The 72,089-nt window shown below is 36.9% G+C and overlaps 2 protein-coding genes, 1 non-coding gene and 1 pseudogene across 5 annotated transcripts; all 4 read right to left on the reverse strand.

Annotated features, from left to right (window-relative positions):
* Nucleotides 1–1,098: 1,098 nt before the first annotated feature.
* LOC113176881 (uncharacterized) lies at nt 1,099–21,311 on the reverse strand. 3 transcript variants are annotated; one of them, XM_077793061.1, is made up of 5 exons: nt 21,190–21,311; nt 19,763–19,827; nt 18,075–18,288; nt 6,339–6,397; nt 1,099–3,963 (listed from the first exon to the last, which is right to left on the reverse strand). In XM_077793061.1, the coding sequence occupies exon 5, from the start codon at nt 3,381–3,383 to the stop codon at nt 2,154–2,156; it is 1,230 nt and encodes a 409-aa protein (XP_077649187.1). In that variant the 5' UTR covers nt 3,384–3,963; nt 6,339–6,397; nt 18,075–18,288; nt 19,763–19,827; nt 21,190–21,311; the 3' UTR covers nt 1,099–2,153. The 3 variants fall into 3 exon arrangements, with proteins under 3 accessions (XP_077649187.1, XP_077649185.1, XP_077649186.1); XM_077793059.1 differs by having other exon boundaries at nt 20,889–21,311; XM_077793060.1 differs by lacking the exon at nt 6,339–6,397 and having other exon boundaries at nt 20,889–21,311.
* Nucleotides 21,312–32,709: 11,398 nt separating this feature from the next.
* LOC113176882 (U6 spliceosomal RNA) lies at nt 32,710–32,816 on the reverse strand. The gene has a single exon (XR_003300096.2). It is a non-coding gene; the product is annotated as a U6 spliceosomal RNA (small nuclear RNA).
* A 1,000-nt stretch (nt 32,817–33,816) lies between these two features.
* On the reverse strand, nt 33,817–34,741 carry LOC144250300 (L-lactate dehydrogenase B chain-like; annotated as a pseudogene).
* A 6,774-nt stretch (nt 34,742–41,515) lies between these two features.
* Nucleotides 41,516–53,284, reverse strand: Znf529 (zinc finger protein 529). Its single transcript, XM_026381426.2, is given in 5 exon segments — nt 41,516–42,510; nt 42,513–42,851; nt 51,510–51,636; nt 52,819–52,912; nt 53,251–53,284. Coding segments are annotated over 4 exon segments (1,515 nt in total). The 5' UTR covers nt 52,873–52,912; nt 53,251–53,284.
* Nucleotides 53,285–72,089: the final 18,805 nt, after the last annotated feature.

The raw sequence follows: 72,089 nt of genomic DNA on the forward strand, positions 1-72,089 counted from the left end.
AGTCCTTTTTGATGTTTTAATTTTGAGACAGGGTCTTACTAAATTGCTTAGGGCCTAAATTGCTGAGCCTGGCCTCAAAATTGTGATCCTCCTGCCTCAGCTTCCTGAGTTCCTGAGATTACAGGCATGCACTACCACCTTCCTGCTTAAGAAAATAGTAGAAACAATAGAATAAACTAACATTAGTCAGGTGAGGTGGTACACGCCTGAAATCTTAGCAGCTAGGCTGGCTGAGGCAGAATTTTGAGTTCAAAGCCAGGGTCAGCAACTCAGTAAGACCCTGTCTTTAAATAAAATATAAAATAAGGCTGGGGATGTGGCTCAGTGGTTGAATGCCCTGGAGTTCAATCCCCAGTAGCCACCCCCACAAAAAAAAAAAAAAAAAAAAAAGAACTACTATTTTGTTACATTTACTTAGAATCTTTCTTTTTAATGGGAAATAGATTATTTTGATACACAACTAAATTGTTCTTTATTATGCTGGTCACATTTCCTTTCCATTTTCCTTTCTGCTAGAGGCAACCATTTTTGGGGGCTGTTTATATATCCTTCTGATTCATTTTTAAAGAATTTTTTTGTAGTTGAAGATGGACAGTATACCTTTATTTATTTTTATGTGGTGCTAGGGATCGAACCCAGTGCCTCACAGATGGTAGGAAAGTACTTTGCTACGGAGGTACAGCCCCAGCCCCTTATTCTCTATTAAAATATTTATTTCTGGGGCTGGAGATGTGGCTCAAGCTGTAGCGCACTCGCCTGGCATGAGTGCGGCCCGGGTTCGATCCTCAGCACCACATACAAACAAAGATGTTGTGTCCGCTGAAAACTAAAAAATAAATATTAAAAAATTCTCTCTCTTTAAAAAAAAATTTATTTCTGTGCTCTTGGGGATCTAACCCAGGCTTTTGTACATAATAGGCAAGTACTCTATCACTGATACAAACCTGGGTATGATGGTGACTCATGCCTATAATCCCAGCAGCGTAGAAAGCTTAGCCAGGAGGATTCAAAGTCAGCCTCAGCACTTTAGTGAGGCCCTAAGCATTTAACTCAGTAGTTAAATGCCCCTTGGTTCAATTCCTTGTACAGGAAAAAAAAAAAAAAAGTTTTACAAAAAAGCATTTATCTATAACCAACGCTTAAGGTACAGGGGTTGGTTAGTGTTGATTTTATTTAGATTCACAAGGGTATCTCTACAATATATTCATCACTTCGGTTTTCTTCATTCTGTATGATTTTTCATATCTTTCACTGTTAATATACATACAAATTTAATTTGTACTTGACTGCTAGAGAGTATTCTATTCTATGACTATCACATTTTATATATCTATTTCACAAGCAACAGACATCTGTTTCCAATTTTTGGCTACCATTTTTCATGCTGCAATGAACAGACACGTTATACTCCCTGTGTACATGTGTTAGTGTTTTGGGTATATGTATATATATTTAAAAGTAGAATTGTTGAGTCTTCTGGAATATAATTTAGAAATTCTTTCCTACCCTAAGGTTTTAAAAACACTCTTATATAAAATTTATATTATTGTTTTGCTTTTTGCATTCCAGCATTCAATAGTTTTGGATTTCATAATAAATAAATATTTTAATGAATAATGACAGAGGTCGCTTATTTTTCCAAATGAAGAAATCAATTACCCTGAGATCATTTTTAAAATAATCCCTAAATTTGGGATGCCACCTTTATGAATCACCAATTACCCACAAATTCAGGCTTAATGGATTCAGTACTCTGCCCCAACCTCAATTTTCTACAACTGCATCAACACCAAATACTTTGATTAGTTTTACAAAGTACACATATAGCAAAGCACATAACAAAAAAATAATTGTCTCTCAATTTCAAGTCCTTTTCTCTCATATAGTTGTCTTAATGTATCTCATAGGACTCCCAGAAACATGCTAGTTGGTCTCCATAACTGGATTCTAACTCAACAAGAATGCTCATAAAAGTACAATAATATTTATTGTGGAAGCTTTTTGCCCTGCTACTTCTTATTAAACATCTTTGTATTTTGAGTTGCTGCAGGATTTCCCACATTTTGTGTCACTTTAATGTAAAATGAGTTTTTTGATATTATTAAGTTAAATTCTGATGGAGTTTTTTCTATAACCAAGGCCTTCATAGAGTTTTAATGAGTATGAATTCTCTGGTGTCTAATGTGATGTGACTTCTGGCTGAAAGCTTTCCCACATTCGCTACATTGATAAGGTTTTTCACCAGTATGGATTCGCATGTGTAGAGCAAGAGTTGAGAACTGAGAAAAGGCTTTCCCACATTCATTGCAACCATAGGGTTTCTCACCTGTGTGGCTTCTCATATGTACAGTAAGAGATGAGCTTTGACAGAAGGCTTTCCCACATATTTTACATTCATATGGTTTATCACCTGTATGGATTCTCACATGTACAATAAGTGATGTGATTCGAGAAAAGGCTTTTCCACATTTATTACATTCATAGGGTTTCTCTCCCGTATGAATATTGTGATGTTTAATGAGGTATTGCTTCTGCCTGAAGATTGTTCCACATTCATTACATTTATAGGGTTTCTCTCCAATATGAATTTTCTCGTGCTCAGTGAGATTTGATTTGCCACTGAAGGCTTTTCCACATTCCTTACAACTGTATGGTTTCTCTCCGGTATGACTTCTCTGGTGTCTAATGAGGCTTGACTTCTGAATGAAAGCTTTCCCACACCCTTTACATTCATAAGGTTTCTCTCCAGTATGTATTCTCTGATGGATAATGAGGTTTTCCTTCTGGCTAAAGGCTTTCCCACATTCATTACATTTAAAGGGTTTCTTTCCACTATGGATGTTCTGATGTTTAATGAGGTACTGCTTCTGGCTGAAGGCCCTTCCACATTGATTACATTCAAAAGGTTTTTCTCCAGTATGAATTTTCTCATGCTCGCTGAGATATGATTTTCCATTAAAAGCTTTGCCACATTCCTTACATGCATATGGTTTGTTTCCTGTATGATTTCTCTGGTGTTTAATGAGGATTGGCATCTTAACAGAAGTTTTCCCACTTTCATAAGATTTCTCTCCAGTATGATGTTTCTGATGAGAAAGGAAGTTTCTCTTTTGGCCAAAGGCTTTTCCACACTTATTACACTTATAGGATTTCTTTCCCGTATGACTTTTCAAATGTAGAGTAAGCGATGAGACCCGAGAGAACACTTTACCACATTCAGTACATTCATGTGATTTTTCTCCAGTATGCATGCTCCTTTGCTCTATCAAGTTTTCTTTCAGGCTAAAGGTTTTTTTACACTCATAAGGTTTCTGATCAGTATGAATTTCATCATGCTGAAGTAGATCTGAATCAGGCTGAAGACTTTCCAACATTCCTGTCATGCACAGGACAATTCTCCTAGGTTTCCCTTTTTCCTTGTAGCTACTGAAATGCAGTAAGGATGAAAGGTTTTCCACGTTTCACTAAACTTGTGTGATTTCTTTTCAGTATTCTCAGGTATCTAACAAATTTAAGTTAATGATGGAAGATTTTTCTCACACTGATATATCCTGAGATGAGATGATTATAAAAAAGAATGAGATATAGCATTCTCTTTGTATTAATGGTTCTTTTTTTTTTAAGTTTTAGGTGGATTCAATATTTTTATTTTATTTTTATGTGTTGCTGAGGATTGAACCCAGTGCCACATGCATGCTAGGCAAGCGCTCTACAACTGAGCCACAACCCCAAGTCAATGGTTCTTTCTTATACTGCTTCTTGCATATTTAAGCATAAATTATGATTCAACTTTTCTTAAACTGAGTCCCATACACAGAAGTGTAGTCTTGAAGAATCAATGCTGTGCTCCAAGGAAATACTATTTTGTTTCCTCAGTCTATATTTTCACAGAGAACAATGAGACTTCACTCTCAAGTCTTTCACGTTGTATCTTTATTTGTTTATAAACTTCTCAGGTTTATTCTAAAAAAAAAAAAATCATTATGGAAAAACAGTTAACAAGTGCCTGTGCCTGGCATGTAGTAAGCATCCAAAAAATTAGCTTATCATTATCAACAACATCACTAACTAGGTAAATTGGTTTTCAAAGTGAAAGCATAGTGAATTTTCCCACAATCATTAATATAATTTTAGAAAAGTGCTTTTAAAATAGACTATTCCAGAGTAGTCATCAGTATAAAAGTTCAAATACATATAACATTCATAGGTATATACATCTTTACTTTTAAATGTAACCCTACACACACCATGAACAGTAAAATAAGAGAAATTGTAAAAACTAGGCAATTATTACAATGAAGGGCAAATAGAAGATTGGTAGAATGTAGGATAAGAGCAAAACATAAAATGAACAGAGAGAATATAAATAAGGCATTTATTTCTACATCTTAATGAAATACCACTAAAATTAAAAAAAAAAAAAGGCGAAGGTAGGCAAATACAAAAACTAAAAGGTTGAGACCCTCAAGTGAACAAAGTATTGGGGGATTCTAGAAGGAAAGGAAATGGAGAACTACAATTCAAGGGGATGAGTAAATGTTTACATATAGAATAGGCTGGATTCCCACAACGTTGGTGGTTGCCAGGTATCTACAGATAAATGGATTCTTTTCTGAAAAAAGGATAATCCAAGGTTGGGGTTATGACTCAGCAGTACAGTGTTTGCCTAGCATGCATGAGGCACTGGGTTCGACCCTCAGCAACGCATAAAAAATAAAATAGGAGCTGGAGTTGTGGCTCAGCTGTAGAGTGCTTGCCTAGCATGTGTGAGACATTGGGTTCGATCCTCAGCACCACATACAAACAAAGATGTTGTGTCTGCCGAAAACTAAAAAATAAATATTAAAAAATTATCTCCTCTCAAAAAAAAAAAAACTAAAAAATATTCAAAAATAAATAAATAAATAAATAAAGGTATTAAGTCCAACTACAACTAATAAAACCCCAACAAAATATTTTAAAAAGAAGAATCATCCATGAGAATACTTATAGACACTATTTAGAGTAAAAAACAAAACAAAACAAAACAAAAAAAACACCCAGAAGGATTGGGTTTGTGGCTCAGGGGTAGAGCACTTGCCTAGCATGTGTGGGGCACTGGGTTTGATTCTCAGCACCACATATAAATAAATGAATAAAATAAAGGTCCATCAATGTCTAAAAAACAATAAAAATTTTTTTCTATAATTTTATTTTTTAATTTATTTTTTATGTGATGGTGAGGATCAAACCCAGGGCCCCGCACATGCTAGGCAAACGTTTTACCACTGAGCCACAATCTCAGCCCCCTGGGGGGAAAATTATTTTAAATTAAAAAACAAAAACAAAAACAAAAAATAACACCTAGATTCCTAACTGATTGCTGCACAGTGAGGCTCACAATATAATTGGGCTATGTAGCTCAGTGACAGAGCTTTTGCCTAGCATGCATAAGGCCCTGGATTCAGTCCTCAGTACTAAAAAAATTAAACATTACAATTCATATCACAAAAAGTCAAGAGAAGCAAAAGAAGATTATAGCAATGAAAAATTAACAGAGTTCTAAAAAGAAGTACCTTTGGAAATTAAGTTTAAAAGTTTAATGCATTGGAAAAAAAAAAAAAAGCCTAGGAAATCTCCTGGAATAAAAAGAGAAAGAATGGAAGAAAAGGCAGAAAGTAATAGGGATAGACAGACATGAGTGATGGGAACATGATGAGGTTAAGGGAATAATTCTATAAACTGGGCCCACTGTGCTGACCCCGCCCCCAAACACTTTTGCTTTTTTGGTGATGGGAGGGGTACTGGGAAATGAACCAAGGGACATTCTATCACTAAAGCTTCATCTCCAGGCCCCACCCCGTTGCCTTTGAGACAGGGTCTTGAGAAATTGCTTAGGTTCTCATTCAGTTGTCAAGGCTGGCTTTGAACTTTGCCTCAGCCTCTCCAGCTGCTGGGATTACAGGTGTGCACCACCATGCCTGGCTACGCTTTCACTTTGAAAAGCAATTTATCTGCAGCCCTGTCTAGCTTAAGTGGGCAGGATATGTTAACTCTGGGGAGCCTTTTTATTGTGAGAGGAGGGAGAAAATACTTGGGATTGAACCCAGGGGCACTTTACAAATGAGCTGTATACACAGCCTTTTTTTTTTTTTTTTTGGAGATAGGGTTTCACTAAATTGCTTAGGGCCTCTTTGCGGAGGCTGGCCTCAAACTAACAATCCTTCTGCCTTAGCCTTCTGAGTTGCTGTGATAACAGGTGTGTACCACCACACCCAGCTCCCTTTTCCTATCCCTTTCTAAAGAACTCATGCCTGGTACACTGAGTGATATGTCTGAAATCTTTCTGGCATACTTACAAAAATCAAGGTTTGAAGAGGGGCCGTTATACTGCCTCAATTTCATGGAAGGCCCAGCTCTGTAATGAAAGGAATAAAGAGAGTAATGATGGGACGGTCCAACAACTATTTTGAGTAGAAAGGAAATCTGAACAAAAATGAATGCAGGGGGCTGGGATTGTGGCTCAGTGGTAGAGCGCTTGCCTAGCATGTATGAGGCACAGGATTCAATTCTCAGCACTGCATATAAATAAAATAAAATAAAGGTATTGTGTCCATCTATAATTAAAAATTTTTTTTAAATGAATGCAGGAAATTTTCAAAGAATACAAGAAAATCTGTCAGAATTACAGATCGAATCTATGTATTGAACAGGCCCACTAAGTACAAAGAACATTCCATTTAAAAGGAATCTACCTTGGCTGGGCACAGTGGCACACACCTGTAATCCTAGTTGACTTTAAAGCTCCTATTCATTATACCTACAGCGTTGGACTTGAAGACCTTGAAATTGAACCCATCTATAACTATATAACTAGAGACAGTGCTTTTTTTTTTATCTAGCTGCAATTTGAGGCTCACATGTGCTAATCAACAAAGTATATATATAATTAATGATCTACCTTCACCAAAAAAATAGACCCAAAAAACTATCTTTGCATTTAAACCTGGTTACTATAGTATTTTAATTATCAATATTATCATTTCTGTGTAAAAACTGTTATTAGCATCAGTTTCTGTTTTCATTTGTTTGCTTTCAGAAGGCCTGATATACTGATACCCAACTTTCTGTAAAGAGCCTTTTTCTTGCTCTCTCCCAAAACATTTGTTTCTCATCCTTCAACATCATCCCCATCTTTCTGTCAGAATTTTATCCTTATTTTCTCATAAACCATTTTAAGAACTGAGTCTGGTAAATGCACTGTCACTCATATTAATGCTTTAACTTTCATAATTTAGAGAAAAAAATGGCCTCAACCCATTCACATATCATAAGTGAAAATTCATTTAAAACAAATCATGGATCTAAAACACTACAACTATTAAAGTAAAAGAAAAAAATGATAGATTTGGGCTGGGGATGTGGCTCAAGCAGTAGCGCACTCGCCTGGCATGCGTGCAGCCTGGGTTCGATCCTCAGCACCACATACAAAGATGTAGTGTCCGCCAAAAACTAAAAAATAAATATTAAAAAATTCTCTCTCTCTCTCTTTAAAAAAAATGATAGACTTCATCAAAAGTTCAAAACTAATGCTCCTGAATTACAAGCAACAATAAATGTTGGCGAGGACATGGGGAAAAAGGTACACTCATACATTGGTGGTGGGACTGTAAATTGGTGCAACTACTATGGAAAGCAGTATGGAGATTCCTAAGAAAACCTGGAATGGAACCCCCATTTGACCCGCTCCTAGGTTTATACCCAAAGGACTTAAAATCAGCATACTATAGAGAGGCAGCCACATCAATGTTTATAGCAGCTCAATTCACAATAGCTAAACTATGGAACTAACCTATGGTGCCTTTTGACAGATGAATGGATAAAGAAACTGAGGTATAGGGCTGGGATTGTGGTTCAGTGGTAGAGTATTCGCCTAACCTGTGTGAGGCCCTGGGTTCAATCCTCAGCACTACATAAAAATAAACAAAATAAAGGCAATGTGTCCAACTACAACTAAAAAATAAATATCAACCCCCCCAAAAAACCTGAGGTATATATACACAATAGAATATTATTCAGCCTTGAAGAATGAAATTATAGCATTTGCTAGTAAACGGATGGAACTGGAGAATATTATACTAAGCGATATAAGCCAATCCCAAGAACCAAAGGCTAAATGTTTTCTCTGATATGCGGATGCTAATTCATAATGGGGGCAGGGTCTAATTCAGAGCTAAATGAAGGGAGGGGCAGAGGTATGGGGGTAGGAATGATAGTAGAATGAATTGGACATTATTATCCTAATGCATATATGATTACACAACCTGTACAACTCTACATCATGTACAACCAGACGAATAAGAAGTTACACTCCAGGCTGGGGATGTGGCTCAAGCAGTAGCATGCTCGTCTGGCATGCGCAGGGCGCTGAGTTCGATCCTCAGCACCACATTAAAAAAAAAAAAAATAGTAAAACTAAAGATGTTGTGTCCATCAGAAACTAAAAAAAAAAAAAATATTAAAAATTCTCTCTCTCTCTCTCTCAAAAAAAGTTATACTCCATCTATGTACTATGAATCAAAATGCACTCTACTGTCATGTATAACTAATTAGAACAAATAAAAGAAAAAGATGGAAGAACATTATAAAACAACAACAACAAAACTAATGCTCCTCAAAAACAGTGAAGAAAATGAAAGGGCAAGCCATAAGCTGGGAGAAACTTTAATCTTGAAAAATACACAAACCAACCCTGGCTGGCTGCATGGAGGAAGAGGAGCAGAGCGATAAACAAAATTTAAAAGAATTTACAAAAAGAAAGGCTGCACTGCAGAACATTCTCAGCCAAATATTCCATGAGGAGGAAATGAAAAACAACAACGAGGAACATCAGCAAAGGGAAGAACTACACTAAAGGAAAAGCCAATCAAAGAAGAAACCAAGTTAAAAAAAAAATAAACCAAAATGACCAGGAATACAAATCATATTTCAATAATAAACCTGAATGTTAATGGCCTAAACTCATTAGTTAAAAGACATAGACTGGCATATTGGATTAAAAAAAAAAAAAAAAAAGACCCAACAATATGCTGCCTTCAACAGACTCATTGCATAGGAAAAGGATGGGAAAAAACACATCACTCAATCACTCACATGGACCATGTAAACAAGCAGGAGTTTCCATGTGCACATCAGATAAAGCAGACTTCAAACCAAAGTTAGTCAGAAGGGATAAAGAAGGTCAATTCATACTGCTTAGGGAATTATACATCAACAAGACACAATAATAATAAATATCGATCCCCCAAACAATGCAGCATCCACATATATCAAACAAACCCTCCTCCAATTTTAAGAAAATATACCACAACACAATAATACTGGGTGACTTTAACACACCTCTTTCATTACTGGATAGATCTTCCATACAAAAAATAAACAAAGACACTATAGAACTCAATAATACAATCAATAATTTAGACTTAACCAGCATATATAGAATACTTCATTCATCAACAAGTGAATATATTTTTTTCTTAGCAGTGAATGGATCCTTCTCTAAAATAAACCATGTTATTCCACAAAGCAAGTCTTAGCAAATATAAAAAAAACAGAGATACTACCCTGTATTCTATCAGACCATAATGGAATAAAATTAGAAATCAATGATAAAATAAAAAATAGAAGCTACTTCAACATCTGGAGACCAAACAATAGCTACTGAATGATGCATGGATAACAGAAGACATCAGGGAGGAGACTTAAAAAAAGAAGAAAAAGTCAACAAATAAACAACCTGACATTTCATCTTAAAGCCTTAGAAAAAGAAGAACAAACCAATTCCAAAAGTAGAAGGCAAGGAAATAATCAAAATCAGGGCTGAAATCAATGAAATTGAAACAAAAGAAACAATTGAAAAAATTAACACAAAACAAAAAGCTGGTTTGTTAAAAAATTAATAAAATTGATAAATGCTTAGCCACCCTAAGGAAAAGGAGAGAGAAAACTCAAATTGCTAAAATTCGTGATGAAAAAGGAAATATCATGACAGACACTACTGAAATACAGAAGATAATTAGAACTACTTTGAAAATTTACATAGCAAAATAGAAAATCTCAAATAAAATAGTAAAATAGAAAATCTCAAATACACGGACAAAATTTCTAGAGGCATATGATTTGCCCAAACTGAATCAGGAGGACATACACAATTTAAACAGATCAATTTCAAACATGGAAACAGAAGACACCATGAAAAGCCTCCCAATCAAGAAAAGCCTGGGACCAGATGGATTCTCAGCCAAGTTCTATATGACCTTCAGAGGAGAATAAATACTGATACTTCTCAAATTAGAAATAGAAAAGGAAGGTACCCTTCCAAACTCATTCTATGAAGCTACTATTACCCTGATGCCAAAACCAAAGACACATCAAGAAAACTTCAGACCAATATCCCTGAAGAACATAGACCCCAAAATTCTTTTTAAAAAAAAAATATTTATTTTTTAGGTATAGATGGACACAATACAATGCCTTTATTTTTTATGTGGTGCTGAGGATCGAACCCGGGTTCTGCCAGTGCTAGGCGAGCGTTCTACGGCTGAGCCACAATCCCAGCCCCATTTTTTAAAATTTTTTTAGTTTTAGGTGGACACAATATCTTTATTTTATTTTTATGTGGTGCTGAGAATCGAACCCAGTGCCTCATGCATGCTAGGCGAGCATGCTACCACTTGAGCCACATCCCCAGCCCTCCAAAAATTCTTAATAAAGGCCCATGTGGTGACACATACCTGTAATTCCAGTGGCTCGGGAGGCTGAGGCAGGAAGATTGCAATTTCAAAGCCAGTCTCAGCAAAAGCAAGGCACTAAGAAACTCAGTGAGACACTGTCTTTAAATAAAATACAAAATAGGGATGGGGATGTGGCTCAGTGATTGAGTGCCCCTGATTTCAATCCCTGGTGCCAAAAAGAAAAAAAAAATTCTGGCAAATTGCATACAAAAACATTAAAAAGATAGTGTACCATGATCAAGTGGGATTCATCCTAGGGATGCAAGGTTAGTTCAACATATGGAAATCAATAAACGTAATATATCATATCAGTAGACTTAAAGACAAGAATCACATGATTATCTCAATAGATGCAGAGAAAGCATTTGACAAAATACAAAACCTCTTCATGTTCAAAATACCAGAGAAACTAGGGATAGTAGGAACATATGTCAATATTGTAAAAGCTATGTACGCTAAGCTGGAGGCCAACATCATTCTAAATGGAGAAAAGTTGAAAGCATTCTCTAAAAACTGGCAAGACAGGGATGTCCTTTTTCACCACTTCTATTCAACACAGTCCTTGAAACTCTAGCTAAAGCAATGAGACAGACAAATGAAATTAAAGGGACGCTTATAGGAAAAGAACTCAAACTATCACTATTTGCAGTTGACATGATTCTATATTTAGAAGACCAAAAACCTCCACCAGAAAACTTCTAGTACTAATAAATGAATTCAGTAAAGTAGCAGGATATAAAAATTAATACCCATAAATCAAATGCATTTCTATACATAAGCGATGAATCTACTGAAGTTGTGCTCCATCTGTGTACAAAATGTCAAAATGCATTCTACTATCGTGTACAATTAGAATAAAAAATAAATAAAAATGCACATACACACTCAATTAAAAAAAATTAAAAGGACTGCCAACCCAAGTGAGAGTGCAAAGCAACCATTACACTCTCACATTGTTGGTCATAATGAAAAATGGCATAGCCACTTTGGAAAACTGTTCTATATCTTGATTTTAGCATTGGTTGTATGTGTATACACAATTAGCAAAATTTATCAAATATTTAAGGTGGTGACTTATTTTATGTAAATTATATTTCAAGTTGAAAAAGCAAATCCTTCTACATTAGTGCTCTACAATAATTGTGAATGATTTAATGATAACCTAGTTTATGCTCAAGACTGCAGACAGGAAGGATAAAATGCTGCCTTTTCTCTGAGTTTCATGTATGTGGCAGACATCAAAATGACAATATGAATATAAGTTATTATACAATTACGATCCAAGTTGCTCAGAAGCTATGATATGTGATGGGAAGCAGAAACTGGAGAGTTTGGGCTAGAAGCAATAGGAATATCTTAATAAAAATGAAGCTCAAAGTGGGGTACAGTAATGCTAGTTACTTGGGGGGCCGATACAATAGGATTATGAGGACAGTCTGGGCAATTCAGTGAGACTCTCAAAAAATAAAAATAGCTGGGGATGTAGCTTAGCAGTTGAATACTCCTAGGTCTAATTCTAGTACCACAAAGTAAGTAAGTAAGTAAGTAAATAAAATAAAAAAGAAGCAGCTCAAGGTTAAATGAAGAATAGAATCTTATTAGATGAACCAAAAGCAACCAACCAAAAAAAAAAACAAACCAACCAAAAGCAAAGGTACAAAGAAGCTCCTGTCCACCTATGAAGCTCATGTCAAACCCATGAAAAAGGTGCAAATGATATTACTTAAAACTAAAACAATAATTATAATCATCAACTGTGGTAGAGAAAAGATTGAAAATATACTAATATCCCCATTACCTCCAGTGGGGTGTAAATAGTTATTGCTTAAATAAATCAAAGATTAGGGGCTGGAATGTGGCCCGGTGTAGAGTGCTTGCCTAGTGTGATGAGGTTCTGAGGCTCTGAGTTCAATCCACAAATCAAGGATCAAGACTAAAAAAAAGTGGGGCTGGGGTTGAGGCTCAGCGGTAGAGCGCTCACCTAGCACAGGCGAGGCCCTGGGTTCAATCCTCAGCACCACGTAAAAATAAACAAATAAGGGTATTGTGTCCAACTATAATTAAAAAATTTTTTAAAAGTCTAAAAAAATTTATGAATATAAAGGTAGATAACCCAGAAAGCTTTCCAGATTTTCCAGAAGACATGCTCAAAACAAGCAGAGTCAAAAGATTCTATAAAGATAAATATGGAACAGAATATAAAACACAATTTATAAAAGAACTGGGCTGGGGATGATGCTCCATGGTAGAGTACTTGCCTAGCATACATGAGGCCCTGAGTTTGATCTTCAGCATTATAACAACAAAAAGAACCAACATCAGCCATATTGTTCATGCCAATAAATGCAATTAGAGCAAATATAAAAAAGGACTATGATAAGCTATGTAGAATATTCTCAGGCCCTATCCCACATCTCTTCTGTCAGACAAATCTGAGGTTGGGGTCCAAACAATATGTATTTAACATGATTTACATGCCTGTGTTTAGCAATTCCTCATATAGAAAAATCCACCTATCCTCTCTCTACATAAGACATGTATCTAAAACAATATGTATTAGAGATGCTGAAAATAATATACAATGAAGATAAAATAGATACAAAAGCACATTAATAATGGAGAAAACAATTTCTCTCAATTTATGAAATCAAATTTATAAGAACATATAAAAAATAAGAATATAAAGAGAAATAAGCCAAGTCCAATGGTTCATGCCTATAATCCCAGTGATCTGGAAGGCTGAGTCAAGCAGGAGGATTGCAAGTCTGAGGTCAGCTTGGGCAACTTAGGGAGATCCTGTATAAAAATACAATAAAAAGGGCTTATGGACTAGGTCTATTCTAAAAAAGGTCAGGCAAAATACTCTGACCAAAAAAGTAACAGCAATTACAAAACAAAAATAAAAACTTTTTTTTTGTTGTTGAAGATCCAATGATTTAGGCCAGGGGCAGTCAATGTACCTTAAATCCCAACAATCTGGGAAGCTGAGACAAGAGGACGTTAAATTCAAAACCAGCCTCAGCGACTTAACTGGAACCTCAGCAATGTAGAGAGACCCTATCTCAAATAAAAGTAAGTTTGGGCTGTGGTTGTAGCTCAGTGCTAGAGCACTTGTCTAGCAAGTATGAGGCACTAGGTTCAATTCTTAGCACTATATATAAATTTAAAAGAAAAAGAAAAAAAGAGTTTAACAAACTCGTTGGCTAAAAAAGGATATTTTAATAAACTTCAAAATAATGACAAATATTACTCATGAAAGTACAGTAGAAACTATGGAACATATTTGAGCAAATGCTTAGAACCTTTAGAATAAATTTTTCCAATATTTAAAGAAGAAATAACAACAAAAAGAAAATTAACAAAAAGAAATTTTAAAAATTCATGAGTAGATTCTTAGGGAAAAATTTAAAAAGGAATAAAAGAATTAAAGAGAAAAAAAATAAAAGCAAAAACCTAGTAAAAATAACCTCTAAAACTGAAAATGTAAACAAAAAGAAAAAGAACAGAACAGAGACAATTATATTTCATTAACCCTAAGGCAGAGATGACTTAACATGTGAATTTCAATAAAGTTTTTTCTAACTTTTATTTCATTTTTCACACAATTTATTTATTTATTTAACCATACGATTTATTTATTTTTTTTTAGTCATACATGACAGCAGAATGTATTTTGACATATAATACATACATGGAATGTACATACATCAATCATATTGTCTATTCTATTCTGCTGCCCTTCCCATGCTCCCGACTCCTCCCCTCCTCTCCCATCCTTTCTCTCTATCCAATCTAATGTGACACACTTTTTTTTCTTTTTCTCATTACAACATCATATATGTATTCTGTATAACAATGAGGTTCTCCTTCCATCTTCTGTGCAACTCCCCTTCTCCCTCTTTTTCCCTCCCAACTCTCTTCCCTATTTAGTGGTAGTCTTCTTCTCATGCTCTTCCTCCATACCCCATTTTGAGTCACCCCCCTTATATCAGAGAAGACATTCGGCATTTGTTTTTTAGGGATTGGCTAACTTCACTTAGCATAATCTGCTCTAATGCCATCCATTTGCCTGCAAATGCCATGATCTTGTTATTTTTTAGTGCTGAGTAATATTCCATTGTGTATAAATGCCACATTTTTTAATCCATTCATCTATTGAAGGGCATTTAGGTTGGTTCCACATTCTAGCTATTGTGAATTGTGCTGCTATAAACATTGATGTGGCTGTGTCCCTGTAGTATGCTCTTTTTTAGGTCTTTTGGGTATAGTCCGAGAAGGGGAATAGCTGGGTCAAATGGTGGTTCCATTCCCAGCTTTCCAAGGAATCTCCATTCTGCTTTCCAAATTGGCTGTACCAATTTGCAGTCCCACCAGCAACTTTTATTATTTAGTTGTGGATGGACACAATACCTTTATTTTATTTTTTCATGGTGCTGAGGATAGAACCCAGTACCTCATGCATGCTAGGCAAGTGCTCTACCTATGAGCCACAACCAACTCCTTCACTAAAGTTTTAATAGATATTAATAATATTATTACTGATTTTAAATTTCCCAAGTTACTTTTTTTTTGGGGGGGGGAGGGGGGTGGGCTGTGCTGGGAATTAACCCACAGGTGCTCTATCACTGAGCTACATCCCCAGCCATTTTTATTTTGAGACAGGATCTTATAGCTGGCTTAGAACTTACAAACATCCTCCTACCTCAGCCTCCCAAATATCTAATTACTTAATATGGGAAAAAATGATATACAACAGATCAGGGCTTAATGTACTACATTCCTAATGAGAAAATAAAAGATTACTTATCCTTTGTAATTAAAGCCCCTCATATTGTTATAGGCATTACAATCAACATCCTTCATACACACATAACAAGGCTGAAGTAGTTAACATTATCTGAGTACCAGGTAAAATGGTCCTTTCAACAGTATTTTTCTTCTGGTTTAAAAAATATTTTCAAAATATCAATTAAAATGCTCTAAAGGAAAACAAACTCTTCAATTTATCCTGTGTAAATGATGACCTATTAAAATGGGTTGGGGAGGAAACCACACTACCTATTTTATAGTTTTACTAGAACATACCCAAATTCATTCATTTTCTTATTGTCTATGACTACTTCAGTGCTACAATGCCTGAGCTGGGTAGTTTTAACAGTAACCCCATGGCTTACAAAGTCTAAAACACTTATTGTCTGGCTCTTTACAGAAAGTTTGCTATCTCCCTGTTCTCAGTGTGTCCTCTCTTTTCCAACTGTCACTGTTGCCAGGCACGGTTGTGCATGCCTGTAATCCCAGCAGCTTGGGAGGATGAGGCAGGAAGACTGTAAATTCAAAGTCAGCCTCAGCAACTTAGAGAGGCCCTAAGCAACTCTGTGAGACCTTGTCTCTAAATAAAATATAAAAAGGGATGGGGATATGGCTCAGTGATTAAGTGCCCCTGGGTTCAATCCTCTGTACCAAAAAACCCCCCAAAACAATAATAAACAAAAACAAACAAGTGGCATTGTTAAAACAGCTCTAATCACAACTATTCACTAGGCAACCTAGAAGGACCCCTCATCCTTAAAGGACCTCAAAGACCAAAGTTACCATACAAATCTGTACAATTCACCACATGACTGTTATATGACAAGAAATCAACTTCTGCATTCCTTAAACTAGTATAGTTAAGGTTCATTGTAGTCACTTAGCTTTACATAATTAGTACACTCATTAGTCCTGTCGCACTGCTTTACCCACCATGTCTCAGAGATGCCTAACAAATGTTAATTAGTGATCTGTGCCTCTCTTGAACAACTGATTCACATATTTAACTGCCTTCTCACCCTCTCTATTTAGATGTCTACTAGGTATTTAGTTTACTACCCCAAACCAATTCCTCCTGAATTCTATCTTTAAATAGCAACCTAATCTCCCAGTTTCTCAGGCATACTTCTCTTTTTCTCAGATCACACACTCATTATACTACCATTTCTTTTTGGCTGTATCTTCAAAATATGCCCCAAATCTGGTCATGTCTCACCTCCTTATTGGGACCACCAAGGCCTAAGTCACATTATATCTTGTCTAGATCATTTACTAGGTTCCTCATTGGTCTTGCTACTTTTGTTTTTATGTCTTCACAATTCTCAACAGAGCAGTCACAGTAATATTGTCACAATAAATCAGGTCACTCACTGCTCTACCTAGAAGCCTTCTTCTATACTTACAGAGAATCGAGGGGCTAGAAATAAGGAGACATACTCTGAACTTCCTATCAAGTATATGTATTAAATTTTAAGAATTATATTATTTCTTCTTAAAAGTAGCAGAGAAATGATCTAGTAGGATTAGTAATAAGTTCCAAAGTTGTAATATTATTAAAAGTCAAGAAGCAAGAAAATGTTAAACTATAATGACTCCAAGTAGGAAGACAAAAGGAAATGAAACTAATGGGATAAAATTCAATTCTGAGGCATTGAACAGTGAAAGGAGGGCAAAAAGACAGCAGTTAAATTTTAAAGAAAAGTATCTACATACTAGTTTTTATTAAAAATATTTTTAGTTGTAGATGAACACAATAACTTTTTTTTTAATATTTATTTTTTAGTTATAGTTGGACACAACATCTCTATTTTATTTATTTTTATGTGGTGCCAAGGATTGAACCCAGAGCCTCACATGTGCTAGGCGAGTGCTCTACCCCTGAGCCACAATCCCAGCCTGTAACTTTATTTTTTTATGTGGTACTGAGGATCGAACCCAGTGCCTCACATGTGTTAGGCAAGTGCTCTACCACTGAGTCACAAACCAGCCCTACACACTAGTTTTTGAAGAACTGAATGCTTAAGGAAATGATCTAAGTAACCAAACAAAAGTAAAAAATGGAGAGTGTCAGTGAAAGGAGAACAAGTATGACAGAGGCTATAAAACTCAAGAAAATTGGCCGTGGGTGGTGGTGCACGCTTGTAATCCCAGTGGCTGGGGACGCTGAGACAGGAGGATTTCGAGTTCAAAGCCAGACTTGAGGCACTAAGCAACTCAATGAGACCCTGTCTCTAAATAAAAATACAAAATGAGGCTGGGGATGTGGCCCAGTGGTCGAGTGCCCCTGAATTCAATCCCTGGTAACAAAAAAACAACAACAAAAAAAAAAAATCATAAAATTAAGGCTATAATTGAGAAACTAGTCTCTAAATTAGAGGTTAGAGAGGCAACAAATCTAGAATCTGAGCAAAAGCAAGCAAGGAATCTGGAAACCCTCCCTGAATAACTATAATGAGCCTTTATCCGATACATAACTGCCAGGTTCTCACTCACCTAGAGAACTCTTTATACTTCTTCTCGATCATCCATTGATCTTTTTGTTTTAACTGGTGACTTTAAACTTGTAAAGAAACAAAGTGACACAGAATCTGCGATTATGGTTGGGAGTCAAAGCAGCATGCTAGAATTCAGGCTGAGTTCTTAAAATCCTCAAAGGTTTTCAAAGATAAAGAGAACGCAGCTCCTGGAGATTCATGAAATATCTGGCCTGCAATAGATAACAAGGGTATTATGGTTTGGCTATGAAGTGCCCACTCCCCCCAATAAGCCCTTGTGATAGACAATGAAGAAATGTTCAGAGGTAAAATGATTAGATTATGAGAGCTATAGCCTAATCAGTGAATTAATCCACTCAATGGATTAATAACTTGAAAGGATTACTATACTGGGTAGTTAACTGTAGGCATGTGGGATGTGGCTGGAAGGGATAGGTCACTGGTAGACTGTCCTTAGGGATTATATTTTTCACTCACGGCTCCTCATGCCCTGTTTCCTAGGTGCCAAGGGCAGAGCAGGATTTCCTCTACCATGCCCTTCCCCCATGATGTTCTACCTCACCGTGGGCTCAGATCATTAGAATAAGGCCACCATGAACTGAACCTTTGAAACCATGAACTAAAATAAAACTTCTCCTCCTCTAAGTTATTCTTGTCAAATATTTTAGTCACAGCAACGAAAGCTGACTAACACATTATGATAAGGCTTGGGCACGTATACATATTAAGAGTACTTATAATTTCCATCTCAGGCTAAACCCATTATTCCATTTTAAAAAGTTCCACATATGCTGGGTGTGATGGCACATGCCTGCAATCCAGCTACTTGGGAGGACGAACCTGGAAGATAACAAGTTAAAGGCCAGTATGGGCAATTTAGGGAGTCTCTGTCTCAAAAAATAAAAAGGGCTGGGGGTATGGTAGTGCACATCTGTAATCCCAGCGGTTTAGGAGGATTCAAAGTCAGGATTAGCAACTCAGCGAGACCTTCAGCAACTTAGACATTATTTCAAAATAAAAAGTAAAAAAGTCTGGATATGTAGCTCAGTGATAAGCACCCCTGGTTCAATCCCTAGTTGTATAATATAAAACAAGGCTCTACATATTTCAGATATGGAAAACAGAAGATAACTTATTTTCAGAAACTATGAGTCTGAGTTATCATAGTCCTTCAGAATCACAACCTCAACAGGTTTTTTAAAAATATACATATTTTTAGTTATAAATGAACACAATACCTTTCTTTCTTTCTTTCTTTACTTATTTATTATGTGGTGCTGAGGATCAAACCCAGTGCCCCACATATGCTAGGCAAGCACTCTACCACTGAGCTACAGCCCTCTCAACAAGTTTTATTAAGCAGGTATCACCCATGGCCTTGCTCTTGATTGAAATCAAATTTTTGGGTACCATTAACAACATTTCTCTTATAAATGTGAAGTCACCAACCTTGAGCAATATGGACAAAATATTAAGGAAATTATTCTGATAGTAGTCATAGCTCAGAGCTCTTAAAAATTTTAGAGGCCTAAGTTTTATTAGGTTTGTTTACCCTAGGAGAAATTAAATGTAGTAAGTGTCCCATAATTATATGAATGGGCATATACATTTATCTAGTATGTGTTATGAAGAAAACTTGATTTTCAGTTTTTAATGGGTTATGAAAGGGAAAAAGGTCAAACTTACTCAGAGGCTTTTCTCCTAGTCAGATGGTGAGAGCCTTAAAACCTGGCTTGACAGTGCTATGAGTGCTGAAACAGAGAATACAAAAGGGAGAATGAATGGAGGCAGATTGTAAGAGGCAGATATCAGTAAAATACTTTGGATGTAAAGACTCTGAAATTCCTGTGCATAAAAATGGACCCCTAATACTGGAATTGTTGCTGCTGATTGAGTACTTTGAGGTGAAAAAGATGACCAAGGCCAAAAATGTAGGAACACCAATAACAGATGGACAAGGAGAAATAAGACCTGCCTTCTTTATAGCTTTTACTAGTTTTTTTCAAAACTATTGTTTCTATAAGAGTTTTTGTACCCTGGTACTTTTTCATTTAATTGAGACTGTGGGTAGAAGAAAATTTGTTTCACTACATTTACATAGGTCATTTGGTATGGGGAATAACTGGTTAGGACTCAAGACTTCCCTGCCCTTTGTGACAAATTAGGGAGTCTTAAATAGGTTCCTTGACCTTTCTTCACTAAAGGCAGGACAACTAGCTTTCCAATTCTGTGCTGTGCAAACTACCTTTTAAAGCTATTCCTTAATTTAAGACTTCTCAAAGCAGGTCAACCAAAGTTTCTCCAAAGTATTAAGAAATTCTTACTAGAAATCTAAGCACCCAATAGCACATTATTCTGAAATATTTTTTTCTTTTTTAAAAAGGTAATGTTGATTTCATCTTCTACTCCACAATGGGTCTGTTTTTATACGACACTTAAAATTACCAGCTTAGTTCCTTAGCCCTTTCCCTTTCTTATTTTCCAGAAAAGCGCACCTTTATTGTTTTAGAAAGGAGAATAGGGAGGATTAGCGGTTACTTTTCATCCTCACGAACTTGGAACTATTTCCAACTCTGCAACCCCAAACTAACCCTCACACCCTTGGTCACCCACCCTCAAATTCATCCCAGATTCCTCCAGCACCCCTGCTCCCATCCGCAAAAGCTCTGAACTCAGCAAGTCACAGGAGGCGACATCTGTCACTTCAGCCGCCCCAGGCCCTTCGCAGGCGCTGCGAACCCTCCCCTAAAGCCTCCCTGGCCGGGTTCAGGCCTTAGAAACCCAGGTCCTACCAGGCCGAAACCAAACTCACCAGCAGACAAAGACGATGGCGAGCCAGAAGTTCTGCGCCTGCGCACTCCTGAGGCGGGTTAGCGTTCCCAGAGGGCCGCTGGGCTCCGCCACGCCGGGCTCTGAACCTGCCAGGACCAACCGATTTTGGCGGGTCGTCTGCTTTTTTTTTTTTAACCGTGGACTACATTTCCCATTAGTTTCGGTGGTTCGAGTAGCCTTTTCCACGAACTCTTTCTGCCAGAGCTTGTGGGACTGTCTCCCCGGTGGAGGGATGTAAGCAGACCGAGTCTCAGGACTCAGCTAATTCTACCTGCGTTTACCTCCGGGAGAGGGCAGTGGTGTCCCAACAATAAGCGCAGCTCGGACAGGGTGGCCCGACGTTAAGAAGGGGCTCCTGGGGTGTTCCAGGCGCAGTTCGGTGATGTAGCAACTCCCTGGCCGGCTGGAGCCTGGCGCCCTCAATTCTTTCGCGGCGCGGCTCGGAACTACATTTCCCAGAGGGCGCTGGGCCCTTGGCCCCTGCCCCTCCACGCGCGAGCTTTAGTGTCTGAACCGTTCTCTGCAGTTGCAAGCCGACGCGTTCCTGGGGGGCCAAAGATGGAGTTTACAGCCCGGGGTGGGGATTTAGAACGAGCCTTAAAGCCTGTTGGGTGAATGCGAGATGAGCTGTTAAGTGGTGTGATTTTTATTTATTTTTGCCCCAGCGTGGCTGTGACACCCTTTGTGCGGATGTGAGAAGTATTATGTGGGCGTGCTTTAGGTCCCTTTGGTATGCTTGTTACTGTGTGGCTATGTAACGCTGTACCTGTAGATGTGCGATAACTGGAAAGCGACTGTGTGCGCCCGCGCGCACGATTGATGGCGCCTCTTTGTGGGAAGGAATAGGGAGGGAGCTTTGTGACGCTGTGGCTGTGACTGTGTCTGTGGGCATGGTAACGGCAGCATTGCGTGGGAGATGAACAGGAGACTATGACTATGTGATATAGATACGTAGCCATCCGTGGGAGCACATGACCGCTCGGCCCCTCGACAGTAAAGGAGCACTTTTCTGTGACGCCAAGTTTGAGTAGAAGCCCCAGTCCACTACTAATAGCCCTCCCACGGTGAGGGGCAGGCTAACTAAGCTCTAAACTTGCCGGTGCGCTGAGACTCAGGAAGGTTTGTACCTTGTTTCCTATTTCTGTCCTCCAAAAGAGGTGCCCAGGGGCTGGGGATGTGGCTCAAGTGGTAGCGCGCTCGCCTAGCAGGCGTGAGGCACTGGATTTGATTCTCAGCACCACATAAAAACAAAATAGATATTGTGTCCACCTAAAACTAAAAAATAAATATTAAAAAAGTGGTATCCAGAGGGGAAAGAAACAATGGTTTTTAACATCTGAAACTTGTGTGTTATGTTGTTTAATGTTTTCTTTTTGTTCCTGAGATGCTTCATTTATTCAGGACATTTTCTTTTTCTTTCTTAGAATTGTCTAAGACAGACCTATCAAATAAGCTGGAATCTACTCTCTGGAAATATCTTCCTTGTACTCCCGAATTTTCTCCTATTAATGTGGCATATGGTTCAGTATATCTATGCTATTTTCTTTTTACATATATACACAAACATGCACATGTATGTAAATATAGGTTCATATATGTATAATGTTTTCATCTGAATCAGTTACTTTTGTCACATATGTGGCCAATCCAATATCCATTCCCTCTTCTTTATTGCTAAAAAAGTCCTGGCCTTGTTTTAAGAAAAATAAACAAAAAACTCTGTGTTCTAACTTCTCCTGTAGTTGTAAGCAAAAGTTATTAGATTGAGTTTCTCAGATAATTCTTTAAAAATGCAGGGTGAGGGCAGGGCCAGACTCAGTAAGCAGGTATTCTTTTGACCTTTCTCCACTTTCCATTTGGAATGTGGATGTGGTGCCACATGTGAAGCATTGAAGCATTTATCTTAAAACCATGCATTTACCATGAAAGAATGAATAGGAAGTTTGCTATATTAAATTAAAATAGAAGATTTTAAGTTTCTGTTTTGTGAAAGCAATTTGGCAAAAAAAAAAAATTCTACCTATATATACATGAAATGTGTAGTAGAATTTTAATTTTCTTCATTGTAATTAAACTCAAATCGGTGTTTCCTTGTCTTTTTAGTTTCTTCCATGTTCAATTTACCACAATAGCTAGCCTGTGGTTTTGCTGTTGGTAAATATTTGATTGATGAAAGAATAATGATCATGTGATAAATGATAGTAGTATTATTTAGTTTGTTTTTGGTTGCACAGAAGAAACATGCACAGATTGCCTGATGTTTGCATTATTCTGAAATTACTGTCTCTATGTTAATTCTACCTTGGGTGTGGCATAGTAAGCATTATTCAAACTAGGTATGAATTCTTAATAATCTAGAAGACTTATTTATTTGGTACCAGGAACTGAACCCAGGGGCACTAAACCATTGAGCCACATCCCCAGACCTTTTTTTTTTTAATATTTATTCTTAAGTTTTTTTTTTAAGGTGGACACAATATCTTTATTTTACATTTATATGGTGCTGAGGATTGAACCCAGTGCCTAGCATGCAGGAAGCACTTACTATCACTGAGTTATTACTACCATTGAGCCACAACCCCAGCTCTTTTTGAGACAGGATCTTACTAAGTTGATGAGGCTGGCCTCAAACTTGCTATCCTCCTGCTTCAGCCTCCCAAGCTGCTGGGATTAGAGGTGTGAGCCATGTACCCAGGCACAGGACTTTTTTTACAAGGAATGAAAGATATTCACTGTTCCTCAGTGTACTTTTGTTTTCTTTTATGCTTCCTTTATTAAATTTCTAAGCTAAATGAATAAAATGTTGCTAATTTTTTTCTTTTTTTTTTTTTTTTTTTTTAAAAAGAGAGAGTGAGAGAGGAGAGAGTGAGAGAGGAGAGAGAGAGAGAGAGAGAGAGAGAGAGAATTTTTAATATTTATTTATTTATTTATTTTTTTTTTTAGTTCTCGGGGGACACAACATCTTTGTTGGTATGTGGTGCTGAGGATCGAACCCGGGCCGCACGCATGCCAGGCGAGCGCGCTACCGCTGAGCCACATCTCCAGCCCCGCTAATTTTTTTCTTAAGCACTCAAACTTGATTACTGGTTTTGGTTAATATGTATACCTTAAAATATTTAAAGTTCTCTTACAAATTTAGGAAGGCTTATTTTTTGAGTATTTTTTAAGACACATTGATGGACCATGATATTCATTTATTTTTATGAGTTGCTGAGAATCGAACCCAGTGCTTCACATATGCTAGGCAAGTGCTCTACCATTGAGCCACAGTCCCCCCAAGGTTAATTCTTTTGGATACTTAAAAAAAATTATTAGTTGTTGATGGACCTTTATTGTATTTATTTTCATCTGGTGCTGAGAATCAAACCCAGTGCCTCACACATGCTAGGCAAGCACTCTACCACTGAGCCACAACCCCAGCCCCTTTTGGATACTTTAAACATGGAAATATCAGAAAAGATCAGAAGAAGGTATAAAAAGTAGGGACAGGGCTGGGGTTGTGGCTCAGTAGTAGAACACTTGTCTAGCATGTGTGAGGTACTGCATTCAATCCTCAGCACCACATATACATAAATAAATTAAATAAAGGTATTGTATCCATCTACAACTAAAAATATTTTTTTTAAAGTAGGGACAGACTTTTAAAAAGGTAATTGTGGAAGGGATAATAAGGAAGAGATAATGATGATCTAGAAGAGTGAGTTGGTAGTAGAGATGGGAAGAAATAGATGGATTTTAGATACATTGAGAGTAAAACGGGAGAACTTGCTGAAGGACTAGATGTAAGAAAAGGGAGAATGAGGGCTGGGGTTGTAGGTCAATGGTAGAGGGCTCTCCTGGCATACATGACACACTGGATTTGAACGTCACATAGAAATATAATATTGTGGCTGGGGTTGTGGCTCAGTGGTAGAGTGCCTGCCTTGCACGCATGTAGCCCTGGGTTCAATAAATAAATAAAAATAAAGATATTGTGTCTAAAAATATTTTTAAAAAGAAATAATATTGTGTCCATCTAAAACTAAAAAATAAATATAAAAAAGAAATGGAGAATGAAAACTGACTCAGGTTTCTGAGTAATTAAGTTGATTTGAAGTGGTACAAAGGAGGAGCCAAAGAAACATGCAAATTGTATCTGCTGGGGTCACTTTACCTAGTAGAGGACTGTTGGCATGCCAGACACCTCTGGTTTCTCTCCTGAAGTAGGTAAAGTAATTCGTAACTATTATGTGGTCTTGAGTTTGAATCTTTCTAATGATTATCACACAAGCTATTCTTTAATGTTAAGACTCTTATTTTTATATAAAAAATTTAAAGGATAGAGGAGTAGGTAACAGAACACTGGTCATACTTTCTGGAGGTAAGAACTTGGTGCTGTAACTTGGATTCAAATCATCTAAGTGTTTGCAAATTTCTCAGATTGAAAATCAGAACAAGAATTCATTTCCCCAGTGTTATTTAGTCAAGAGCTTTTCCATCTGAATTTCCTTAGACATGGATTATGTCCTCACAGTCCATTATATTCTGAAATCTATGTTGAGAGTCTTTGTCACCTTTCCTCACTATATTGCTCCTCTATATTGGTCCACATTGAAATTCACTCTTTTCCAATAGGGATTCTTCACTTTTCTGACTTAATGAACGACTGTAGGAACATAGTGACTGTAGCAGAAAGTGCACAAGAGAAGAAATTACAGCTGGGCATGGTAGTTTATGCTTGTCTCTTTAGTTGCCTATGCTGATAAGATGAACTGGGTTCAAAGAAGCTGGCTGCAACATTAGACAAAGAAAATGGCAGAGAAATCATGCACCACACAGACATGAATTTCTCAGACTGAGGGTGGGACTGCTCTGAGTCCCTTCGCATATGCTAGGCAAGTGCTCTACCATGCTGGACAGTGCTAGAAAGAGGGAGCGTACATCCAGAATCTATTTTATAGGGGGGGACACACAAAGGAGCTTCAATGGAATGTTCTTCACCAAATAAGGCAGGGGATACGGTTTTAAAAGGTGGAGTTTTGCAGTCAGCAGATGGATATCTTGGAAAGTCACGCATCTTAGGTGCTGTGTGGGATCACAGCAGAGCAAGAGGAAAAGTGCACTGATGTCACACCGCCCAATCAGGGTACAACGCCAGACCTGCCCCCTTATATAGCTCCAATGCTCATAGTTCACACCCATAGTCGGTGGATAGCTTGCAACATGCCTGTAACCCTAGCAATTTGGGAGGCTAAGGCAGGAGAACTGCAAGATTGAGGCCAGCCTCAGCAACTTCGTGAGATTCTAAGCAACTTAGGAAGACCCTGTCTCAGAATTAAAAACAAAATAAGAAAAAGGCTGGGAATGTGGATCAGTGGTAAATGTACCCCTTGGATTCAATCTTCAGTGCCAAAAAAGAAAAAAATTAGAAATTATTATTTGTTTATTTTTTAATGGTACTGGAGAGTGCACCTGGGAGCTCTTAACCACTGAACCACATCCTCAGCCCTTAGTTGTTTTTTGAGATAGGGTCTCTTTAAGTTGCTTAAGGCCTCACTAAGTTGCTGAGGCTGGCCTTGAACTTGTGGTACTCCTGCCTCAGCTTCCCAAGCTGCTGGGATTACAGGCGTGGTGTACACCACACCTGGTCTGTACCGTACTTTCTGATTATTACAGCTTGATAGGGAATATTGAAATTGAATAGTCTTAAGTTCTCCAGCCTTTATCCTATTTTTCAAAATTATTTTGAGGGCTAGAGTTTTAAAGTGCATGCTTAGCAAGCACAAGGCCCAGGGGGTTTCATCCCTAGTATTCTGCCTGCAAATTGTATTTTGGTTATTCTGGGTCCTTTGCATTTCTATATAAAATTTAGAATCTGCACACCAATTTTCTACAGAAAACCCTGCTGAAAATTTCAGAGAGACTGTATTAAATTAGCATTATCAATTTAGAGAGTTGTCTTAGCCTTAATAATATTGAATCCTCCAATAATGAAAATGGAATATCTCCCCCATTCAGAACTTTTATTTCTCAGCAATGTTTTTAGAACTTTTATTGTACAAGTCTTGGTTTTGTTAAATGTGTTTCCAATTATTTTATTCTTTTGGATTATATTATAAATAAAATTATTTACTAAATTTCACTTTGGCTGGCTTATAGTAATGTATAGAAATACCAGTATCTGCCAGGCACAATAGTATATGCCTGTGATCCCAGCAACTCTGGAGACTGAGGCAGGAGAATTCCAGCCTTAGCAAATTAGTAAGACCCTAAGCAATTCAGTGAGACCCTGTCTCAAAATAAATAATAAAAAGGGTTAAAGGGGTGGGGTTGTAGCTCAGTGATAGAGTGCTTGCCTAGCATGTGTGAGGCACTGGGTTTGATTCTCAGCACCACATGAAAATAAATACAATAAAGGTCCATCAACAACTAAAAAAATGTTTAAAAAAAAAAAAAGATTAGGGTGTGAGCTCAGTGGTGGAGCACACCTAGGTTCAATCCCTACTACCAAAAAAAAAAAAAGGAAAAAAAAAGAATACTGTTATTTTTGCATGTTTATCTTCTTTAATAAAATACCTTTTTTGTGGATTTTAAACATACACCATAACGTCATCTTCAAATAAAGGTAATTGTATTTCTTCCTTTCAAATATGAATGCACCAATTTTTTAAAAAACTTATTGCACTAAAATATTTCAGTAAATTTTTTTATGAATGAATGTCCATTCTTTTCTCCACTTTTGAACAGTGGAGAAAAAAATGGACATACGTTTTGTGATGTGTCATTTGAAGGAAAATTCAGTTTTCACCATTAGTTGCTGGATTTCTTTTATTTTGGTGTTTATGATATCTTTAAAATGTTATGTTGCCTTCATTTAGGTAGGCTAAAGTAAATTTCAAAGGGTTGCCTTCCTTGTATATTTTGTTTTTTGTTTTGCCCAGGGCTGAGAACTGAACTCAGGGCCTTGTATAAGCTAGGCAACACAGTGTAGTAGTTTGATGACACTGTCAAGCAGCATTTATGGCTGCAAATTTTCTACCTTTTCTTGACTCTCCTTCAGCTTTCCTGACATTTGGGATATGGTTAATTCTGTGAACAAAGTCTTGGGATTAAGATACCTTCCATTTTTTTTTTTTTTAAACAGGCGCCTTATAGAGACTGCTTAATCAACTCCCATGATTGGAAAGGTTAATTATGTCTAACAAATCCTTTAATATGTAGATATGTGTTTATCTCCTATTGGCTCTACTTCTCTGGTTTGACTGCCATAATACCCTTTACCATGATGAAGAATGTTTGGGAGGGTACCAGGGGTTGAACTCGGGGGTACTCGACCACTGAGCCACATCCCCAGCCCTATTTTGTATTTTATTTAGAGACAGGGTCTCACTGAGTTGCTTAGTGCCTCACTGGGGTGCTTTTGAACTTGTGATACTCCTGTCTTAGCCGTCTGTAATCTCAGCAGCTTTGGAGACTGTGCCACTGTACCTGGCCTAAAGAATTCTTTTTTTTTTCCTACTTGTATCCCTAGTGTTTTGGAAGTTTTAAGTTGAGAAATATATTAGACCATGTCAAATATATTTTTGTGTCCACTGAGATCATCTTTTTAAACTTTTTATATGTTGAGAGCTTATACCAATCAATATGTTTTGGAGTTTGTCAAGTGCTCTTTTGGGTTGGTAAAGGTTTGGGGTCTATTCATCAGAGTCTGTATATTTCTTTGATATTTTTTAAAACATTTTTTATTTTTTGGAAGTAGTTGGAAATAATACCTTTTATTTTATTTTTTTAACTTTTTTTTTTATTGATTGTTCCAAACATTACAGAGCTCTTGATAAATCATCTTTCATACATTTGACTCTATTGGGTTTTGAACTCCCATTTCTACCCCAAATACAGATAGCAGAATCACATCTGTTACATACTCACATTTTTACATAATGGCATATTAGTGACTGTCTTAATCTGCTACCTTTCCTAACCCCTACTATCCCCCCTCCCCTCCCCTCCCACCTTCCCTCTCTGCCTCCTCAGCTGTTGTTCAATTCTCTCCCTTTTTTTCCCCCCTCCCCCTTGCCCATCATAACCTCTTATACTTTTGTGTATCATTGAAGGTCTCCTACCATTTGCAAATCCTTTCCCTTCTCTTTCCCTTTCTCTCCCCCCATTCGTCTTTGTTTACAGTTAGTCTTTTCCTCATGCTCTTCCTTCCTGTTTTGTTCTTAGTTGCTCTCTTTATATCAAAGGAGACATTTGGCATTTGTTTTTTAGGGCTTGGCTAGCTTCACTTAGCATAATCTGCTCTAATGCCATCCATTTCCCTGCAAATTCTATGATTTTGTCATTTCTTATTGCTGCATAATACTCCGTTGTATATAGATGCCACATTTTTTTTATCCATTCATCTATTGAAGGGCATCTAGGTTGGTTCCACAGTCTAGCTATTGTGAATTGTGCCGCTATAATCATTGATGTGGCCGTATCCCTATAGTGCGCTCTTTTAAGGTCCTCAGGGAATAGTCCGAGAAGGGCTATAGCTGGGTCAAATGGTGGATCCATTCCCAGCTTTCCCAGGAATCTCCATACTGCTTTCCAAATTGGCCTCACCAATTTGCAGTCCCACCAGCAGTGTACAAGTGTACCCTTTTCCCCACATCCTCGCCAACACTTATTGTTATTTGACTTCATAATGGCTGCCAATCTTACTGGAGTGAGATGGTATCTTAGGGTGGTTTTGATTTGCATTTCTCTGATTGCTAATAATGGTGAGCATTTTTTCATGTACTTGTTGATTGATTGTATGTCCTCCTCTGAGAAATGTCTGTTCAGGTCCTTGGCCCATTTGTTGATTGGATTATTTGTTATCTTATTATTTAATTTTTTGAGTTCTTTGTACATTCTGGAAATTAGGGCTCTATCTGATGTGTGTGGGGGTAAAAATTTGTTCCCAGGATGTAGGCTCTCTATTTACCTTTTTTATTGTTTCTCTTGCTGAGAAAAAACTTTTTAGTTTAAGTAAGTCCCATTTGTTTATTCTTGTTGTTAACTCTTGGGCTATGGGAGTCCTATTAAGGAATTTGGAGCCCGACCCCACAATATGTAGATCGTAGCCAACTTTTTCTTCTATCAGACGCAATGTCTCTGGTTTGATATCTAGCTCCTTGATCCATTTTGAGTTAACTTTTGTGGCTGGTGAGAGAAAGGGATTCAATTTCATTTTGTTGCATATGGATTTCCAATTTTCCCAGCACCATTTGTTGAAGATGCTATCCTTCCTCCATTGCATGTTTTTAGCCCCTTTATCAAATATAAGATAGTTGTAACTTTGTGGATTAGTCTCTGTATCCTCTATTCTGTACCATTGGTCTACCCGCCTGTTTTGGTACCAGTACCATGCTGTTTTTGTTACTATTGCTTTGTAATACAGTTTGAACTCTGGTATCGCTATACCTCCAGATTCACACTTCCTGCTTAGAATTGCTTTTGCTATTCTGGGTCTTTTGTTTTTCCATATGAATTTCATGATTGCTTTATCTATTTCTTCAAGAAATGCTGTTGGGATTTTGATTGGCATCGCATTAAACCTGTAGAGAACTTTTGGTAATATCGCCATTTTGATGATGTTAGTTCTGCCTATCCATGAACAGGGTACATTTTTCCATCTTCTGAGATCTTCTTCTATTTCTCTCTTTAGGGTTCTGTAGTTTTCATTGTATAAATCTTTCACCTCTTTTGTTAGGTTGATTCCCAAGTATCTTATTTTCTTTGGGGATATTGTGAATGGAGTGGTTTTCCTTATTTCCATTTCAGAGGTTTTGTTGCTGATATACAGGAATGCCTTTGATTTATGCGTGTTGATTTTATATCCTGCCACTTTGCTGAATTCATTTATTAACTCTAGCAGCTTCTTTGTAGACCCTTTTGGGTCTGTTAAGTATATTATCATGTCATCTGCAAATAGCGATAATTTAACTTCTTCTTTTCCTATTTTTATGCCTTTAATTTCTTTTGTCTGTCTAATTGCTCTGGCTAGTACTTCGAGAACTAAATTGAATAGAAGTGGTGATAGAGGGCACCCCTGTCTTGTTCCAGATTTTAGGGGGAATGCCTTCAATTTTTCTCCATTTAGGATGATGCTAGCCTGAGGTTTAGCATATATAGCTTTTACAATGTTGAGGTAAGTTCCTGTTATCCCTAGTTTTTCTAGTGTTTTGAACATAAAGGGATGCTGTACTTTGTCAAATGCTTTTTCTGCATCTATCGAGATGATCATATGGTTCTTGTCTTTAAGTCTATTGATGTGGTGAATAGCATTTATTGATTTCCGTATATTGAACCATCCTTGCATCCCAGGGATGAATCCTACTTGGTCATGGTGCACAAGTTTTCTGATATGTTTTTGTATTCGATTCACCAGAATTTTATTGAGAATTTTTGCATCCAAGTTCATTAGAGATATTGGTCTGTAGTTTTCTTTCCTTGAAGTATCTTTGTCTGGTTTTGGGATCAGAGTGATGTTGGCCTCATAGAATGAATTTGGAAGAGCTCCTTCTTTTTCTATTTCTTGAAATAGCTTGAAAAGAATTGGTATTAATTCTTCTTTGAAGGTTTTGTAGAACTCCGCTGTATACCCATCCGGTCCAGGGCTTTTCTTGGTTGGTAGTCTTTTGATGGCTTCTTCAATTTCTTCCTTTGATATTGGTCTGTTTAAATTTTGTGTGTCTTCCTGTCTCAATCTGGGCAAATCATATGCCTTAAGAAATTTATCAATATCTTCACTATCTTCTATTTTATTGGAATATAGGGTTTCAAAATACTTTCTAATTATCTTCTGTATTTCTGTAGTGTCTGTTGTGATATTGCCTTTTTCATCCCGTATGTTAGTAATTTGAGTTCTCTCTCTTCTTCTTTTCGTTAGTATGGCTAAGGGCTTGTCTATCTTATTTATTTTTTCAAAGAACCAACTTTTAGTTTTATCTATTTTTTCAATGGTTGTTTTTGTTTCAATTTCGTTGATTTCTGCTCTAATTTTAATTATTTCTTGTCTTCTACTACATTTGCTGTTGTTTTGCTCTTCCTTTTCTAGATTTTTGAGGCATAGTGTGAGTTCATTTATTTGTTGGTTTTTTCTTTTTTTGAGAAAAGAACTCCAAGAAATGAATTTCCCTCTTAAAACTGCTTTCATTGTGTCCCATAGATTCCGGTATGTTGTGTCTGTATTATCATTTGACTCTAAGAATTTTTTCATCTCCTCCTTTATGTCTTCTGTAACCCATTGATCATTCAATAACATATTGTTCATTTTCCATGTGGTGTAAGGTTTTTCCTTCCTTCTTTTATCATTGATTTCCAATTTCATTCCATTATGGTCAGATATGGTGCATGGTATAATCTCCACACCTTTATATTTACTAAGAGTTGCCTTATGGCATAATATATGGTCTATCTTTGAGTAGGATCCATGTGCTGCTGAGAAGAACGTGTATCCACTTGATGATGGTTGATATATTCTATATATGTCGGTTAAGTCTAGGTTGTTGATTGTGCTGTTGAGTTCTATAGTTTCTTTATTCAATTTTTGTCTAGAGGATCTGTCTAATGGCAAGAGCGGTGTGTTGAAATCACCCATAATTATTGTGTTGTGGTCTATTTGACTCTTGAACTTGAGGAGGGTTTGTTTTATGAACGTTGCAGCTCCATTGTTTGGTGCATACACATTGATAATTGTTATGTCTTGTTGGTGGATGGTTCCTTTTAACAGTATATAGTGCCCTTCTTTATCTTTCTTGATTAACTTAGGTTTGAAGTTGATTTTATTCGATAAAAATATGGAACACTTCACGAATTTGCGTGTCATCCTTGCGCAGGGGCCATGCTAATATTCTCTGTATCGTTCCAATTTTAGTATATGTGCTGCCAAAGCGGGCACAATACCTTTTATTTTATGTATTTATTTTTATGTGGTGCTGAGGATCAAACCCAGGGCCTCACACATGCTAGACGAGTACTCTACTGCTAAGCCACAATCTCAGCCCCTCTTTGATATTTTTTAATCTGCCTTTAGTACCAGCATACACTGATTCTCATAAAATGAATTTGGAAGTGTTTCCCCCTCTTCCTTTGGTTTCTGAAATAAATTATTAAGTATTGGTATTATTGTTTCTTTAAATAGTTCTTACATTTTATCTGGTTTTGAGTATCTGGTTGTGAGTATTCTTCTGGGAAAATTTTAAGTGAATAATTATTAAATCCTTTACTTATTATAATTCTACTTTTAATTTTTTTAAGAAGCACCCAAGATCCCAAAAAAACAAACACCAAATGTAATGCTAACTCACAATAAGTGGAGGGGGGGCACTACAGCTGAATAGTGTTACCTTAGATTAGGTAGAAGAAAGTGAAGGGAGGGGAAGGGAGGGGAGAGAATGTGGGGATAAGAAAGATGATAGAATGAAACAGACATTATTATTATTATTATTATTATTATTATTATTACTTTGTGTATATGTGTGACTGCATAACCAATATGATTCTACAACATGTACACTCAGAAAAATGATAAATTATATCAAAGTGCATAAACACATTCTACTATTGTGTATAACCAATTAATGCAAAAAAATTTGAAAAAAAAGAAGTACCCAAGAGATAATTTTGTGTAAAGGCTCATTGCAGGAATTTTCCACATCACATATTAAGGAAGAGGGAAACTATGACCCATGTACATGGATAAAAACTAAAGGCTTTGGGCTGGGGATGTGGCTCAAGCAGTAGCGTGCTCCCCTGGCATGCATGTGGCCCAGGTTCAATCCTCAGCACCACATACAAAGAAAGATGTTGTGTCCGCTGAAAACTAAAAAAATAAATATTAAAATTTTCTCTCTCTCTCTCAAAAAAAAAAAAATTAAAAGCTCAGGGTTAATCATAAGTCATGGGTCTTTTAGGTCCTTCTGGATGTCCTACAGGGTATCTGTACTTTTCTTGAGTTGAGCTTTCTCATTATTCTTCAGCTCTGATTGATAATGCTGGCTAATCCCCCAGGATTGAGAATACATGGAAAACTCAAGATTTCACTCTCAATGCCATACAGCTCCTTTGTCACTGCTGACTTTGGATGAATCCTGGATAGGTTTTTGAATAGGGATTCAATGAGAACTACATTTATTAATCCTGTAGTCCAGTTGATCAATCCTTTTAGCTCGATGAATTCACAGGCACTGCCAACCAACCATCTTATGTACTTACTTCCAGTTTTTACTATAGTTATCCATTGCTACATTCAGATCCTGGAGAGGAACACTTGCCATATTTACTCCACTCCAGCCACACTCGAAGCACACTCGATTTGCCATGTTCTTCCAAAATCCATCCATGGCAGCTGTTGGAATTAATGCCAAATCTTTCAGTCAAAAGATAGTGAAATCTAACAAAATTCAGTTTGCACCCGCATTCAATCAAGAGTGTTGGGTAGGGCTGGAGATGTGGCTCAGCGGTAGCGCGCTCGCCTGGCATGCGTGCGGCCCGGGTTCGATCCTCAGCACCACATACCAACAAAGATGTTGTGTCCGCCGAGAACTAAAAAAAAAAAAAAATAAATATTAAAAATTCTCTCTCTCTCTCTCTCTCTCTCTCTCCTCTCTCACTCTCTCTTAAAAAAAAAAAAAAAAGAGTGTTGGGTAACAGTTTCCAGGTAACACAGTATGCTTACTGGGTTAGAAACAATTATGATGTAATGTCAGGACTGTATTTGACAATCTGAGGAGTAATGAATTTGAAAATATTAACATTTCTCTGCACAAGATTGGGACAACTCTCCTCTTCTTGCAATACCAGAAATTTAGAATCTGCAGTCATGAAATCATCTTTATCAACCAATTTTTTTTCTTTTCTTTTTTTATGGTGATGGGGATTGAACCCAGGGATGCTTTACCACTGAGCTACTTAGTCCTTTTTATTTTGATAAACAGTCTTGTGAAGTTGCTAAGGCTGGCCTTGAACTTGCAATCCTCCTGCCTCAGCCTCCCCTATCTGCCAAATTTTTATGTCTGAAGAAACATGTTCCCATGCTTATTTTCACCATTTTCCTATTGAGCTTACCTTCCAAAACATCCTCAAGGGCAAATTCAATGGTAGAATTTTCCAGAATGTTGACAGCACACAAAATAGTAGCTTGTCTAATACTCACTAATCTGATCTTACTGTTTTAAATCTTTGCCTCTTCTGCAAAGGGATATGATGAATTTTTCTGTAAAGGCTGCCATTTAAACATTTAATGTAATTGACATGATTGATTCATATTTGTCATTTTGCTGTTTTTTTGCATATTTCTTTTGTTCCTTTGTTCAAACTTTTGTACTTTCCCTACTCTCTGTGTACTGGGGATTGACCCCAGTACCCAGAGGGTAGGCAAGTGCTCTACTACTGAGCTTCATCTCCAGTCTTTACTGCAGTATTACAAGATTTTGATTATACTACCTCTATATTAATCATGAAGTGTACATCCTCCTTTTTTTTTTCAGTGTTGGAGACTGAATCCAGGGTCTCACACACAGTAGGCAAATGCTCCTACTGCCAAGCTACATCCCCAGCCTACTTAGTTATTCAAGATCTCTTAATATTCTACATGATATGTAGGATGGGCTTTTATGTTTCTACAAAGAATAAACAGAAACAGCCATTGCTGTTTTAATAGAGATGGAATAAAGTCTATAGATTGCCTTGGATAGTGAAATTTCATTTCACTTACTTTTGAACAGTGAAGTTTTCCAATTCATGAATAGGATATGTTTCCATTTATTTATGTCTTAAATTTCTTTCAGCAATATTTTGATGTTTTCCTTGTACAAATCTCACTTCTTCAGTGTATTTATTTATTTTTCGTACTGGGGATTGATCCCAGGGGTACTTTACTATCGAGCTACATCCCCACCCCCATCTCCTTTTTTAAATTTTAGGTCAGGGTCTTACGAAGTTGCTTATGGCCTTGAACTTATTCCCCCTGCCTCAGCTTTCCAAGCTGCTGGGATTAGTCTTCCCAGCTCTTTGGCTATTTTAATCCCTCAATATTTTATTTTTCAATTATTATTGTAATCAGAATTGCTTTTGTAATTTTCCTTTTCAGATTTCTGTCTTTGATTTGAAAGTATAAGCCTTTTGTAAATATTTACATTACTGAAAAGGAAGGACTTCTCTCTGCTGTTTTCTATATTATAATGTCTTTTGTGGGGCTGGGGTTGTACTCAGTGATAGAGCACTTGCCCAGCACATGTGAGGCACTGGGTTTGATCCCCAGCACCACATAAAACTAAATAAACAAAATAAAGGGATTGTATCCATCTACAACTAAAAAGTGAATAAATGCCTTTTTTGGTCCTTCATTCCCTGTATTACTGTCTTCTTTTAGACATAATTTTTTTGGTAGTGAAATATTTGAATTTATTTTCTACTTCCTTTTGTGCATAACTTGTTTTCTCTGTGATTATGATGGAGATTACATTAAACATCATAACAAGGTAATACTCTAATTTGAATTTATACCAGCTTAATTTTCATACAAAAAATTGCTGCTTACAAGACCATCCCCACCTCACTCCTTTCCCTTATCACAAAATTACAGCTTTATATACTCTGTGCCCAAAAACCTACACTAATATTTGCTTGAAGGCATTAGTATATTAAACAATGTATAAAACAAAACACGAAGTTACAAACTGTGTATAATAATAATAATAATAAAATAATAATAATAATAGCTATCAGACTAACAACTGTGATTTTCAAATATATTAGAGTTCTGGAAATAACCCAGTGTACCAGAACCGGCCACCCAAAACAAAAGGTGCTATGACTGAAGAACCAGGTGGGCAAATCCAGGATTATACAAAATGCAACTTATTAGGGACTCAGGCAGAAGCAAGAAACCCCAGGACAGGAGGAAGGGGCTTATATGCTAACCTAGCCAACCAGAATACACCTGGGCTTTCTCGGAAACTATTAACACAGCAAGTGTCAGAGACAGTCCAGGCATTAATTCCTGGTACAATATATGGTCTTATTATCTTATTTATCCTACAGGTTTTGGAATGTATGCCAGGAGCACCCGATAGGCAAGACAGTGGCTATCACCAAGATGGCTGTAGTCATGTCAAATTGGATCCTGACAATTAGCATCATAAATCATGTTATTGTCCATGATTACAATAATACTAGCTTTTATAATTACCCAGGTATTTACCTTTATTGAAATCTTTATCTCTTCCTATGGTTTCAAGTTACTGTGTTGTAATATTTCATTTCTCTTTGCTGGGCTCCATTGAACATTTCTTGCAAGCCAGGTCTAATAGTAATGACTTTTATCTTCCTAGATAAAGAAAAAAATTTAACCCTCAATTTTGAAAAACAGTTTTGCCTGCATATAAAGATACATTATGGCAGCGAGCATGTGGCAGAAGAACTCTGTTCTCTTCATAGCAGCTGGGAAGGAAAGAGTGAAAGGGGTTAGGGTACCAATATCTCCTCTAAGGGCATACCCCTAGTGACATAACTTCCTTCCACTAGGCCCCACTTCATAAAAGTTGCATCATCTCCCCAAAGTGCTACAGGACAGTGACCAAACTTTCAACACATGTCCTTTGAGAGACAATTAAGATCTAAAATGTAGCACTGGATCATTGACTATTGGCCACCATTGATTTATCTTGAGAAATCTGATAATCTTGTGGAGGATGGATCCCTTATATGTAACAAGTCACCTCTCTTGCTGCTAACAGGATTCTATTTTTTACTTTGAAAATTTGATTATAATGCATTGTAATGTGGGTCTCTGAGTTCATCTTACTTGAATTTCACTGAGCTTTTTGAATGTTTATATTCACATATTCCATCATATTTGGGATGTAGCTTAGTGATAAAATGTTCCTTGGTTCAATTCCCAGTTTTTTTTTAAAAAAAAAGAAAAGCAGTTTTAAGAAAACTCCACACACTAACAAAGCACAGAGAAACAACTCAGAAATATATCAGAAAAATTTAACAGACTGAAATAACTAAAGAAACCCCAGAACTACTGAAGTTGAAAAACACAGTAGCAAAAATGAATTACATATTAGCACCAACATCAAAACAATGAAGCACAAGAAAGTCAAAGAACTTGAAGATGGGCCTACTTGAAAACACAAGAGAATAAAAAAGAGAATGAGAAGGAGTGAAGAATACTTACAGGATCTGTGGGACATGATCAAAAAATAAATCTATATAGATGTCATTGGTATCAAAGAGAGGCTTGAGAATGACAAAGTGGTAGAATGTTTATTTTAAAGATTAACAGAAAACTTTCCAAACCCGCAGAAAGATACAAATATCAAATATCTAGTATAGGAAGGCCAAAGTTCACCAATCAGATTCAACCCAATAAGACTATCCCAAAATAACAAAAAAAAATTGATACATTAAAAACAAAAAATCGGGAATAAAAACCTACTGACAGAGAAAACCACTTAACCATAAAGGAGGACAAAGAAAGAAACAAAAAGATCTACAAAATGACTAGTAAACAGGGAGTAATATAATAGTATCAAATATTATCAATAATTATTTTGAATGAAAATCAATCCACCATTAGTCTTAGAACTTTTCCAGACTCTCTGCCCATTACCTATTTCCAAAGCCTAGCTTCTGCATTTTTAGGCACTTGTAACAGCAATACCCTAGTTTTGATTACCAAAACCTTTGTTAGTCTGTTTGAGATGCCATAGCAAAGTCTTATACACTATACGACTTAAATAACAGATAAGTATTTTCTTACAGTTCTGGAGGTTGTGAAGTCCACAATCAAGGTGCTAGTAGATTCAGTTCCTGGTGAGGGCTTTCTTCTTGGCTTGTAGATGCCCGTCTTCTTTTGTTCTCATGTGGCCTTTCCTTGGCGTGTGAGCATGCAAAGTGAGATGTCCCTTAGAAGGTCACTATCTTCACGCAGAAGATCACCATACATTTTAGATCAAGATCAATTATTTATGTCTTTATTCAACCTTGGTTACATTCTAAAAGGCCTATCTCCAAATACAGCCACACTGCAGGTTAGGGCAGGAATGTGGCGAAGCAATCACAACCACAGACTCTCTATGCATCCCTTACATACATACTAGTTTAATGCTATTCACCAGTAAACAGAAGTGGGATTACTTTCTTAGGAATAGATAAAATGGAAAGTATCATCGTGAATTTGAACAAACACAAAGTTTAAATGTAGAATAAGGAAAATTCAGAAAGGATAAAGGGACAAATGAAAATGGAAACAAATGGTGAAGTTTCATATTTTTGAGCACCAAACTATAGTAAAAACAAGGACAATAATGAACACAAACAGCATCAGCTTTATTGGCTTTTAGGGTTCATATAAAATTCAAAGAAAAATGTTAATATATTATAAAATGTGGCTATAATTAAAAAAATAAGGGAAACACAACAAGGATACATTTCACTCATTCATTTGTCATTTATTCAAGAGGGACTTCAAAAAATAAATGCCAAGAAATTTAATGGCTATTTTGTTTCTACCATCAATTTTATGTCTATATACAGTTTATATAGCTCATTGCTTTCATTTCCTTAAGTTGGAAAGGAAAAACACATACACAAAGGAATACATGACAAGTAGTCCTAGAGTACTATGCCTAAGAAAATTAAGCAGCCTGGATATTAACTCAGAATGACCACAAAGAATAAAATCCAAGAGTAAATCAGTAGTGGTGGTCACACAGTAATTCAATAAATAGTGTTCACTCTTTTCAAAGATACAAAGTAGAAAATTACCCTAATACCAAAGTACATCACAGACTCATTTTCTTACTGTGTAGGACATAAACTAGCCACCAACTACATGTACAAAAACATGTATAAAATACTCATAAAGAAATACTTACAGAAAACATAGCTTAACATATCCAATGAGAAAGTTATTACTACTGGTGATCATATGAAACTTTGAAAAGTACCCAAGGTCTGAGAAACATGTCAATTTAAAATCTAATGAATAATGGTGACATAAAGTTATCTAAACATAATGGTTAAATTTTCTTCTAAAAAAATCTAAAAACCAGTGACTCATGATCTCATTTGATTGCATAACTTTGTCAATTGTCAAACAGACAATTTGGGTCATGTAAGATTACTAAAATAGGGCTGGAATTCTACTTATAGCTCAGTGGTAGTGTACTTGCCCAGCATGTGTGAGGCACTGGGTTTGAACCTCAGTACTAAATAAAAAGTAAGTAAATAAAATAAAGGTATTGTGTCTCTTTACAACTAAAGATATTTTTTAAGAAAGACACTAAAAAAAGAAAGGTATACTATTTAACTCATTTGTTTATTTGTTGGAGCTGGAATTTGAATCCAGGGCCTCAGCATGCTAAGTATGAGCTCTACCTCTGATCTACTCCCCTAGCCCCAAAGAGAGTTGAACTCCGGTAATTCTGAGAGGAAATAAAAAGAAAGGATCTACACAAAAACAATTGAAACCATGGTAATATATACTTGTAAACCTTAATTTAAGTTCAGTGATCAGATTATAGACACTCCAATAGTTAAGGGTGCTAAACAAGTTTAAAAGACTAGTTTAGACCTAGGCATGGTGGCACACACCTGTAATCTCAGCGACTCGAGAGACTGAGGCAGGAGGATGGAGAGTTCAAAGCCAGCCTCCACAAAAGCAAGGTGCTAAGCAACTCAGTTGAGACCATGTCTCCAAATAAAATACAAAATAGGGCTGGGGATATGGTCAAATGCCTAAGTTCAATTCCCAGTACTCACCCCCCCCAAAAGAAAAAAAGGCTGGTTTAGTAATTTTCATCAAATATATCAAGATGTTCCTTTCACTTTAATCCTGGCTGGTACCACCTAGAGATAAAAGGCTCATTAATAGAATTGTTTTATGATAGATATTTAAAGGAATCTGTTGTGTCAAAACAAAATAGAAATTTAAAAATAAATCAAACAACTGATGAAAATGGAGAGGTGGTTATACATCTATAAATAAAAAGCAATAGAAACCAAAAGAAAATTTAACAAGGCAGGGTCATAAGACTTTAAAACTATGTTTTATTTAACTGGGAGCTCTAACTGTGTAGATGAAGAAAAATATATCAGATAGAGAAGCAAAGAATTATAATACAAAAAGGATATTTTATTAATATTACAAATGATAAAATTGACAAAACAATGAAAACATAAACACCAAAAGCTATTAAGAGAAAATATATGGACAAGAAACTCACAAAATTAACTGAAAAAACTAATTATTAGATGAACATGTATTCCACAAATTTCAGAAATGGATGAAGAGACCATCATGAGTCAATAGAGAATGAGAATGTTAATATAAAAACAGAAATTTTTGGCAGTATTTAACAAAATTATAAAGGTATACATGTCACCAATGATTGAAAAATTCCTTTTTGAAACACAGAATGACCATGAAGTCTGGGAACAGACTGTAAAAGGAGAGGGATATGAATCATCCTTGATTATATTTTATATCCTCAAATTTTTTTCCAGTGAAAATCACAAGGAAAAGGCCCTCACACACTCATTTCATTCAAATAAATACTCAATTCATTAAAAAATAGTAGAAATTTTTCAAGTAATATTCTCACCCACACTAAAGGCATTCCTGCATTCCTTACATTCATAGGGTTTCTCAGCACCATGAATTTTCTGATGTTTTGTAAAAGATGAACTATGTCTAAAGGCCTTCCCACATGCCTTGCATTCATAAGGTTTCTCTCCAGTATGAATTCTCTGATGTTCAGTAAGGGCTGAACTATGTCTAAAGGCCTTCCCACAGATCTTACATTCATAAGGTTTCTGACCACTGTGAATTCGCTCATGTCGGGTAAGTTCACTGCCTACTCCAAAAGCTTTCTCACATTCTTTACATTTATAGGGTTTCTCACCAGTATGGATTCTCTGATGCCTAGTCAGGGATGAACTATTTCTGAAGACCTTTCCACATGACTTACATTCATAGGGTTTCTTACCTGTATGAATTCTCTGATGTCGAGCAAGTTCTCAACAGACTCCAAAAGCCTTCCCACATTCCTTGCATGCATAAGGTTTCTCACCAGTGTGAATTCTCTGATGTTCAACGAGTTGTGAACTAATTCTAAAAACCTTCTCACAGTGGATACATTTGTATAGTTTCTCACCAGTATGAATTCTCTGATGTTCAGTAAGCTGTGAATGAAATCTAAAGTCCTTGCCACATTCCATACATTTGTAAGGTTTCTCATCAGTATGAATTTTCTGATGTCGAGTAAGTTGTGCATGCACCCTAAAGGATTTCCCACAGAATGTACATTCATAGGGCTTCTCACCATCATGAATTCTTTGAATGGGAGTAATTTCTCCAACACTTCTAAAGATCCTCCCATATTCCTTACACTTATAGAACTTCCCAATGCTATAAATTTTTTGGTAAAGACTAAGATCTTCATAGAAACTAAGTTTATTCCCATGTTCCATATATTTACAAGGCTTCACTCCAGTATGAATATTCAATTGAAGTATATGTGAATTATCCATCCCAGAGTTTTTCCAGCATCCATGATATTCATAGGTTTTCTCATCAGTATTATTCTCTGATAGTGATCAAAGTTTGAGTCACAACTGAACACTTTCCCACATTCCTTATATTCATAGGGCTTTGCACCACCATGCATTCTCTGAGGTAATGTAAGATATTTATAATTCTTATATTTGGGCTGTTTGTCAGAGATGATTTTCATCTTACTGAAACATCTCCATCCAGGTCCTTTTACTTCAATCTTCTTTTTGCTTTGCCAGTCATTTCTGAAAATGGAGCTTTTGAAGTCAATGAGATTGCTATTTTCTGTTACTTCCAACTGAGAACCACTGTTTTCCAAAACATCCTTTCTTACAGATAAAATCTCTGTCTCACACCTAGACTCCAAATCTGAAAAAAAAGGGAAAAAACAAATTTTTCCCCCTGTCACAATAATAGAACTCATAGAAAACTGAAGAAACAAACAATATAATTCACAGTACAAATGAATATTTAGCTGGGCTTGGTGGTAGATGCCTGTAATCCTAGTGATTAAGGAGCTGAAGCAGAAGGATCACAGTTCAAAGCCAGCCTTAGCAACTTTGCAAGGTCCTAAGCAACTTAATAAGATCCTGTTTCAAAATAAAAAATGAAAGAGGCTGAGGATGTATCTCAGTGGTAAAGCACACTTGGATTCAATTCTTGGTACCAAAAAAAACTAACAAAATAAATAAGTAAATAGTTAAAGTACTGTTATAAAATCTGCAGAAAGAGAATTCAGACAGTGCTAACAGTGTAATATAACATTGTGAGATTTTTGATAAGGAAACATATTAAGTTAGTGGATCTGAAATGTAGATGTTGATCATCTTTGTAAGCTTGTTGTAAGTACTGATGTTGAGGAACCAATCTAGATAAAGTGAATCAAAATATATATATGTAGAACCCATAATTACCATCTTATAGAGCTACTGTTTATGCACATAAAAATTTGACAATATACACATATCAATAATTTTATCATTAACAATTTACCATGGATAAAAAGGTGCTGCTTATAAGACCTCATTTTACTCAACTTCCTTCCTTTCTTTTAATCTCTTTTCACCTCCTAGATAAAAACACATTTCTTACCATTTACACGAACTCAAAGGTCATTTCATCTCTCACAAATAATCTCTTTGTATTCCAGTTCCTTTTCATCACCTCAGGTCTAAAAGTTAACTACCTTAAGATAGCTGAACCTAAAGTAAGTTCATTTTTATATCTTCATTCAAATATCTGGGTTCATTGCCTTCATATTTTTCTTTTTCTATTTTTAAAAATCTTTTTAAAAAAATATTTATTTTTAAGTTATAGTTGGACACAATACCTTTATTTATTTTTTTATGTGGTGCTGAGGATTGAACCCAGGCCCTCACACATGCTAGGCGAGCCCTCAACCACTGAGCCACAACCCCAGCCCCCTTTAATTTTTTAAAAATATTTATTTTTGAGTCACGTCACCCCAATTGGAGTAGGGTCAGAGCAGAGCCGCCGCACGTGCCCGGAACAGGCCCAGCGAATCGCCAGCGTGGTAGTCACATCACCCCAATCGGAGTAGGGGCAGAGCAGACGCGCCTCCCGAACCCAGAACAGGCCCACAACCCGCTGGTGTGGTAGGCACGTCACCCCAATTGGAGTAAGGGCAGGGCAGAGCGGCCGCCCACGCCTGCAAGGTAGGCAGACCTGCGACTGACCAGCAGGACAGGCCCAGAGGCCCGTCAGGGTGGTAGACAGATCAACCCAATTGGAGGAGGAGCACAGCTGCCGTCCGCCGCTGCAAGGGAGACTTTTCAACTATACAAGAGCAATATAAATATATAGGGGGGAAATTCAATAACACAACAGTTTCACCAAGCAGAAAGAAACGTGAGCAGTATGAAAAGACAAGGAAAGAAAGGACCACAAGCAATGCAGGTCAACTCAAATTTAGAAGAGGTAATAGCTGCAGCAGATGGAATGTCAGATAAAGAATTCAGGATATACATGCTTCAGATGATCTGGAGTCTCAAGGAAGACATTAGACAGCAAAATCAGACAATGAAAGATCACTTCGACAATGAATTACATAAACAAATCCAAGAAGCAAAAGATCAAGTATACAGGGAGATAGAGGTTATAAAAAACAAACAGAAATCCTAGAAATGCAGGAATCAATAAACCAACTTAAAAACTCAATTGAGAATACTACCAGCAGTGTAGAACACTTAGAAGATAGAACATCAGACAATGAAGACAAAGTATTTCAACTTGAAAAGAACATAGACAGCTCAGCAAGACTGTTAAGAAACCATGAGCAGAACATCCAAGAAATATGGGATAACATAAAGAGACCAAACTTAAGAGTCATTGGGATACAGAAAGGTATAGAGGTCCAAACCAAAGGAATAAGCAATCTATTCAATGAAATAATACGAGAAAACTTCCCAGACTTGAAGAATGAGACAGAATCCCAAATCCTAGAAGCCTACAGGACGCCGAATGTGCAAAATCATAAGAGATCCACACCTAGACACATTATAATGAAGATGCCCAATACACAGAATAAGGAGAGAATTTTAAAAGCTACAAGAGAAAGGAAGCAGATTATATTTAGGGGTAAACCAATCAGGATAACAGCTGATCTTTCAACACAAACTCTGAAAGCTAGAAGATCCTGGAATAACATATTTCTAACACTGAAAAGAAAATGGGTTCCAACCAAGAATTGTGTATCCAGCGAAATTAAGCTTCAGGATGGAAGATGAAATTAAAACCCTGCACGATAAACAAAAGTTAAAAGAATTTGCAGCTAGAAAACCATCTCTTCAAAACATCCTCGGCAAAATATTACAGGAAGAGGAAATGGAAAATATCAATGAAAACCAACAGCGGGGGGTAGTACAGTAAAGGGGGGAAAAATAATCAAAGAGGAAAACAAACCATGTTTAGTAACATAAATAAACAAATATGGCTGGAAGAAAAACCCATATCTCAATAATAACCCTAAATGTTAATGGCTTAAACTCACCAATTAAGAGACACAGGCTAGTAGAATGGATCACAAAACAAGACTCAACAATATGCTGCATTCAGGAGACGCATTTGATAGGAAAAGACATACATAGACAGAAGGTGAAAGGTTGGGAAAAATCATATCACTCATATGGACTTTGGAAACAAGCAGGAGTGTCCATACTCATATCAAATAAAATAGATTTCAAGCCAAAGTTAATCAAAAGGGATAAAGAGGGACACTACATACTGCTCAAGGGAACCATACACCAACAAGACATAACAATCATAAATACATACGCCCCAAACAATGGTGCAGCTATGTTCATCAAACAAACTCTTCTCAAGTTCAAGAGTCTAATAGACCACCATACAATAATCATGGGAGACTTCAACACACCTCTCTCACCACTGGACAGATCTTTCAAACAAAAGTTGAATAAGGAAACTATAGAACTCAATAACACAATTAATAACCTAGACATAATTGACATATAGAATATACCACCCAATACCAAGCAGTTACACTTTTTTTCTCAGCAGCACATGGATCATTCTCAAAAATAGATCATATATTATGTCACAGGGCAACTCTTAGACAATATAAAGGAGTAGAGATAATACCATGCATCTTATCTGATCATAATGGAATGAAACTGAAAATCAACGATAAAAGAAGGAAGGAAAAATCATGCATCACTTGGAGAATGAACAATAGGTTACTGAATGATCAATGGGTTATAGAAGACATCAAGGAGGAAATTAAAAAATTCTTAGAGATAAATGAAAACATAGACACAACGTATTGGAATCTATGGGACACACTGAAAGCAGTTCTAAGAGGAAAATTCATTGCTTGGAGTTCATTCCCTTAAAAAAGAAAAAAAATCAACAAATAAATGATCTCATACTTCATCTCAAAATCCTAGAAAAAGAAGAGCAAAACAACAGCAAAAGAAGTAGAAGGCAAGAAATAATTAAAATCAGAGCTGAAATTAATGAAATCAAAACAAAAGAAACAATTGAAAAAATTGACAAAACTAAAAGTTGGTTCTTTGAAAAAATAAATAAAATCGACAGACCTTTAGCCATGCTAACGAAGAGAAGAAGAGAGAGAACTCAAATTACTAGCATACAGGATGAAAAAGGCAATATCACAACAGACACTTCAGAAATACAGAAGATAATCAGAAATTATTTTGAATCCTTATTCTCCAATAAAATAGAAGATAGTGAAGGCATCGATAAATTTCTTAAGTCATATGATCTGCCCAGATTGAGTCAGGAGGATATAGACAACCTAAACAGACCAATATCAATTGAGGAAATAGAAGATACCATCAAAAGACTACCAACTAAGAAAAGCCCAAGACCGGATGGGTATACAGCAGAGTTTTACAAAACCTTTAAAGAGGAACTAATACCAATACTTTTCAAGCTATTTCAGGAAATAGAAAAAGAGGGAGAACTTCCAAATTCATTCTACGAGGCCAACATCACCCTGATTCCGAAACCAGACAAAGACACTTCAAAGAAATAAAACTACAGACCAATATCTCTAATGAACCTAGATGCAAAAATCCTCAATAAGATTCTGGCGAATCGGATACAAAAACATATCAAAAAAATTGTGCATCATGATCAAGTAGGATTCATCACTGGGATGCAAGGATGGTTCAATATACGGAAATCAATAAATGTTTTTTTTTTTAAAGAGTGAGTGAGAGAGGAGAGAGAGAGAGAGAGAGAGAATTTTTAATATTTATTTTTTAGTTCTCGGCAGACACAACACCTTTGTTGGTATGTGGTGCTGAGGATCGAACCCGGGCCACATGCATGCCAGGCGAGCATGCTACCGCTTGAGCCACATCCCCAGCCCAATAAATGTTATTCACCACATCAATAGACTTAAAAATAAGAACCATATGATCATCTCGATAGATGCGGAAAAAGCATTCGACAAAGTACAGCATCCCATTATGTTCAAAACTCTAGAAAAACTAGGGATAACAGGAACATACCTCAATATTGTAAAAGCAATCTATGCTAAGCCTCAGGCTAGCATCATTCTGAATGGAGAAAAATTGAAGGCATTCCCTCTAAAATCTGGAACAAGACAGGGATGCCCTCTCTCACCACTTCTGTTCAACATAGTTCTCGAAACACTGGCCAGAGCAATTAGACAGACGAAAGAAATTAAAGGCATAAAAATAGGAAAAGAAGAACTTAAATTATCACTATTTGCAGATGACATGATTCTATACCTAGCAGACCCAAAAGGGTCTACAAAGAAACTATTAGAGCTAATAAATGAATTCAGCAAAGTGGCAGGATATAAAATCGACACGCATAAATCAAAGGCATTCCTGTATATCAGCGACAAATCCTCTGAAATGGAAATGAGGACAACCACTCCATTCACAATATCCTCAAAAAAAAAATAAAATACTTGGGAATCAGCCTAACAAAAGAGGTGAAAGACTTATACAATAAAAACTACAGAACCCTAAAGAGAGAAATAGAAGAAGATCTTAGAAGATGGAAAAATATACCCTGTTCATGGATAGGCAGAACTAACATCATCAAAATGGCGATATTACCAAAAGTTCTCTATAGGTTTAATACAATGCCAATCAAAATCCCAATGGTATTTCTTGTAGAAATAGAGAAAGCAATCATGAAATTCATATGGAAAAATAAAAGACCCAGAATAGCAAAAACAATGCTAAGCAGGAAGTGTGAATCAGGCGGTATAACGATACCAGACTTCAAACTATACTTCAGGGCAATAGTAACAAAAACAGCATGTACTGGTACCAATGGTACAGAATAGAGGACACAGAAACCAATCCACAAAACTACAACTATCTTATATTTGATAAAGGGGCTAAAAGCATGTAATGGAGGAAGGATAGCATCTTCAACAAATGGTGCTGGGAAAACTGCAAATCCATATGCAACAAAATGAAACTGAATCCCTTTCTCTCGCCATGCACAAAAGTTCATTCAAAATGGATCAAGGAGCTTGATATCAAATCAGAGACACGGCATCTGATAGAAGAAAAAGTTGGCTACGATTTACATACTGTGGGGTCAGGCTCCAAATTCCTCAATAGGACACCCATAGCACAAGAGTTAATAACTAGAATCAACAAATGGGACTTACTCAAACTAAAAAGTTTTTTCTCAGCAAAAGAAACAATAAGAGAGGTAAATAGGGAGCCTATATCCTGGGAACAAATCTTTACTCCTCACACTTCAGATAGAGTCCTAATATCCAGAGTATACAAAGTAGACAATAAGATAACAAATAACCCAATCAACAAATGGGCCAAGGACCTGAACAGACACTTCTCAGAGGAGGACATACAATCAATCAACAAGTACATGAAAAAATGCTCACCATCTCTTGCAGTCAGAGAAATGCAAATCAAAACCACCCTAAGATACCATCTCACTCCAGTAAGATTGGCAGCCATTATGAAGTCAAACAACAAGTGCTGGCGAGGATGTGGGGAAAAGAGTACACTTGTACATTGCTGGTGGGACTGCAAATTGGTGTGGCCAATTTGGAAAGCAGTATGGAGATTCCTGGGAAAGCTGGGAATGGAACCACCATTTGATCCAGCTATTGCCCTTCTCCGACTATTCCCTGAAGACCTTAAAAGAGCATACTACAGGGATACTGCCACATCGATGTTCATAGCAGCACAATTCACAATAGCTAGACTGTGGAACCAACCCAGATGCCCTTCAATAGATGAATGGATAAAAAAATGTGGCATTTATACACCATGGAGTATTATGCAGCACTAAAAAATGACAAAATCATGGAATTTGAAGGGAAATGGATGGCACTAGAGCAGATTATGCTTAGTGAAGCTAGCCAATCCCTAAAAAACAAATACCAAATGTCTTCTTTGATATAATGAGAGCAACTAAGAGCAGAGCAGGGAGGAAGAGCAGGAAGAAAAGGTTAACATTAAACAGAGACATGAGGTGGGAGGGAAAGGGAGAGAAAAGGGAAATTGCATGGAAATGGAGGGAGACCCTCATTGTTATAAAAAATTACATATAAGAGGTTGTCAGGGGAAGTGGGATAATAAACAAGGAGAGAAATGAATTACAGTAGATGGGGTAGAGAGAGAAGATGGGAGGGGAGGGGAGGGGGGATAGTAGAGGATAGGAAAAGTAGCAGAATACAACAGTTACTAATAGGGCATTATGTAAAAATGTGGATGTGTAACCAATGTGATTTTGCAATCTGTATTTGGGGTAAAAATGGGAGTTCATAACCCACTTGAATCTAATGTATGAAATATGATATGTCAAGAGCTTTGTAATGTTTTGAACAACCAATAAAAAAATAAATTAAAAAATTTAAAAATTTTAAAAAAAGAATACTGTGTGTTTGGGCTGGGGCTGTAGCTCAGTGGGTTTAATCCTCAGCACCACATTAAAATAAATAAATAAATAAAATTCCAGCTAAAAAAAAAGAATACATTGTTACCAGCCTGCCAGAGCAGAAAAGCTGCCTCTTTGTTTTTTTTTTTTTTAAGATGGACACAATGGGGCTGGGGATGTGGCTCAAGCGGTAGCGTGCTCGCCTGGCATGCATGCGGCCCGGGTTCGATCCTCAGCACCACATACAAAGATGTTGTGTCCGCCGAGAACTAAAAATTAAATATATAAAAAAAAGATGGACACAATATCTTTATGTTTTTATGTGCTGCTGAGGATTGAACCCAGTGCAAGTGCTCTATCACTGAGCTATAACCCCAGCCCCAAAAGCTGCCTCTTGATACTAAGAGGTGGTATAACCCTAAACATATACCTCATATTTTTTGTCATAAGCAATGTCTTCTATAAAACAGTAATACAAAAATACTTTTGTTACAGTGTTACCTTAAGAATTAAATGGGTCAACCCACCTATATGATATACCAAAGTACAGAAATGCAGTCTACTATCATATATAACTAACTAAAATAAAAAAAAAATTAAATGAGTCAATTATTTAAAGCTTAAGGTGAGGCAAAAACTTTGTAAGCTAAGAGGAAAATAAGTAGTGTTGAGAGCCACAGCCAAAGGGGCCCCAGCAAACTTCAAGCTGCCGGCTGATGATTGGCTCACAGCGGCCCCAGCAACATCTAGCTGATTGGCTCCTCTGTGGTGATGCTCATTGGGCTGTTTCCCTGCCTTTCAGACCACGGAGCTGCTCATTGGGGGACTTCTTTGGCTCTGCCCACACGACCCAGCCAATCGGCCTCAAGAGCAGGAGGATTGTGGGAGGTGGAGAGGCTGGTGTTGGGGTGAGAGGCTTGTGGGAAGCCGGTGGTGGCAGTTGGGCTCTGAGGGTTTTTTCCTGAGGAGCTGTTTTGTTTGGCGTTTGTAGTTCTAAAAATAAAGTTAGTTTCTTTTGACAAGTGGCTCCTGAATTGTGCCCAGCCAGACTGCAGCAAAGTAGCTTTCTGAGACATATTGATTTGGTGTCTATGTTGAAGACATAGTGCTCTGTATAATGGTGACCAAGACCAAAACAAACCCTGTATTAAATGCAAAGTTCTTTAACCAAAAAGCAGCTATATTTGTGGCAGTAAATGAATATGAAGAATTCTGTTTATCAACCCAACAATATGTAAATTGTAGAGATTCTTCTAATAGTCATAAAAATTGGGACATGTCATAGTGTTTGTCCAACAGAGTGGAAAAGAAAACAACATAATAAATCTATAGCAATTCTGAGATCAAATACAATATAATATCCCTATGATATGCTATATATGTCCTATAAGTCAACTCCAGCTCCCTTAGAATCAAGGAAGATAGAAATTATATAAACTGCCTGGTATGAATATGAGGAAGATATTTAGTGGAGGATTACTCTGGAATATAACAACAATGAAACAATATTTTTGGAACAGGGAGAAGAAATTCAGTAGTTTTGTTTTTTAAAGATAGTCTTGAGTTCACTGAATATTAGTTTATATTCTAGAGAACATATTCTAAATTATTTGATGCAGATAAATTTACCCAGTGAGACCAAGTTGCTATAGTTCTCCATCATCACATCCCAATATAAATCCCTCTGAGCAGAATCCAGGTATTCCCACTCTTCCTGAGAGAAGTTGATGACAACATCTCTGAATGTCACCAATTCCTGAAACAATAAACCCAAATATTACAGTAAAATTTAAGGAAATCTTTTCAAGAAAAAGAAATAAAAAACTGCATTATAGAAAGGGAACTAGATGTTAATCAAGTATACTGTGGATATAAGCCTATGACTTAAGAAATAAGGGAATTAGTGTTTCCAAATCAGGCTATGTATGTCTTTAAAGAATCCATTTAATGCAGAGAAATCTGAAACAATGTGGGATTTTGTAAGTAGCCAAACATGTCTGGGAATTAATAAAATAATCAGTTCACATATTAAATAAGATAGTGTCTATATGCCATTGCATGTTGCTATGGGTCCACTTCATGAATCACCAATAAAGATTAAGTTTCTGTATCTTCATTCCCCTGCATAAGAAAAATATCTAACTTAGAAAATAAATTAAAAATCCCTCACAGGAACTAAAAGTATAATAGCTTAATAGTAGAGCACTTGCCTACCATGTATAAGACCCTGGGTTCTATCTCCAGTGCTTCAAAAGATAAAACTTACATACTTCTTGAAGCCCCCAGTTCAATGCTATATGTTATGTATCATTTCATATTTTACAATTATTACTTCTGATGACAAATTATTTAATACATGCTTTTTAGTGGCTACAAAATAGACTATCTATTCAAAAGCGACTTACTTACACTTAAGCATTTAGGTGAGATGAGATATTTTCTAATTATTATTTTTTAATATTTATTTTAGTTTTTTTAGGTGGACACAACATCTTTATTTTTATATGGTGTTGAGGATCAAACCCAGAGCCCTGTGCATGCCAGGTAAGCCTGCTACTGCTTGAGCCACATCCCCAGCCAATATTTTCTAATTTTAATCTTATCATTTTGTATAACTTGGGGCCAAATCAAATCCATCTGGAAACTCAGGTCTGTGGAGAATTTTAGAGTTTGCCCATGTCATCAAATATTTGTCTGCTTTTTTTCCCATATTCAATAATATGACAAGGAAAATCCAGGGATTCCATTCTTATTCTATAGTAGACTGAAGACATAGGGAATGTTGAACATCATTTGGAGAACAGATGGGCACACAGAAGGGACACTGATTCTAGCCCTCACTAGAAAATGAAAAAGATGAGGATGTGGTATTCGTTCTCTATTATAGCTGTTGTGTATTCAGAAAAAGGAAATATTCATGAAGAGAGAAATTACTCACATGGTCCATGGTTAGAACTGTGAAGAACCGGTCAGGAAATTCCACTTCTGGCATAAGAGTGGGTAAAGCTCGATGGGCATGTTCCCCAGTGAAACTGGTAAAATATTATCACAACAACACAAAAAAATTAAGGCCTCTGGAAATGGCCCTAGGAACACACAGTAACTGAAGAAATAAATGGCACTGGAGGAAAAGGAGATACATCTCTATGTTATTACTTCGGAAGGGGAAATCTAGGAACTAGATAAAAGGATAGGTCACAATAAGGCAAGGCAATTCAGGAGAAGGAAAGCAAATAGTTTTTTTCATAAAACAAAAATATATTTGACATAGCATGCACAAGGGCCTGAGTACTTTTTTCAAGTACTCAGCGACTTGAAAAAAAAAAACAAAAAAATGCATTTGACAGAACAAAAATAAATACAAACTGACCCTGAGATGGCTGTTAAAAAGCAGTGCTCCTTTCCACTTCAGGAGCCTTCTTTCTCTTGAGGAATAACATGACCAAGAAGAAAGGACTTGTGAGATAATCTGACTTGTGAGATCTTGGACTGGCTAAATAATACTGTCCACCACCAGACAAGCACCCATCATACACAACCCATAAACCCAGATGGAAGAGGGGAAACTAGAAAACTACAGACTCTTCTCTGTGTCAGAATCATCAATGCCTAGAGCCTGTCCTCGGGGTTCACATCAGCTTCTAGGGGACACAGCTCAGGAAATACGGTGGTTAGGAAATGTGTAAATGCCTCCACAGGGTATTCAAGGGGCCATCTCCCAGGAAAAACTCCCTCCCCTCAATATCTTCCCGGGAGCATATCTGGGAGGCCAATGCACTTCACACCTCATGACTTAGAATGTTCTTTTCTGCTTGGAACTTCCACTCTGAGCCGAAATACACGACTTCTCTGGTGATGACTATTTCTCTACAGCTAGCTGTGAGGACAGAAAAAGACTTCCGGAAACATGTTCCAAAAAAAAAAAAAAACATGGAACCCACAACTAGAACCTGGGTGGGTGGTCACTCACTCCACAATGCCCTTCTATGTTATGCACCAAGCTGGGTACCGAGAATATCACAAAAAAGAAGAAGGGACACTACGGACTCGTTGAAAACAAAAACTTCATCTGCTAGGCTCGGCAAGTAGGTCACAGAGTGAAACACCTACATCATCAAACACCAAGTGAAACAGGGTCACACGAATCCAATCAGACACCAATCAGGGCGCACACCAGGGCGTCGTCACAAACACATTCAGCCCTTCCCTCTCGTACATCCACACCCTGCAGGGTCGCCGTCACAAGTGTTCGCGGCTCGCGCAGGTTTGTAGATTCGGCCTCCACAGTATCCATCCCGCCTCGGGAGAGCCGGGGCCTGACCTCAGCCGCCTCAACTCCCCAGGAAGTGCGCCACACCACCACACCGGAAGGGGAACCAACGCTCCAGGTTCATCCGTGGCTCAGGGCCTGTGGGAATCGCAGTCCAACCCCAGCAAGTCCAAACGTTCAGGCAGAACCCACCGGCCATACAGACCATAAGAGGCTCGGGAATCTCCCGGGAGTTCCCAGGAACTCGGAGGAGGGTTGAGGACCGCCAGTCATCTGGAAGCCGGCGGAGAAAATAATGAAAACCCAGGCCGCCGAGCAAAGGAAGCCGGAAGTGCTTGCTAGGATTGGCGCCGGAAGTACATCGGAATCCCGAGTTGCTCCCACCCGCTGGAAAACTGGAACCCCTAACCCTAGAAGGGGTATCTTGAGTTCGGCCGGGTAGGGCCCAGGTCAGAACTGGCAGCCTGGGTAGGAGGGAGGTTCGCTCTACTCGGGCCTGAAAGTGCAGAGCCCCAGGGCGTGGGGCGTGCTCAGGACCGAGGGTTGCTGGAGGGTTTCCTTAGTTCTTCCCCAAAAGAACGCCCCAGCGCCCAGGGCGGCTTCGGACGTGTTTGTAGACGCTCAGTTTGTGGGCAGGAACTTATCAGGTGTCCTTTTCCAATCAGTTTCACTACAGTCAGAGTTCCAGTTTCTGTCACCATAATTTAGTTTTCAATTGAGAATTCCCAGTCTCCTTTAGCTGATCATAGTATCTCTCATACTACTTCTTTAAAAAAAAAAATGTTTTTTAATGGTGGTTGGACACAATGTTATGGGGAGCCACTCCATAAACCACTCTTAAGTCCGAATTTCAAATAAAAAAAAAAGAGCTTTATTTATTGGGACAGTGACTGTCACCCACAGCATAGACTCAAGCTCTATGGGAGGATAGCAGCTTCCTGGTCCATCCAAGGAGACTATAAGCACAAAAATCCCAACTCAGTGACCCACATAAGCGAGCCAATCACAGAAATTAAAACATTAATAAGTGGGACCTGTGGGCTCTAGGCAGGACTGGAATTTTCTGGTCAACAATCAAGCGATAAATAGAAACTTAAAAAAAAAAAAAGCCATTACCTTTGCAGTTCAGTTGACCACAGTCCTGGGTTCAAGCAGGTGCTAGACAGTGGTATCCTGAATTTGGGGAATGGGGGTTGGTGGGGGCGAGAAACCAATTCAAAGTCATGTAGACTCACAAGGGCACTCACATCAAGGTACAATTTGTGGAGTACAAAGTACAGAAAATAATTTTTTATAAGAAAACAGCTTTTATTCCTTTTTCTCATAAAAAAAAAAAACAAAACTCTTGTAACATTTTTTTACCGGAGGCAGCAAAATGGAGTCAGGCCTGTGACAGTTCTTGCTTTATAATTGTCTTATCTCACTTATCAAAATCTTATATCCATAATCTGTATTCTTTTTTACTAATCTATAACCTATATTATACTCTTATTGATAGTATTTATCAGTTCACAACACAACAATATTTTATTTATTTTTATGTGATGCTGAAGATTGAACCCAGGGCCTTGCACTTACTTGCTAGGCAAGTGCTCTACTGCTGAGCCACAACCCCAGCCCTCATACTTCTTAATGTAGTTTATATTTTATTTATATACTTCTTAATGTAGTTTATACTATATTAATATAGTTTAAATTTCAAATGAGCATTCCATTGTGCTAATGTGCCACAATTTATTTATTCATTTTTCTCTTAATATCATTTGGTTTATTTACAGGTCTTAAACATTGTAAAGTTAACAAATACTTTCATTTCTTCTGGGTAAACTCTAGAAGAAAAATTGCTGGGTAATTGATAAGTTTATGTTTAACTTTCTAAGAAACTGATAAAATTTTAGGATAATTGTAAAGGAGTTGAGTTTGAGGCAACTGCTTTCTGAGTTTGGTTTGATGTCTATATAGGGTTATGTGATGGATTCCCTGGGTTTGTAAATGGAATGTCATGGTGGGTCTGTGGGATTGTGGGTTTGTGACATGAGATCACAGGAAAATCAATGAGTCTATACCAACTATTTATTGTGGTTTTGTTTGTACATTTCATGATGACTAAAAGTGGATCACTTTGTAATACTAATGAGTTATTGAGAAATTCATGTCTCATATATGTTATTTTGCTTGCAGAATTGTTTCTAGTGAGCAAGTAAAACTTGAAAGAGGTAAAATTATAAATTCTAGATCACAGGATTGTATAACTAGAAAAACCATACAAACTAAAGCCAATATGTTGCAGATGTATATTATCTATAGAACAGAAGAAAAATACTTTTGCTCCTACCACTAAAGTTATTTGAAATTAATTTTTTCTTGTTACTACTGGATGAAATTGTGGGTGATTAACATCTTTAGACATTCTAAGTCAAGCTGGAAATAGTTCTGATCACAAGATACAACTCATAGTATCTAAAAAATCATTTCCTAAATAAAATATGTTCTGTAAAAACCAGTATTTCAAACTATTTAAAGTACTTAAAGGAAAGTTCAACATCTCTAGCAGAGAAATGCAAATTAAAACGACACTGAGATTCCGTCTCCCTCCAGTCAGAATGGCACTCATCAAGACTATAAGTAATAAAAATGTTGGCAAGGATGTGGGGGAAAAAAAGTACCCTCATAGATTGCTGGTGGGACTGAAAACTGGTGCAACCATTCTGGAAAGCAGTATGGAGTTTTTTCAGAAAACTTGGAATGGAACCACCATTTGACCCAGATACCTACTCCTCAATTTATATGCAAAGGACTTAAAAACAGTATAGTACAGTGATGCAGCCACATCAATGTTTATAGCAGCCCAATTCAAATACCTAAATTGTGGAACCAACCTAGATGCCCTTCAATAGATGAATGGATAAAGAAACTGTGGTTTATATACACAACGGAATATTACTCAGCATTAAAAGAGAATAAAATCATGGCATTTGTAGGTAAGTGGATGGAGTTGGAGAACATCATGCTAAGTGAAGTAAACCAATCGCCAAAAAACAAAGGCTGAATGTCTTCTCTGATAAATGGATGCTGATCCATGATGTGGGTTGGTGGTGGAGAGCATGGGAGAATGGAGGAATTTGGATACGGTAAAGTGGCAGGAGGGGAAGGGAGGGGCCATGGGAATAGGAATGATGGTGGAATTAGATGGACATCATTACCTTAGATACATGTGTGAAGACATGAAGATCTACTTTGTGTACAACCAGAGAAAATGTGTGCTCTATTTGTGTACTATAAAAAAATACAAGTAAAAATGTTGGCAAGGATGGGGGGATTGCATCGCAGGTGGGACTACAAATTGGTGCAACATTGCTGGTGGGATTGCAAATGGGTGCAAATACACAGGAAAGCAGTATGACAATTTCTCAGAAAACTTGGAATAGAACCACCATTTGACCCAGTTATCCCACTCCTCAGTATATACCCAAAGGACTTAAAATCAGCATTCCACAGTGATGCAGCACATCAATGTTTATAGCAACTCAATTCACAATAGCTAAGCTATGGAACCAACTTAGGTGCCCTTCAACAGATGAATGAAGAAAGAAAATGTGGTATATATACACAATGTAATATTACCCAGCCATGAAGAAAAATGAAATTATGGCATTTGTTGGTAATGGATGGAATCAGAGTATCAGACTAAGTGAAATAAGCCAATCCCCCAAAGCCAGATGTTCTCTCTGATATGCGGATGCTAACACACAATAACAAGGGGGAGGGAAGAATAGAAGTACTTTGAATTAGACAAAGGGAAATGAAGAGACATGGATGGGAATAGGAAAGACAGTAGAATGAATCAGACATAACTTTCCCATGTTCATATATGAATATATGACCAGTGTAACTCCACATCATTTTAAACCACAAGAATGGGATCCTAATTAGAATAAGTTATACTCCATGTATGTGCAATATGTTAAAATACATTCTACTGTCATGTAGATCTAAAAAGAACAAATTTTTTAAAAAGGATAAATCCCCCCCCCCCAAAAAAAGAAATAAGGTTCTAGGACTAATATATTCCCTCACTAGAACACAGGTATAAACTGGAAAACAATTTGGCATTATCTAATAAAGTTCCCTATGACTGAGCCATCCACTCGTGTTGCAAAATATACTGTGGAATATGTAGCCTTTTTCCTGTTTCCTTGCAAATGAGGCCTAAAATCTTTAGAATCTTCAGTGTCCGTGTGCGTGCTAATGAGTCAGGTGATGGCTTCTGTAGCTTCAGGTTGGAAGATACTCACCTGAAAGTCATTAGAGGGTTAGGACTTTCAGCTTTGATGGTGGTGCTATGTGTGCAAGTTAAGTCCATCACCAGTGGTCACTGATAGAAAATCCCACCTCTGTATGAAAGTTTCCATAAAAGCTCACAAGTGACAAGTCTTGGAGTGCTTCCAGATTGCTAAATACATGGAGGTTCCTGAAGGGCACTGTTTCTGTAGAGGACATGGAAGACCTGAGTCTCTTCCCCCTTTCCTATCCATATGCATCTCTTCATCTATGTAATATCCTTTATAATACAATAATAAACGATAAACTTTTCTGAGCTTTGTGAGCCACTCCAGAAAATTAATCAAACCTTAGAGGGAATTGTGGTAACCCTGATTTATAGCCATCCAAAGTATGGGGGCAGAGTTGTGCCTCAGTCGTAGAGTGCTTGCCTAGCATGCATGAGGCACTGGGTTCAATTCCTGACACCACATAAAAATAGAAAATAAAATACAGGCTTTAAAAAAAGGAGCTGGGGGTAGTTTTGGTACTTAGCCCTCAATTTGTGGGATGTAATGCAGTCTAGGTAGGACTGTATTAAAGGACACTTGCTGATACAAAAAAACTATTGCTTTTTTGGTGTGTGGGGAAACCCCATATATCTGGTATTATGGAAATATAGTACAAAAACAGTTTTGAGTTGTTTTTCCTCTACATTCTCATATGTTAAGAATGGCAATGAGGGGGCTGGAGATGTGGCTCAGCGGTAGCGCTCGCCTGGCATGCGTGCGGCCCGGGTTCGATCCTCAGCACCACATACCAACAAAGATGTTGTGTCCGCCGAGAACTAAAAAATAAATATTAAAAAAATTCTAAAAAAAAAAAAAAAGAATGGCAATGAGATCAGAACACACAGATAATTTTTAGAAATTGGGCCTGCTTCATTTGTATACATGGTATGCAAAAGATAGTTTTACGTAGTGAAAATCAATACTCAAACCACCATGACAACATAACAAATCAGATATACAAGTAGAGATTGATGGAGATTTACACAAAGGAATTGATGGGTAATACTGTATTAAGACAGTTTGTTATACTACAATAGCACCTGCAATTGTCAGGAGAGGGTTAAAAGAGTCCCCAGAGAAGAGGGGAACTCAACTCAGGACCAGCAGGGTTCTTGGCATAGGAGACGGAAAAGAATTTCAACACGAGCCAGACAAAGGCAATAGACAGGTTTATTTAGGAAGTCGTACACACATTCAACGGAGAATGCAGAGTGAGCAGCCCTGCCTTGGGCTGACAATCCAATATTTATAGAAGGGCTATATCAGGAGCCGGATTAGAGGTGGATTCAGGGTGGAGTTTTCCTTGTGAATTTCCCTCATTCTACAAGGGCATGTTGCTCAAGATTTACAATTGTTTTCATCTCAATTGGTTTTGCCTCTATATTCTCATATGCTAAGAACAGCAATGAGATCAGTATACACGGATAATTTTTAGAAATTGAGCCTGCTTCATTTGTGTATGTGATATGCAAAAGATAGTTTTCTGCATCTCAGTGGCTTGTGAGCATTTCCCTTAAAATTCAGTATTTCTCTATCCTAAATCCCTATCTCATTGGTAATGAAACACAACAAACTGAATGCATGTCATCAAATATGTATTTTGTTGGAATAGAATATAAACAATTTATATTCACCTGTGTCCAGATTTAATGCTACTTATAAACACATACATATCTTAGAGAAAATTCTGCTTACATAAAAATGATATCTTTATCCTTTACAATAGCGAAAAAATTCTAACAACTACATATTTAAGAATAGAAATTTAGGTATATAAATGATTGGCTAAAAGTATTTCCATTCTCCCACTTATTACACCAAGAGGTCATTTTCTAACATAAATTTGATTATGTGAAAAAATAATTGAATGGTGTTGGACACCACTTTATATTGCTCAAAATAACAAATGGCATATGAAATTGCTTTTACTGAATTATTAGAGTTCATGAAAAAAGCAATTTTTATAGTCACATAATTTTTCTCTATGGTATAAACATCCTAATATTCAGGAGAGAAGTGAAAGTCATTAATTATGTTAATAAAACATTTAAAAAATTATTTGATAGAGGAATATTGCTATAAAGACCTTAATACATTTCTTATATTTGCATTTTCTCAAGATATAAATTATCTAATCATCATGTGAATAAAATCTTTTTTGGAGGGGCAGTACCAGGGATGATATCTCAGGGACACTCAACCACTAAGCCACATCCCCAGCCCTATTTTGTATTTCATTTAGAGACAGGGTCTCACTGAGTTGCTTAGTGCCTCACTTTTGCTGAGGCTGGCTTTGAATTCACATCCTCCTGCCTCAGCCTCCCAAACCTCTGGGATTACAGGCATTCGCCAATGCACCTGGCTTGTAGTTGTAGATGGACAGAATGCCTTTTATTTATTTTTATGTGGTGCTGAGAATCGAACTCAGTGCCTCATGCATTCTAGGCAAGCGCTTTGCCACTGAGCTACAGCCCCAGCCCTTGAATAAAATATTATTGTTATCCAATTTTAAATATATCTCATAGTGTTTCTTACCAAGAAACCTTTCTGATAAAAGTATTCTCCCCAAGTATAGGTCTTCCCATATTCCATAATTTTATGACTTAACTACCAATATGAATTCTCTAGAGTCTCCTATACCACTTAACAATGTGCTTTCACAACAGCGAATTCTTAATGATCTCCACCCCACAATCCTCGGTTTTTTATTCTAAAGGGGACTTAACCGATAGGGTGCTTTACCACTGAGCTTCCAACCTCAGCCCTTTTTTATTTTTTCTTTTGAGATAGGGTCTCTCTAAGTTGCCAAGGCTGGCCCTGAACTTGAAATCCAACTGCTCAGCCTCTGGAGTTACTGAAATTACAGGTTTGTGCCACTGCACCAAGCTTAACGATCTTCAAAGTCTTTACAAAATCTAAAGGCCCTGTGTATCTGGAGTTACACTTTGAATGTTTTAGAAAGCAATCATCTTGCTAATGCTCTTGTGAAAATCAAATGCCTGACCCTTAGCGGGTGATGCTCTTCAGCTGTGTACATATTCTTTTAGTCTCTTTTGTAAAGTTGAGAATTCATGTACCATAAAATTTACTCTCTTAAGGTACAGAAATCAGTAGTTCTTGGTATATTCACAAAGATGTATAACCATCACCACCATCTAATACACACACAATTTTAGTTGTAGGTGGACACCATACCTTTATTTTATTTATTTATATGTGGTGCTGAGGATCAAACCCAGGGCCTCACACATGCTTGGTGAGTCCTGAGCCACACCCCCAACCCTACTCTAGTACATTTTAACACCAGAATAAGAAACACTACAGACAATGGCAGTTCTTCCTTGTCACCAGCCCCTGGTTTTCTCTCTCTCTCTCTCTTTCTCTATCTATCTATCTATCTATCTATCTAATACTAGGGATTGAATCCAGTTTGTAAGGACAGACTGGCAATAGTCTGACTCATACATTCCTTAGTAATGCAGTTTGAATATTAAATACAAATTTCTCCAGAAACATCCAAGTTCTTTTAACCATTTTTTTTTAAGACAAGGTCTCACTAAGTTGATGGAGGTTGGCCTCAAACTTCAATCCTCCTCCCTCAGCCTCCTGAGTCACTAGAATTACAGGCATGCACCACCACACTTTGCTCTATGTTGTGGCATGATTCATCACTTCCTTTTCTTTATATGACTGAATACTGTTCCAGTGGATGGACAGGGTCGATTCACCAGCTAATGGGCATTTAGCTGTGCATTCTTTTTTTTTCCGCCCACTGCTGGGGATTGAACCCAAGGTCTTGAGCATCCTAGGCTCCTAATGTACACATTTTTGAGAAGGTCAATTTAGACTCTAAAACTGATAAGCAGTCTAGGCTTTGTACCTGTCAAATAAATGAAACCATGATTTTTTGGAGATCTTGAATTCACATATAAAAATTGTTTATATATGACTCTAATTTGAAACTGGACAATGACCTGTTTCAGCCTTAGCACAACAGGATTCTATGCAACAAGTGGGACTCATAATCTAGAACTATTGAAGATTTAGAACAGCACTTTTAGGAACTATAAACTAAGAAAAACATCATAAATGCTAGCTGGACTGGCTGGATCACTTGCAGGTACATAAAGAAAGGGCTTGTTCTCTGGTGAGACCATCTGAAATTCAGTTACTGATAAACTCTATATTTTTGATGCAGAGATTGATTCATTCTGGACTTACGATTCATTCTGAATGTTTCAAGTTATGGGAGGCCATGTCACAGGGAATGTCTCAACAGACTCAACTCTCAACTTTCTTAAGAGTTATCCCACCATTCTTGACTTGTTACATTTGGCTTTCTTTTTTTTTTTTAATTTGTTAGTTATTAATGGACCTTTATTTATTTATTTATTTATTTGTTTATAGGTGGTGCTGAGAATCGAACCCAGTGCCTCACACATGCTAGGCAAGCCACAACCCTAGGCCCAGCATTCAGCTTTCTATATTAAATGAAGTTTTTAAGGACAGACTGGCAACAGTCTGACACTACTTTCTTTCTTTCTTTCTTTAGTTTTAGATAGACACAATACCTTTATTTTATTTATTTTTATGTGGTGCTGAGGATTGAACCCAGTTCCTTACACATACTAAGCAAGTGCTCTATCACGGAGCTACAAACACAGCCCCCTAACTCTGCTTTTCTTGTCTTTATTGTTACACATACCTTAGTAAAGCAGTTTAATTATTAAATGCAAATTTCCCCAAAAAGAAACAGCTCTTTTCTGGGCTACTTATTGGATAAATAGGATAAAATGGGTGGAAAGCTATGTGAACTCATGTGAAAACAAAATAATAAGCTTCAGGATTTTGTCCCAACTATTTCTTTAAAATATCTTTCTGGTTATATTATATTCAAATGTTTTTATATGAAAATGCTTTTTTTTCTTCTTTTTTCCTCCATAAACAAAAGGAATGAAAATAAAAAATAATGAGAACAATGTAAAATTTAAAGTTATGGGGACATACTGGTTTTGTAATAACAGATAAAGAAGATAAAAGCCGCATTTGGGGAAACCTGGGGTTAGGAGGTGAGAACATTAATGATCTGTATTTTTTCAGAACTGCATTTGGAAGTTTTCCTTTTCTCCCAATACAAACAGAAAGTAGCTTGCCTTTCAAAGACACTACAAACTTTCAGAATTTCAGCTGGCTACTTAGCCTAGGGTAAAATCAATAAGATGTTCAAGGTGGCCCCAACTCTGGTACTTTCCACGCAGTCCTTCTGGATGCTGTTCATAGTCCTGAGGTAGATGAAATGATGTTATACACAAAGCAAACCATTTGAAACCAACTGCCTTCAGGAAGTTTCTCTGAAGTCAAAAAACAAACTTGAATTTTTGGGTGGGAGACTGTGATTGGAGGGACATTTGAGGGGCCTTCTTAATCTTTTGTTGTATAAATGGATCAAAGATGGCTTCTGTTTATTAGCCAAAACTGGCTCCCAAGCAGTTTACTTCTTCACAGAAGGCTAGGACCTTTAGCTCAGAGCCCACTAAAGGCAAACACAAATTCTCACAAATTAATATATGTTTTATTATACCCACATAAACATTTTTCCACAATTTTTATTGGTGCATTACAGTTATACATCACATAAACATATTTTTGGCCATTTAGAGCCCATCTACTTTGCATACCCCTGAAGCACCAACATGTTTTAACAATAGTTTAGACAAATGCTATAACTATAAACAAACAAAACACCCACTGATGCCCTTCAGAACTCTTGAGACTCCCTACTCATTGCTACATCATCACCTACATGCATAATACCCTTGTTTCCCCTAGAAGATAATATCTATTCCCTTGGGCAGTGGTCTCATGCTGCCATCTCTGTTGGGAGGGACACCCCTTTCAAGAATCTGTGAAGTGCCACTTAATAAAGCTGACTGTATATTACTGTCTCTTATGGTCTAGTTTTTTCCTAATTTACCTCTAAGTCCTTGAACTACTATACCTGTATGGCCTGACTACTGCAAGTTATGCTTAGGATTTCCAGGGGTGCTATTACAGAGAAGTCCCTTTGGAAAGTTGTCTTTAGCAGAATTTTCACCTCCCTCCCCAATCCTTTTCCTTCCCACCCATTTCCCTTTTTGTCCCAATCCCTAATCCTTCTGCAAGGTTTATACCCCTCCCTTTTGCTGTGATTATAAGTTGTAAAGAGAAGCCCCACCTATGTGGTGAAGATGTTAACTGCTAACTAATCTTTCTTCAGATTTCCACCTGCTATCCTTGGTGACACCCCACCTTGCTTTAGTCTTCAGTTCTCTGCATCAACTATAGGAAGTAGCCCCAGGAAGTTCAGGATCATTGAGATTTTAATTATTGGGCATGAGAATAGGGAGACATGCCCAGGATGACAAAGACCTGGCTCAGGACATTGCCTTCTTGCCCTGTTCCTCCCTTTTCTCCCTATAAAAGCTCTTTGTACTCAGTTACTTCTGAAAAGGGAGTCCTCAAGGTCGTGTATTTTACTTCTATCCATTACCTCACACTGGGAACCATTTTTTGCTCCTCAAAAATGTTTTTATCGCCTATCTGGACTCCAAATCTGAAAGAACAGAAGAAAGAAAACAAAGTATTTTATTTCTCCTGTACCAGAAAATTAAGTGACTCAAAACTGAAAATAATGAATCAAAATTAATATAATATTATGAAATTTGAACACAGGCAACAAAATAGAGAATGAGGTTATATATAAGATATGGAGGTTATGAGAGGACAAAAGTTAAGTCCACAGTTCTGAAATTCAGGTGTTGACCAGAATCAACTGAGAATGTTGTTGCAGGTACTGATGTAAAGCCACCAACCCAAATTAACTACATCAGCATCTAGAGGATAGGTCCCAAACATATATATTTATTTATCAACTAACTGCAGTGTTGAAGATCAAATCCAGGGTCTTTTCATGCTAAGGAAATAATCTACCCTGAGCTATATCCATGACCTCTATACCTCTATATTTTTAATATTTGTACAATATGATACATGTTGAAGGTCAAGTAGTCTTTACTCAAAATTTTTTAATTGTTTCATTTTTTCTTTAGAATAAAATGCAAACAAACCCTCATGGTTAACAAAATGTATTTTTCCCATTATATCCTGTACCCTAAAATCTGGTTCAAGTTTCCAGACCATGCATTCATTTCTCATCTTCTAGAGCTACCCAAATTTTTCATTTCACAGATGGGCTTGGTGTAGGCCTGGCTCCTTTTTATCCTTCAAATTTTAAGGTCTCTTATTCAAAAAGGATAAAACAATTGTCCTACTCAAAGAAGTTCATGTTTATATCTTTCTATTACAGCACCTACTTCCTTGCTTTCATCACACATTGATTTCTCTTTATGTTGTTATTCAATAATTATTTATTATTTAAATTAATGCATTTATTTCTTTTTTTTCTTTTTAAAAATATTTATTTATTTATTAGTTCTCGGTGGACACAACATCTTTGTTGGTATGTGGTGCTGAGGATCGAACCCGGGTCGCAGGCATGCCAGGCGAGCGCGCTACAGCTTGAGCCACATCCCCAGCCCTAATGCATTTATTTCTTTATTCCTAAAGCTTTACAAGGGCAGAAACAATAGTTTATTCATATATCACTAAACAAAAAGCTCCTAGAACAATGCAGTTGGTTATAGAACAAATTTTTCACCAAATAGATTTCAATAAGAATACAGGTAAACATTAGGAAGATAAGAAATTAACATTGAAAGAGACAGATGAATATCAAAATAAGTATTAACCACAAGAATTAATCAATAGTTATCCTCTTTCTTCCTCTGCCTGCCATCCTTCTCTTATCTTACTACAGTAATTGAGTATATTCTTTCCTATAATATTTTCATTTAGATGAGAATAAACATGTATCCAAATTAGCATAACTAAGGTCAAACATTGGCCTCTTTCCATGACTTTTTTTTTTTTTGCTGTTATGCTAAAACTAATGCATTTTATTGACTAGTTTTGTTCTTTAAATACTATTGGTTACCAAAGGAACAGTTTGCACTGATTCCAAATTAAGCTTTCAAAAATTTACTAGTTGCAGAAGAGACATTCTTAGGTACAACACAAAATATTTTTATTGTAATCTTCAGAAAATCATAAGAGTTAACTTTAAAAGTGTTCAGGTCAGCCAGCCGCAGTGGCACATGCCTGTAAATCCAGTGACTCAGGAGGCTGAGGCAGGAGTATTGCAAGTAACACTCTCTCTCAAAATAACAAATAAAAGGGGCTGAGGATGTAGTTTAATGGTTAAGTATCCTTGGATTCAATCTCAAACAAACAAACAAAGCCAAAGTGCTCAGGTCAAATAATATTATCTCAACAACACAATGTAGTAAAGTTGAAAGTCAAAACAAAACTATAAACACTTTGTAAACTACAAAAGAATATAAACATTTTGGGTTTAGCTGGAAGTCGACTACTTTTCATGATGATTCAATATCTTCTAGTACATATTTAGGATAGTTGCCATAAATATCAACAAGGTGAACCCATTTACTCAAATTTCAAGGGAAAACAGGTTTTTTAAAATAAATGTAGAATTTAATTTTGTCAGATGGCATCTTGAAATTTTTGTAGAAGTGATTACTAATGTAGTGCCACTGTGACTGGCTGACTTGAGCACTTCAAAGTTAAATTTAAAAACAGTTTTAAAATAGCTTTACTTTTCTCTCTCACTTAAAAAAATACCTAATGCACATTGTTCCTTTAACTAACTAACTGGGTTATTTGAAAAAATACGTTAGCTTTCATTACATTAAGGAACATGATAAAAATTCTGAGCCATCATTCTTTTATCTCAATGACTTCAACAGTAGTTACGATAGAACCACTGACACACAACATCAATCTCCCTAGATCTTTTTTCTAAAAAAAAAATTTCTAGTTGTAGTTGGACACAATGCCTTTATTTTATTTATTTTATGTGATGCTGAGGATCAAACCCAGCGCCTCACACATGCTAGGCAAGCAGCCACAACCCCAACCCCAATCTCCCAAGATCTTTAAAGCCTTTGTATAGTTGAAAAGCAATTGGTCTTTGTATACCCATGCAATATTAATATCACAGATATACTGTGTGTCTCTGTGTGTTCTATATGAATATGTGCTTTATACATAAATAATAATTTTCTTGCATCTCCCCAAGCATCAATTTTGGCTCTTCTATGAACCATGTCACCCATTGAGAATATATGGATTAGGTAAAATGTTCTTAAACAGGACACTAAAAATACAACCCATGAAAGAAATAAATTCATAAATTGAACTTTATCAATTTTAAATTCTTCTCTTAAAAGACAATGTGAAGAAGCCAGGCATGGTGGTACATGCCTATAATCCCAGCAACTCAGGAAGCTGAGACAAGAGGACTGCCAATTTGAGACCAGCCTCAGCAATATAGCGAGGCACTAAGCAACTTAGCAAGACTCTGTCTCAAAATAAAAAATAAAATGGACTGGGAATGTGGCCCGGTGGTAAAGCACCCCTGGGTTCAAAAAAAATTAAAAAGACAATGTGAAGGGGCTGGGGATGTGGCTCAAGCGGTAACGTGCTCACCTGGCATGCGCAGGGTGCTGGGTTCAATCCTCAGCACCACATAAAAATAAAATAAAGATGTTGTGTCCATCGAAAACTGAAAAATAAATATTAAAACTTCTCTCTCTTCTCTCTCTCTTTAAAAAAAAGACAATGTGAAGAGAATGAAAAGTTACTAGACTGAGACAGAAGAGTTGCAAATCATACATCTGACAAAGAACTTAAATCCAGAAAGTATAAAGAACTCTTCAACCTCAACAGTTAAAAACAAACAAACCATAACACAAAAATGGGCAAAATTAGTTGTATATTTCAATAGTAGAGTGCTTCCTTAGCATGTGCAAGGCTGCAGATTCCATAGCAAATGGGTGGGAATGAGTAAAATACTTCAATAGACACTTCACAAAAGATAATAAAAGGATGACAAATTATCAGATGTCCAGCATCATTAGCAATTAGAGAAGTTCAGATTAAAACCATGATAAGATGCTTAAATGAAAATACCAAGAACTGGTTAGCTTGCAAAGGAACTAAAACTTATAAATTACTGATGAGAATGGTTGGGGATGTATCTCAGTAGTAAAGCATCAGCTTATCATGCCTGAGGCTCAAGGTTCCATCCCCAGTATCACCTTGCCCCAAAATAAAAAGTGTTGGTGAGAATATAAGAACAGTCACTTTAGAAAATTATTTGGCATTTTCTTATAATGTTAACTGTAAGCTTATGAATAAATAGCTCAGTAGTATCATTCTTATGTGTCTGCCCTAGAAAAATGAAAACTTAAATTTACACAAAACTATACATTAATATTCAAACCGAATACTCAGATTCAAATTCAAAAACTGTAAACAACCTAAGTCCCTTAACAGGTGTATAGAAAAGCAAACTATAGTTCATCAAACAATGAATAAAAAGGAATGAACTACAAATACTTGAATGAATTCTTTTTTTTTTTTTTTTAGTTATAGATGAACACAGTACCTTTATTTTTATTTTATTTATTTTGTACTTGGTGCCAGGGATCGAACCCAGTACCTCAAACATGCTGGGTAAGCACTCTACCACTGAGCCACAGCCCCAGCCCCATACTTGGATGAATTTTAAAGGCATTAAGCAGAATGAAAGGAGGCAGTTTCAAATGATTAAATATTATATAATTATCTTTATATAACATCCCCCCAAAAAAAAAACAAAATTAAGGGATAATAAACAGATCAGTGGTTGCCAGGGGTTAGGATTCTGGAGAGTTTTTGACTATAAAGAATCATGCATGCAAGGGAGCTTTTTGAGGTGCCTCGCATGTGTAAGACAAGTGCTCTACCACTAAGCCACAACCCCAGCCCCTAGCATTGACCTTTTTTTGAAGTGCCTCATAGGTGATCATCTGTATTAAGATAAAGTTGAATATCTTCTTCCCAGCCCCTTGCTGCCAGGAACCTATTAGAGTGATGATGAACACGAACTTTGTACTTTTTATGAGACACATAAGGCCACAGGAGTTGCTGATGAAGAATGGAAGGGTTATGTGATCTGAATTAGTGGCAGTAACAAAAAACATGAAGCAGAGTGTCTTAACCCATGGCTGTGTCCATGTCCTACTAAGTAAGAAGCACTCCTGTTACAGACTAAGGAGAACTAGAGAAAGAAAGCATAAATCTGTTTGGGGTTGCACTGTTAATGCCAATCTGAGCGTTCTCAACTTGATTTCTGGGGGGAAAAAAGAGAGAAAAAAGAATATTCCCAAACTGATTAACACTACTGTGTCTCATGGGCTAGTGCCCAAAAGATCTAGCAGAACCTATAACTTTCCAATCTCCCAGAAGAAGATAATGTCCACCAATATGTTATCAGAAAGCCTTCTTAAACAAACCAGGTAAAACAGTGTTTTGTTATTCCACATGTCTTGCATCACAAACACTGATATATTTCTCTGAAGAAAAAGCCTAAGAAAAATAAAGGCCAGGCATGGTAGTACATGCCTGTAATCCTGCTGCTTAGGAGACTGAGGCCCGGGGATCATAAATTTGAGGTCAGCTTCAGCAACTTAGCAAGATCCTGTCTCAAAATAAAACATAATTTTAAAGAGGCTGGGGATGCAGCGCAATGGTTGAGGACCCTGCAGTATAGGGCTCAATCCTTATACTGCAAAAAAAAACAAAGAAAGAAAGAAAAGAAAAATAAGGTGGAGGCTAAAGCATATGCTTTTGGACAGCAGAAGAAAAATGACAGGAACAGATTGTGAAAAGATGCAGGTTGTCTTCTCTCAGAGCTTCTACTTAGTTCAGTCAAAATTAAGAAATTTTGAAAAGTAACAAAAAGATTGGACCTCAAAAAAAATTAAGAATTAGTCTTAAAGGCTGGCGATATAGCTCAGTTGGTAGAGTGCTTGCCTCACGTGCACAAAGCCCTGGGTTCAATTCCCAGCACGACACGCACAAAAAGGCAGTCTTAAATAGTCTTTCCTTGAACTTTGAAAAAATGCTTAATACTACATAAATTAAATGCCATGTAAATGACTTTCCTTTGGCTCCTAACACCTGCTTTAACACTCTGATTTTTATATATTAATGATGTTTGGAGTTTTCTTTAGAAAAGAATGGTTAAAAGTCCCCAAGAGATGTCTCACAGACACGAGCATGTTCTAAATGTTGCTTTCATATATTTGACATATTGTTTTAAACTTGCTTCTAATTCATTCTTCTTTTGCAATACCCCACGCAAAAGCTATTTAATTTTCTTGTTCTATTAGTTTCATTTATATATAATATTACAAAAGTAAAAGCTTATAAGGCAAAAAGCTTATTACATAAAATCTATTTACTGGAGCTCTCAAGTCTTCTTTATAATTTGGTCATAATCTGAAAATGCTTGCCATGATCAGAATCTCTCTTCCCTATGTTGGAAATATCAGGATGCCACAGAAATCAGTCACATCCTCAAAAGTTACTCAATAAGGCAAAACTTTTCTTCTTAGGAAGAGTGTACTACCGAACAAAGTCTGGCAAGCAAGCATGCTAGGGTGAGCAGTCCACCTGTTTTTAATTCATAAAACAATCACTGCCCCTTGCCCTGAAAGGAGGAGCTTGGGATTACAATGCAATTGGCTGATTTTAAACTTACGGAGGACAAAGGGAAACACTATAATCAAAATGGCTATCACTGGATCTTATATCCCAATTAAAGCTAAATATTATATTTTGAAAATGAACCACCAGACTTTCTACTTCTCACACCTATGAATTCCCAACATGTTATCTAACTTCTCTAAGAGCCCTTTTATCACACTCTCTTACTTTTACTCCCTCATATATTTGATCTTTGCTGAATGATTAGCATCTCTTTTTAATTCTGGTGTCCCTTCACATACTAGAACAAGTTCTGGCATATATGGGAAGGAATAGATATGAAAGTAAACATAACTCAAGAATATTCTTCACAGAATAGTTTTTGGAACCCATAAATATCTAGGGGGTAGAGAAAATGTTAAATAATGGTGGGTAGTTATTATTCATATGTATACTCATTTTTAATCATAATAACCTTAATTCATATTAAATGTTATGGAATGACAATTGTGAATTACCAAGTGAGAGAAGCAGGTTAAAAAGCTGGGGTTGTAGCTCAGTGGTAGAGTGTTCACGTAATGTGAGGCCCTGGGTTCGATCTTCAGTACCACATAAAAATAAATAAATAAAAATAAAGGTATCGTATCCATCTACAACTAAAAAAAATATTTTAAAAAATTATTGGGAGGTTATGTACATTCGAAAATAATAATAATATATGTAGTTAAGCTCTCTCTGCTTCCTGGTGCCATGTTCCCAGCTGCTTTCCTCCACCAACCCTTCTCCCATGATGTTCTGCCTCACCTCAAGCCTTGAAGAAATGGAGCCAGTAGTCTGTGGACTGAGATCTCTGAAACCAGAAGCATCAAATAAAAATAGTAACGTGATTAAGCTTTCAGTATGTTAATCTTTTTTTAAAATATATTTTTGTTGTTGACAGACCTTTATTTTATTTATTTA

The sequence above is a fragment of the Urocitellus parryii genome, chromosome 15 (genome assembly GCF_045843805.1).
Source record: "Urocitellus parryii isolate mUroPar1 chromosome 15, mUroPar1.hap1, whole genome shotgun sequence".
Lineage (NCBI taxonomy): Eukaryota > Metazoa > Chordata > Mammalia > Rodentia > Sciuridae > Urocitellus > Urocitellus parryii.

Excerpts from the sequence above, each read along its gene's own strand:
- LOC113176881 (XM_077793061.1), bottom strand. The coding sequence starts at position 3,383 with ATGACAGGAATGTTGGAAAGTCTTCAGCCTGATTCAGATCTACTTCAG.